General features: G+C 49.8%; 1 protein-coding gene, 1 non-coding gene and 1 pseudogene across 2 annotated transcripts; 1 reads left to right on the top strand and 2 right to left on the bottom strand.

The window, feature by feature from the left end:
* Positions 1 to 16145: 16145 nt before the first annotated feature.
* On the bottom strand, positions 16146 to 16252 carry LOC148592524 (U6 spliceosomal RNA). Its single transcript, XR_015913923.1, has one exon. It is a non-coding gene; the product is annotated as a U6 spliceosomal RNA (small nuclear RNA).
* Positions 16253 to 30152: 13900 nt separating this feature from the next.
* On the top strand, positions 30153 to 40395 carry LOC148592523 (transmembrane protein 203-like; annotated as a pseudogene).
* Positions 40396 to 49687: 9292 nt separating this feature from the next.
* Positions 49688 to 67410, bottom strand: LOC148592522 (structure-specific endonuclease subunit SLX4-like). Its single transcript, XM_088534574.1, has 14 exons — positions 67020 to 67410; positions 65986 to 66243; positions 64982 to 65156; positions 64147 to 64356; positions 63070 to 63284; positions 61647 to 61960; positions 60506 to 60785; positions 59471 to 59559; positions 57300 to 57446; positions 56344 to 56519; positions 53054 to 55488; positions 51574 to 51694; positions 50577 to 51089; positions 49688 to 50003 (listed from the first exon to the last, which is right to left on the bottom strand). Exons 1-14 carry the CDS (start codon positions 67408 to 67410, stop codon positions 49688 to 49690), a joined length of 5640 nt encoding a protein of 1879 aa, XP_088390700.1.
* Positions 67411 to 70402: the final 2992 nt, after the last annotated feature.

The raw sequence follows: 70402 nt of genomic DNA, 5'->3' as shown, positions 1-70402 counted from the left end.
GGTGGCCACCAACAGAACTAGAGGTAATGGCCACAAACTGAAGCACCAAAAGTTCCACAGGAACTTAAGGAAAAATTTCTTAACAGTAAGGTGACAGAGCACTGGAACAGGCTGCCCAGAGAGGTTGTGGAGTCTCCTTCCCTGGAGATCTTCAAAACCCGCTTGGACCCATTCCTGTGCCACGTGCTTTAGGTGACCCTGCGTGTGCAGGGGGGTTGGACTAGATGATCTCTAGAGGTCCCTTCCAACCCTATGCATTCTATGATTCTATGATTCCATGGGCCAGCCCCAGCCCCAGCTCCAGCCCCAGCCAGGATGGGCACGAGGTGCCGGGGGCTGCGGCCCAGAGCGGAGCCACTGCGGAACAGCCACGTCAGGACGGGGCAGCGCTGAGCCCCGAGCAGCAGGCGCGGGGCCCGGGGGCCTGCGCTGCCCTCAGCGCCAGGCTTCACTCCAGCCACGGCGATTCTGACATCTCCGCAAAGACCCCGTTTGTGCCGCGTCGCCAACGTCGGCCTGGCTCGGCTCTTGTGTGAATGTGTCCTGATGTGCAGGCCCTGTTGGACGGGCCAGTGAATGTAAAGCAAAACTGTACAGATGGGGGAATTATACACATACAGCTCCTTGTTTCTTGTTGTTGTTTTTTTTACCCCCGGAAAGTTTCTGTACTGAAACCTGCCGCCTGGAGTAAGAATTCTTTGGGGGTTGTTTATGTGCTGTCGGCACCTGTGTAAACCTCAAGCTGCTGCCAGCCTGAAACAGAGAAGCTGCTGCTTGTCCTGAGCAGTCCGAGGCCATGATCTTAACACCGATTTCTGCAGTTCTACTCCAATGTGTTCCCGTTTCTCCTGTCCCCTCCCCGAGTGGCACTTCCTGCCCTCAGGGTGCCAGCAAGGTTATCTCACGGATTGTGCTGGGAGGCAGAGGGAGCTGGTGCATGGTGTTGAACAGAAATGCAGTTTTTAGTGTTGGAGGCCTATTCCCCAAGGTAGTGCTAAGGGTGTTGGGAGGGCCAAGAGAAGGGGCAGAGTAGGAGCAGCTGCTGCTGCTCCTGGAGACAGTTTCTCTGGGTCACAGCTTTGGTGGGAAACACTCCTCGACCGTCTAGTAAAGATGCTTCAGTGTCATTTAGCTGCAGCTGTGAGGCTGTTCCGGACTATGGATCCCTCACCTACCTGTGAGACAACGAACGTTACTCTGGTGCACAGAGGCAACTTTGTGCTGGATTTGGGGACAATGATGGTTGCAAGAAACCTCCTGCAGTCGTGGGCTTCCCCGCTGAGCTCCGCAGCGCTCGGTGACCCTTTGCTACCTGTGCTGGCTCTGCCCCTTCACAAAGTTACTCTGTGTCTCTGCTGGGACGTGTCCTCTCTGGAACGTGTGGACAGACGTGGTGCCGGGTAGAGCTGCCTGGCCAGGCAGAGCAGGGTGAATGTGACCCTAGGAGGACGGGCTTGGAAGCCACAGGGAGCCGCTGCAGCCAGAGCAGTGACCCCATAGAACAGACCCTGCGGAGTGCCACCGAGTTCAGCTGGGGCTACGCAGCACATACAGCGCTCCAGCCGAGCAGCAGTGGATGGGTGGAGAAGCCACCCTGGTGGCTTAGAGCTTGTGTCCTCCAGAAATGGGCCGACCCGAGAGGTTCTAGGCAGGGGGATGGTGTCTGAGGGCACAGGCAGAGACAGCAGCAGTGAAGCTGTGAACACGACCATGTGCGAGTCCCTTGGCAGCACTCTGGGGCAGGGCAAGACCATGTCCATGGGGCTGATGGCCCCAGCGTTGTAGGATCCTCTGATGATCATGAAATAAGTGATTGGCTTCCTTTTCTTGACAGCCCTCGGGCATGAGGCGGACATTTTCCCTATGTGATGGGGATTGTCCCTTCACAGGGAATCTGCTACAGCCAGGTTGTGACAGAAAGGGGTCTGATCCAGGAGGAGGCCAGGGCTGACAGCGAGGGACTTAGTCCCCGGTGTGTGGTGTGACCTGGCTCCCCACCGGCCTCTGCTCAGCTCAACTGTGGCTGCAGCCCTGGCCCGGGGACACTCAATGGTCTGTCCTGGCCTCAGGGTGTGGAGCTGAAAAGGGCCAGGAGCAGCTCAGAGACAGCTCTGGCTGCTGCCAGGAGATGGAGGCAGTGGGGGCTGCCTCTGCTCAGGGCCCCGGCCCCCTCCTTGCACGGCCATCCTTCCTTTTCCAACCGCATCCTGCTTCTGGTTGGAATCAAACCTGCTCTCAAAACCCCGGCTGCTCTGCGGGCAATTCCAGGGCAGGGGATATGACCAAGGTTGCTCTTTAAGAGGTGACAGATTCGTAAGGGCAATGTGAAAAGTGGCACGTGTGGTGTCATCATGACAACGTGCAACTGCTCAATGCCCACGTGAGGTAACCTAGAGAAGCTCAAAATTCCAGAACTCTGCCTGAGTTCTGTTGACAGGTATCTACGAGCGACTGACAGGACGAAGAGGACAAGTAAGTTGGTTTTCCCCATCTTCACTGTTGCCTGTGAGCAATCCTGGCTCCATCCCTGGCTGCCCGTGTGTGCGTGCTGGGCAGTGCGCAGGCGTGACAGTGCAGGCAGGTAAGAGGAGCCCACTGACCTCGAGATACCCACAGCTTCCTTGAGGAGAGGGCCAACGTGGAGGCCGCTTTCGGGAACGGCCTTGCAGCTTTAACTCATCAACGCTCTTCCCAGTGCGTCACATCAAAGCAATTTCTCTCTTTCTGTGTTGACCTTTGCAGGGTCCTTTGCCAGGATGGCCATTAAAAAGAGCCGTCTGATCTCTGTTGTTCTGGCGTTACTGCTCCTGGAGTCATTCATTGCCCGTCAGCTGGTCTTGTTCAAGGTCAGCTTGTCACCCGAGGCCAAGGTGAGCAGCACTGCAGAGCAGACATTTGGCACAGATGCTCCATGAGACAAGAGCTCATATTAGGGCTTTGGAGTGTGTGGGGCTCGCTAGGATGAGTCTTGCAGGTGTGAGTCTTCTCCAGCCATGCCAAAATGCAGGCAGAAGAGAGAAGGCAGGGGCCCTGAAAGAGCCTTGCTGGAGCTGGGGCCAGCATGGGCCAGGCTGATCGAGCCCTCTGGCTGACTCTGAGCCCTTCACCTCAGACTCAAGACCAGACTTTGAAGGGCCCTGTCCTGTCACTGCTCTGCTCGGCCATGCTTGAGACTGCCATAGCTTTGGGAGGGTCTCCGCTTTAAGAGCAATAAGAGCTGCTCTTTGGGACACCCTCTTGGGGACATCTTAGCTTTGACAAAGTGACCAGTCTCCTGGCAGGGCTGGGCTCCAGCCCCACCATCCCTGCTGCTCTTCCAGCCAGCCACGAGTTCTTCATTTGTGCTTCCAGGTGGACCAAGAGATGGACGCCGGCTCGTCCCACGCCACTCTGTTCATCATCAAAAGGGAGACAGGTGATGAGAACAACATGGCTGAGATCAGGCAGAGCTTTTTCTGTAATGTGCAGGGTCAGTATCCCCTCTGCGGTGGCCTTGATGCTGCCCTGGGTTTGTGTGTGTGTCTGTATGGCAGCTGGGGTGGCCTCGTTTCCCTTTCCTTAGTGTGCCAAAGCGGGGCGTTCCTCATCCGAGTGAGCTGACTCTCTTCCAGGGCCAGGCATATCAAGCTATGCCAACGATACTGCGAAAGCTCTGGAGTCCCTAAGAGAGTGGCTGGACAGAGCTCTGAAGGCCATTGCCACTGAGAAAGGGAGAGAGGTAGCAGCTTTTCTTGGAACACCAGCAGGCAGCAGACTCCTGAGGTACTTGTGCACGTCCTGAGGAGAAGGGGAGGTGGCCAAGCTGCAGGCAGCTGCCAGCAGCCTGGCTAATGCGGCATCCTGCACAGGGCCGGCTGCGCCGAGCTCCCCAGCTGCCCTGAGCAAGGGAGCCCTGGCAGGAAGGCAGCACAGTGGGGAGCCATGGCAGGACCTGAGCTGTACTGGCCCCTGTGCTGGGCCCTGGGGGCCCAGAGACAGACGCTGGCCTTTTTGGGAGCCCACGAGCGCCAAGGATGCTGCTCTGCTTCTTGCCAAGCGGGAAATGCTCCGTGCTCTTGCTTTGCTCTTCCTTCTTCCTGCAACATAAGGCAGTGGTTCCCACCAGGGCACGCACTTTCTGCAGACGTGGTTGGGTGCTGGTAGGGGAGTGTGTTCAAGGTAGAATGCCAAAGGGCTGTTCTGCCACCTCATCTTGCTTTTCCCTAGGAAAAGCAAGGAGCACCTTGTACAAGCTAGAGAGCAGCAAACATCATTTCACAGCAACTGCTCAGGACCAAACGCTGCAATCTGTGAAAGTAGGAGGAAGCCAACTGCTTCCTTGGGTTCTCTGCATTGGGATTATTTCACTGCATTTGTTTCTTGAATTTTGGATGCTTCTTAGGCAAAAGAACAACTCATCAGCAGATGAAAGCATGGAGGGAATTGCTAAGAGCATGAAGGATTTTGCCATGGATTTCCACGGGGTTGGAATCATCACACGGCAAGAGGAAAGAGCTTATGGCTGGATCAGCGTCACCTACCTAATCTATTCCTTCCCTGAGGTGAGAGAAGGCTGAAACAGCCACCCCTTCTTTGCACTGGGTGCTTGTTGGTTTGTGTGGTTGTTCCTTTCTTTCTTTTGGATCTTTCTTACCTTTTTAAACTCACTTAGCACAGAAGGAAAAGTCTGGGTCTTTGCACCTCAGGAATGATGTAGGAGAACGAATTCTTTTATTAGGCTAAAGTGCAAGGGGAGGAAGAGAGCAGGGATGAGGGTTTTGCAGCTAAAAGATCAGGGCACATCCCCATGCCGTGTGGACACAGGGAAGAAAACCCCATGCTAACTAACACCAAGCACATCTGGAAAAGCCAAGGCCAGCCCGTGCCCTCAAGGACATCCCTTCTGCTTTATTCTGTTTGGCTCTGATCCAATCCAGTTGTGCTCTGGGAACCAGCTCACACATTTCCCCCTCCCTGCCCGCCAATGGCCACATCCCCCCCCCCAAAAAAAAAAAAAAAAAAAAAAGAACCACAGCTGCCTTAAATGGGAGGAGAATGTGACTTGCACCCAGGACATAGGGCTGTCTTGGGATCCTCTTTCTGTCCTGTCTCGTCCTGGCAGAACTCCTGCTAACACGCAGATGTGCAGCTCAGCCCCGTGGCCAAGGCTCGTGGAGACCTCCTGCCTGGGGACACGCGCTGTGCCTGTGGCGGGCCTGGCACGCAGGGCCCCAGTGCTGCTAGGGGCATCTCTGTGCTAGAGCTGTCCTCACGATGCCCCTCTCTCCTTTGGCAGCCCGGGAGCACGGACGTCGGCTGGAGCCTGGGCTACGCAATGGAGCTCGTCGGCACCATCCCATGGGAGGTGCTGCACGTGGTGTGGAAAAAACCCTCTGTGCGCGCTGCAGCCGTGGCCTTCGTGGGTCTCATTGTCGTGCACATGCAATGGCCATGTAGGAGCTGGGCTGCATCTCTAAGAGAGTAGGAGGGCATCGAGGCTGGACGGCTGACGTGGGCAGGGTGACTTATAAATATATAAATTAACTTATAAAACTTATAAATATATAAATTCATAAATATATAAATTATATTATAATAAATAGATAAATATTATAGAAATTATATTATAATAAATAAATAAATACATAATATAGAAATAAATGGCATTCTAAAGAATGCCTCCCAGAATGCATTAAAGAAATTCTCGTTCTTTTGCTCTTGAATCAAAAGGATTTTAATGTTGTTCATCCCAGGTAAGGGGGGCTGCCGATGGTGGGAGCTGAGGCGAGGTGCCAGAACAAGGGCCTTGGCCATGGGGAGGTGCTCTGCAAAATGCAGCTCAGTCCCCGGTGCGTGGTGTGACCTGGCTCCGCACCGGCCTCTGCTCAGGTCGCCTGTGGCTGCAGCCCTGGCCCGGGGACGCTCAATGGCCTGTCCTGGCCTCCGAGTGTGGAGCTGAAAACCCAGCCTGGGAGCACCCCATTTCCCGGTCCTTGTGCACCCTCAGCTGTGACTGGGACCCCTGCACAGGCCACTGGGATTTCATTCCTCCTGTGGGTGCCACTGTCTACTGAAGGGCACAGAGCAGCAGAGCAGTGGAGGAGGGAGGACAGGAGATGAGAAGGCTGAGCCGAACAGCAGGGAGCAGGAGGCAGCAAAGCCTCTGACTCAGGAGGGGACACAAACGCAGGGACAGCAACTCACATTCCAGCCCCTTTTCCCGGCCCCGCCGCGCTCCCAGCCTTTCCACGGCCACGCTCCCGCCGGCGGCCGCCGCTCCGGGCACTGTCCCCTTGCCCGGGACGGCAGAGCTGCTGCAGCCCCAGGGCCCGGCACACGGCCGCACTCGCAGCTATGGCCGCCCCCGGCGCAGAGCCCCCGGGCGCTGCCCCCGCCGCCCGCACCCGCTGCCCGCAGGGGAAGGGGCTTCGCGCTGCCAGGGACGCGCTCCAGGCGCCTGCGGAACCGGGAACCGGGGAAGCGGGAACCACTGCGGGAAGGGGGAGCTGGGGATCGCGGTCCCGGCCATGCGGGAACCAGAGCTCGGGGGCACCACGGACAGGGGCTCACGGGGACTGGGGGGAAGCGGGGACGGAGGCACCGCAGGAAGCAGGAAGAGAGTGACGGGAGCAGCGCGACTGGGGAAAGAGAGAAAGAGACTGGGGAAAGAGAGTGACGGGAGCAGCGGGACTGGGGAAAGGGGGAATCGGGGACGCGGGGACCGGGCAATCGCAGTCCCAGCGACACCGGCGCTGGAACCGGGAGTGAGGAGAGCGCCCCGCGTCGGGAGCCACCGAGCTGCCGCTGACGTCATCACCCGGCGCCGAGCGCCGTCCCCGCCACAGTGAGGCGCTCAGCAGCCCCCGCCGACGGCCTCAGCACCTACTTCAGCACCATCGTGTCTGTGCGGCTCTGCTGGGATGGCGAGAACCACAGAATCAGAGAATGCTGAAGGTTGGAAGGGACCTCTGGAGGTCATCTAGTCCAACCCCCTTGCACACGCAGGGTTGCCTAGAGCACGTGGCACAGGACTGCATCCAAGCGGGTTTTGAAGATCTCCAGAGAAGGAGACTCCACAACCTCTCTGGGCAGCCTGTTCCAGCGCTCTGTCACCTTCACTGTTAAGAAATTTTTCCTTAAGTTCATGTGCAACTTATGGTGCTTCAGTTTGTGGCCATTACCTCTAGTTCTGTCGGTGGCCACCAGGGAAAAGAGGCCAGCACCATCCTCCTCACTGCCTCCCTTGAGGTACTTATAGACACTGCTCCGGTCCCCTCTCAGCCTTCTCTTCTCCAGGCTGAACAGGCCCAGCTCCCTCAGCGTCTCCACATGGGGCAGATGTTCCAGGCCCCTGATCATCCTTGTGGCCCTGTGCTGGACTCTCTCCAGCAGCTCCACATCCCTCTTGTACTGTGGAGCCCAGAACTGGACACAATACTCCAGATGCGGCCTCACCAGGGCTCAGTAGAGGGGCAGGATCACCGCCCTCGACCTGCTGGAGATGCTCTTCTTAATGCACCCTAGGATCCCATTGGCCTTCTTGGCCACAAGGGCACACTGCTGCCTCATGGTCAACTTATCCTCCACCATGACGCCCAGGTCCTTCTCTGCAGAGCTGCTCTCCACAAGGTCGGTCCCCAGCCTGTCCTGGTGTCTGGGGTTTTTCCTCCCCAGCTGCAGAACCTTGCACTTGGCCTTGTTGAATTGCATGAGGTTTTTCACCGCCCAGTTGTCCAGTCTGTCCAGGTCCCTCTGGATGGCAGCACAGCCCTCTGGGGTATTGGCTACTCCTCCCAGTTTGTAATCATCAGCAAACTTGCTGAGGGAGCACTCTGTGCCTTCATCCAGGTCATTGATGAATAAACTGAACAGGACTGGACCAAGGACTGACCCCTGGGGGACCCCGCTAGCTACAGGCCTCCAACCAGACTCGGCACCGCTGATCACCACCCTCTGAGCTCTGCCATCCAGCCAGTTCCTAATCCACCTCACTGTGCACTCATATATCCCACACTTCCAGAGCTTGCCTAGGAGGAGGTTGTGAGGGACGGTGTCAGAAGCCTTGGTGAAGTCGAGAAAGGCAACATCCACCGCTCTCCCCTCATCTATCCAGCTGGTCATTCCATCATAGAAGGCTATCAGATTAGTCAAGCAAGATTTCCCCTTGGTGAATCCATGCTGACTACTCCTGAGCACCTTCTTGTCCTCCACGTGCCCGGAGACAACAGCCAGTATGAGCCGTTCCATCACTTTTCCGGGGACAGAGGTGAGGCTCACTGGCCTGGAGTTGCCTGGATCCTCCTTCTTGCCTTTTTTGAAGACTGGCGTGACATTGGCCTTCTTCCAGTCTTCTGGCACCTCCCCCGTTCTCCAGCATCTTTCAAAGATGATGGAGAGTGGCTTAGCTATGACATCTGCCATCTCCCGCAGCACTCTGGGGTGCATCCCATCAGGGCCCATGGATTTGTGGGTATCGAGTTTCCTTAGGTGCTCTCTGACCCAATCTTCCTCTACTCAGGGGGAGTCTTCCTCTCTCCAGGCTTCTTCTCTTGTCCCTAGGGCCTGGGGCTCTAAAGGGCTGCCCTTGGTAAACACCGAAGCAAAGAGGGCATTCAGCAAATCTTCTTTTTCTGTGTTATTTGTAACCAGGGTGCCCATCCCGTTCACCAGCGGACCCACGTTTTCCCTGATCTTCCTTTTGCTGAGAAGCGGCTGGCCGTGCTGCGGCTGCTCTGGGTGCTCACCGTGCTGGGGCTCCAGTTCGTCTTCGAGCTGCTGCTGTGCCAGAAGCTGGCGGAGGGCACGCGCGAGCTCTGGTACGGGCTGGTCATGGCGCCGTCTTCATCCTGCTGCAGCTGCTGCTGCTCCGCGCCTGCCGCGTGAACTGAGGGGGCGACGCGGCTGGGCCGGTCCCGGCGCCTGCTCCACTGCCGGCCAGGACGGGCCCGAGGTGCCGGGCCTGCGGCCCAGAGCGGAGCCGCTGCGGAGCAGCCGCGTCAGGACGGGGCAGCGCTGAGCCCCGAGCAGCAGGCGCGGGGCCCGGGGGCCTGCGCTGCCCTCAGCGCCAGGCTTCACTCCAGCCACAGCGATTCTGACATCTCCGCAAAGGCCCCGTTTGTGCCGCGTCGCCAACGTCGGCCTCGCTCGGCTCTCGTGTGAATGTGTCCTGATGTGCAGGCCCTGTGGGATGGGCCAGTGAATGTAAAGCAAAACTGTACAGATAGGGGAATTATACACATACAGCTCCTTGTTTGTTGTTGTTTTTTTTTTTACCCCTGGAAAGTGGGGGCCTTTGCCACCTCCAAGCCCAGCGCACCAGCAGCATCTTTGCCACCCCTTGATATTTCTGGCACCTTTAACGACACATGCTGGAGGGAAAAGATGTGAGAAAGAAACGCCTCTTCTTTACACGGTGAGACTTGAGTAACCATCCCTCATGGGTGCTTTGACACGGCTTATTCTCCTTGGTGTGAGGTTTCTCTTTCCCTCTTGTGATGTGCGCCACACTCTCCCAAGGCCTTGTAGAGCACAACACCACACTCCTAGAGCAGGGCCCTTTTCCAGGCTTTCTCTCTAGGTGTGGAGGGAAAGCAATCGGCTCATGTTGCAGTACTGGCACCAGGGAAAGAGCCCTTCGGCAGCCCTTCCGAGCAAGACTGTGTGAAGCCCTTGGAAGGCCAAGAAGCTTTTAGGTCATTCTGGGAGCCTCTGCACAAGCTGAGGTGTGTCCGCGAATGAGCAGAAAAGCCTGAGGCTGCTATGCTTTAGCAGTAGGGCCCGTGCATGAGCAGTGCCAGCATGCTCTGACTTGCTCCCTGCTGAAGGCTCTCTCAAGGACAGGGCCGCTCCCTCCTTTTGCCCCCTCAGTGGCAAACTTAGTGCCATCCAATTGACCCACAGTAGAGTCTGCAGCGAACTAGACAAGGAGTTCTGATGCTTGAGCTGCCCGAGGTGCAGAAAGACTTGCTTCTCGCACTCCTGCCTGGTGCCCCATTTGGGCCTTTGCCACCTGCAGGCCCTGCGCACCAGCAGCATCTTTGCCACCCCTTGATATTTCTGGCACCTTTAACAACACGCGCCAGAGGGAAAAGATGTGGGAAAGAAACGCCGCTTCTTTTCATGGTGAGATTTCATACTGTGAAGAGTCCGAAAGATCACACACAACTCAGCAGTTGCTTTCCTGCCTTTATTTCATCCACCTACCCACGGGATGTGCACTACTGAGAGCTCCTTAAGGCCAAGAGGACAGAGAAGAGGAAGAGGCAGAGGAGAAAGAAATACAAAGTGATGAAATGTCCTTTTTCGCTCTTTCTCCGTTTCCTTTGCATTTCGTTCTCAGCTTCCCCTTCTGCATGGGGATGTCTTCTTTTTCTGCTTCTCGGCTCTTGAGTTTTCTGGGAGGAGCCCTCAAGAGCAGAAGGAAGGGGCACGGCTGCAGGTGCTTGTCTTGGAGGAGAGCATTTTCCAGAGGGCTGCTCCAGTCCTGAATAGAGCCAAGAATCTGCTCGGTGGCTGCTGAAGCGATGCCCATGTTGCCCTCTCGACACGGATGGCAGGTGGAGCCAGCTGCTTTTGCAAGAACGCACGTGTGACCTGCCTTGCTCTGTTTGTCCTCTGCTTTGGGATGGGTAGCGAGGACGTTTCCCGGAGCTTCTGTCCTTCTCTGTGTAGTAGTTTCTGTCGCTACGGCAGGATGTGCAGCTGTTCCCATTGCAGTAGTGCTGCTGAGGGCAGTTTTGTTTGCTGCTTTGCAGGTTGTGAGAGCACCTCCTCTCGCGAGAATGAGCACACCGTTCATGGACGCTAACGTTTTTTGGGTCCTCTTGCAGGGCTCTCTTTCTCTTTAAAGGCCTTGAGCTCTGCATTTCGAACGAAGACATTCTAAGATGGCTCTGTGCAAAGACACGGCTTGGAAAAGCCCTACACACAATCCCCCCCGCCTCCAGTACTCAGGAACAAGCCATGATGTTTTTGCAGCCTCAGCAGATGCTACCAAACTAAAAGTAAACCAAGCAAAATTCTGCCTGTTGTTTTTTGCTTTCATGATGTGAGCATGATTAGGCCTCACTTGCAATGCCTCGCGAGGCCTCAGGAAGCTGGGCTGCGAGTGAGTCTAGTCTTAGCCACTGTTTGAGGGATTGTGGCTGCAGCAGGAGGGCTTTCTCTGCACTGTGGCAGGGAAAATGTAATGCGCAAGCTACGCGCCCTGCCCATCCCTCCGCAAAACAAAGAACAACAAAAATAATAATAAGAAGAATAAAAATAAAAAAGGAAGAAATAGGAAAATACCACAATCCATTTTGTGCCTCAGTCCTTCCCTCTCTAACCCCCGCAAATACCTTCATCATGGGAGGTGGGTGCTGTGGTGCCGGAAGTGCAGCCTGCTCCTTCTTAGCCCCCTGCTGAGCAAGGCGCGAAGGGCCATGAGATGGCACGGGTGCATAAGAAGGGCGCTCTCCAGGTGTCTCCTCACAGCACCTTGGGAAACAACGGTCACCTCGCTTGAGACCTGTTCTGTCAGCCTGCTCCTGGGCTGAATCCCATCCTACCATTTTCCAGGAGCAGCTGCCATGGCATACTGAAAACGTAGGCCAGACTGCCAAGTGAAGACTAGATACTGGTCTTCCTCCCACGTCTGTCCCTTTCAGAGCAAGAACTCCTGCTTACACCACCTCTGGCCTGACTTTCTCCTCATTTCAGCGCTCGCCGCTACAGGGAGCGTATACGTGACAAGTGACGCCAGTGCAGCAGGTGACGGCCAAGAAATGAAAGCCAGTACGTGCCTTGGGGAATTGCAGACTGGATAGACTTCAATTCTACCAATAGCCCCTTCCCGTCAGGACAGAGAATAAAACACAGAGTAGGAGGAGGATAAGAAGAGATGTCTTAGTAGCGCCAAAAGCAAATGTACCCTGAAGGCCCTGCAATACACTTGCTCTTACCTGATATAAAAAAGTAAATACGCCTGCTGTGTGAGGACGGTTTTGATGTCACAGGCGACTACCGAGTCGTCGTTCATCTCATACCACCGTCCATTAGCGGCCTGCAAATAAAGGCAGAGATGCCTTTAGAGCAACCGCATGCTTTCTTCAGGAAAACGGCCAGAGAACGCTAGCAGGCAAAGGATGCTCCAAGACTCGTCACCAGGACACCCGTAACAAGTCCTTTCCCCTTTAAAGTGGTGCTTGCCAGCCGCAGGCAGGGGCAAGCTTCTCTTCACCAGCACAGATCTTGCCCTGCCACAAATGAAGCTGATGCTTACCTTGGTGAAGCAGACGTAGTGCCCTGCACGAGCGCTCAGCCCTCTATGCACCAGGACCGCGTACAAGGCGTAGAGGACCCGTTCCCCAGCGGACTGGGACATGTACGGTCGAAGGTCCAAATACTCGGGGTAGTCCACATCCTGAAGGCGGAGCAAGATGATTGAAAACCCCTCTGGGAAGCCTTCATGAAAGAGGCGCAGGAAAACCCTTCTAAGAACATGGGCTGCACATTTTGTGACAGACACGTCCTCTGCTTCCTCTGGGAGTGTTCTTCCCCCAGACTGCATTTTAATCATTTCAGTTGCAGAGAACGGCTCCCTGCAAAATCAGTTCCTTAAGAGCGGAGTGTATGTTTCTCATTGCACGGGAACTTTGCTCTTACTGCAAGAGAGAGCGAGACCTACTAGTCTCGCTGATTTTTCCTAGGCATCCTCCAGGGCTGCAGTTGCAGCTGGCAGACATTAAGAACTTTTGAAGGAGTCTTCTGCCGCGGGAAATCTCCCTGCCCGAGAAGGCATTACAGCCGCACACATACCTTGCTAATCTTTTCGCCAGTGAAATCGCCAAATCTTTTCAAGGCGATGGTCAGGACGCTGGGCGAGTCTTGTATTGTAAGCCTCTTGGTTGCAGCACCCATCTTTTCACACCTGCAGAGCAAGCACAGGCAATTGATTCAACTCACTGAGAGAGCAGCTAGCTGCAGTTTTCACGACTGAGGAACTGCACAAGATGTTGTGCGAGCGAGGCCGCAGAGCTTGTGCCCTTGGATACTCTAGCCCCTTCACTTGGGAACGCTAGCACCTTTCAGAAGCTGTGGTGGCCTCCCACCCCAAATGCTTGTGCTCAGCTCTTTCCTGCTTGAGCTCACTGCTACCCAGAGGAGGTAGCTTTTAACTCCTGCCTGTAGGAGTAGGTTGGTGCACAATTTCCCAGTTAGCAAGGACGAGCGCCCCCAGGAAGACAGCAAGCGGAAGAAAATACTCCCATAGGCCAGCGTGTGCGCTCCTTGGCCAAAATTCATAGAATCATAGAATGCTTAGGGTTGGAAGGGACCTCTAGAGATCATCTAGTCCAACCCCCCTGCATACGCAGGGACACCTAAAGCACGTGGCACAGGACTGCGTCCAAACGGGTTTTGAAGATCTCCAGAGAAGTAGACTCTACAACCTCTCTGGGCAGCCTGTTCCAGTGCTCTGTCACCCTCACTGTTAAGAAATTTTTCCTTAAGTTCCTATGGAATTTTTGATGTTTCAGTATCCGGCCATTTCCTCTAGTCCTATCAGTGGCCACCACTGAAAAGAGACCATGACCGTCCTCTGCACTCCCTCCATTGAGGTATTTATATACACTGATTAGATCCCCTCTCAGCCTTCTCTTCTCCAGGCTGAACAGGCCCAGCTCCCTCAGCCTCTCCTCATAGGGCAGATGTTCCAGGCCCCTGATCATCCTTTTAGCCCTGCGCTGGACTCTCTCCAGCAGCTCCACATCCCTCTTGTACTGTGGAGCCCAGAACTGGACACAATACTCCAGATGCGGCCTCACCAGGGCTCAGTAGAGGGGCAGGATCACCGCCCTCGACCTGCTGGAGATGCTCTTCTTAATTCAGCCCAGGATTCCATTGGCCTTCTTGGCCACGAGGGCACACTGCTGCCTCATGGTCAACTTATCATCCACCATGACACCCAGGTCTTTCTCTGCAGAGCTGCTCTCCACAAGGTCGGTCCCCAGCCTGTCCTGGTGCCTGGGGTTATTCCTCCCCAGGTGCAGGACCTTGCACTTGGCCTTGTTGAATTGCATGAGGTTTTTCACCGCCCAGTTGTCCAGTCTGTCCAGGTCCCTCTGGATGGCAGCACAGCCCTCTGGGGTATCGGCTACTCCTCCCAGTTTGGTATCATCAGCAAACTTGCTGAGGGAGCACTCTGTGCCTTCATCCAGGTCATTGATGAATAAATTGAACAGGACTGGACCAAGGACTGACCCCTGGGGGACCCCACTAGCCACAGGCCTCCAACTAGACTCTGCACCGCTGATCACCACTCTCTGGGCCCTGCCATCCAGCCAGTTCCTAATCCATCTCACTGTCCACTCATCTATCCCACACTTCTGGAGCTTGCCTAGGAGGAGGATGTTGTGAGGGACGGTGTCAAAAGCCTTGGTGAAGTCGAGATAGACGACATCCACCACTCTCCCCTTGTCTATCCAGCCGGTCGTTTCATCATAGAAGGCTATCAGGTTAGTCAGGCAAGATTTCCCCTTGGTGAATCCATGCTGACTACTCTTGAGCACCTTCTTGTCCTCCATGTGCCTGGAGACAACAGCCAGTATGAGCCGTTCCATCACTTTTCCGGGGACGGAGGTGAGGCTGACTGGCCTGTAGTTGCCTGGGTCCTCCTTCTTGCCTTTTTTGAAGACTGGCGTGACATTGGCCTTCTTCCAGTCTTCCAGCACCTCCCCCGTTCTCCAGGATCTTTCAAAGATGATGGAGAGCGGCTTAGCTATGGCATCTGCCAGCTCCCGCAGCACTCTGGGGTGCATCCCATCAGGGCCCATGGATTTGTGGGTATCGAGGTTCCTTAGGTGCTCTCTGACCCAATCTTCCTCTACCCAGGGCAAGTCTTCCTCTCCACCAGCTTCTTCTCTTGTCTCTAGGGCCTGGGGCTCTAAAGGGCTGCCCTTGGTAAACACCGAAGCAAAGAAGGCATTGAGCAACTCTGCTTTTTCTGTGTTATTTGTAACCAAGGTGCCCATCCCGTCCTCCAGCGGACCTACGTTTTCCCTGATCTTCCTTTTGCTGTTAATGTATTTGAAGAATTTTTTTTTGTTATTTTTAACGTCCCTTGCCAGCTTGCCTTCCAGACGTGCCTTAGCTTTCCTTGTCGCATCTCTGCACTCCCTGACTACATTCCTGTATTTCTCCCAGGGGGCCTGTCCTTTTTTCCACATTCTGTATACCGCTGCCTTCTGCTTGAGCATTGCCACAAGCTCCCGGCTCATCCACGCAGGTCGCCTGCCCCCTCTGCCTCCCTTCCTACACACAGGGATGCACTGTTGCTGGACGTGGAGGAAGTGCCGCTTGAAAACTAACCAGCTCTCTTGGGCCCCCCTTCCTTCTAGAGCACTAGCCCATGGGATTCTACCGAGGAGGTCTCTGAAGAGGCTAAAGTTGGCCCTCCTGAAGTCCATCGTCGCAAGGCTACTTACAGCCCTGCTTCCTCCTCGTTGAATCCTGAACTCCACCAACTCATGGTCACTGCAGCCGAGGGTACCCCCCACCTTAACATCTCCTACTAGGCCCTTCCTATTTGATAGCACGAGGTCCAGTAGCCCACCTCTCCTCGTCGGCTCCTCCACAACCTGCGTCAAAAAGTTATCGTCGACGCTCTGCAGGAACCTCCAGGACTGCTTATGCCTGGCTGTGTTGTCCTCCCAGTTGATGTCGGGGTAGTTGAAGTCCCCCATGAGAACCAGGGCCTGTGACTGTGAGGCAACATCCAGCTGCCTATAGAAGGCCTCATCAACCTCCTTGTCTTGGTCAGGTGGCCTGTAGCAGACACCCACCACAGTGTCTCCCACATTAGCCTGCCCTCTAATCCTTACCCACAAGCTCTCAACTCGCTCATCCTCGACTCCCAGATTGAGCTCCATGCATTCCAGTTGCTCTCTCACATAAAGAGCAACTCCACCACCTCGCCTTCCCAGCCTGTCCTTCCTAAAGAGCACATAGCCTTCCATGGCAGCGCTCCAGTCGTGCGAGCTATCCCACCACGTCTCTGTGATTCCGATGAGATCATGACGCTGGGACCGCACACAGATCTCCAGTTCATCCTGCTTATTCCCCATGCTTCGCGCATTGGTATACAGGCATTTCAGGGAAGCAACAGAGGCCACAGGTTTCCCAGGAAAAAAAATATGGAACGCTTCACGAATTTGCGTGTCATCCTTGCGCAGGGGCCATGCTAATCTTCTCTGTATCGTTCCAATTTTAGTATATGTGCTGCCGAAGCGAGCACAAAGATTGCCAGCTAGTTGCAGAGATTGCAAGCGAGCACAAAGATTGCCAGCTAGTTGCAGAGAATGGGAAAGGTTCCGCTTCGAGAAGCAAGCGGACGCTTTGCAAGCTTCGGGTGAGTTCAGGCTGTGAGCTGCACAACCAAAGGCTGCCTCTCATGCCCTTCTTTGTGCATTAAGTCAAAGGAGAACTTGTGCTTTGAGACAGGCCACAGGTTCGGCCAGGATGAAGCTCCGATTTGGATGGCATTAGGCAGAATCTTACTTGCTGCACTGGTAGCAATTTTCACCTTCCAGCAGCTCCGCTCTCACAAACTCTTTGAGAGCGCTGGGGACAGAGGAGGCTGCCTGCATGAGGAAGAAAGTAGGGCACTGAGATCCCAGAATCTGGATCCCAACCTGTGACTCCCCTCTTGCTACGGGGCCTCCCTCGTTAACACCTGGGAATCCTCCTGTGAAGCAGCGCACACTAGGGAGAGGGGAGCTGAAGGAGAGTGTGCTGAACACTGACTGTGCTTGAGCATCTTGAAAAGCCTTATCAGGCTAGAAAGCCTTGTTGGAAAGGTTGTCTCTAAGTACTGGGCTACCAAGAGCTACCTGTCTGTGGTGGTGCACAATGAAGTTAGCTTTGTAGGAGTAAGAAAGGACAAAAAGGAAAGGAAAGGAAAGGAAAGGAAAGGAAAGGAAAGGAAAGGAAAGGAAAGGAAAGGAAAGGAAAGGAAAGGAAAGGAAAGGAAAGGAAAGGAAAGGAAAGGAAAGGAAAGGAAAGGAAAGGAAAGGAAAGGAAAGGAAAGGAAAGGAAAGGAAAGGAAAGGAAAGGAAAGGAAAGGAAAGGAAAGGAAAGGAAAGGAAAGGAGAAGAGAAGAGAAGAGAAGAGAAGAGAAGAGAAGAGAAGAGAAGAGAAGAGAAAAGAAAAGAAAAGAAAATAAAAGAAAAGAAAAGAAAAGAAAAGAAAAGAAAAGAAAAGAAAAGAAAAGAAAAGAAAAGAAAAGAAAAGAAAAGAAAAGAAAAGAAAAGAAAAAAACCAAACCCAAACCAAAACCATAGCAAACTACTAGTAAAGCCATCGTATAGCAACTGGCAGTGTACAGAGGCAGTACTGAGGAAGCCTGGCAGGATGAGCATGTGTGCAGAGCCCCCAGCCATCCATCACCCCACGATTTTGCTGTGACCAGTGAGGTCTTCCTAAGGGAAGTCTGACGAGGTGGGAAAGTCACAAAAGGGGAGAGCCAAGCTCAAAATCTCAGCACCTTCAAAGACATCGTCGGCCAGAATTCCACAACCTCTTACCTTTATCTCCAAAGCGATGTCGAGGAACGCCTCAGAGGACTCTGAAACGGCTTGGCAGCTCAGACACGTTACTGCAATGCAAACAGAAACATTTCACAAAACACGAAGGACACTCACTTGCTCCATCTTCATTACCAAGAGCCAGTACTTGAGGGAAGCTCTTTGCAACAAACAGGCACAAAGGCACACTTCTGAGGGCACTAAGAGTCGTAAAAAGTACCTGTGGATGTTAGGAATCCTCCAAATATTTCACGGATGACCGTGGTGCCTTGCAACAAGGTGTCCAAGCTGGAAACAAAATGTTATCATCGTCACTCCCAAGAGCCCAAGCAGAGAGTTTGCTCTATGGTCAAAGAGCTTTTCTTTTCTGTGAAAACCCTGGGCAAAGGCTGTCACGTAGGGTAGCAAATGAAGGGTCCTAAAGTTCTAGAGAACACTTAAAGGATAAGTTGGTTCTGCTTACTCAGTGCATCCGTTCAAATTATCAACGTGCATAGCAGCCAGGGTGTAACGTAGGAATTCGTGATCATCTTCCTGTCTGCCGAAGCAGAAACGCTCACCTCTTCCTAGTGAATAAAAGCGTTATACAAGGCTTATCTCATAGAAAGGGGTAAAAGAAGACATATAGAAGTTTGCTAAAAATTCCCTTTCCTCACAGAAAAAACAAACAAACAAACAAACAAACAAAAGCTCTCCAAACCCATTGCACCCATGAAATAGGCCTCTCAACATGTGGGCCTTTCTACAGAGAAGGCCCAGTGAAAGGACTTACGCCGAAGGTCATTGAGGACAGCCAGAGGCTCGATGGCTTCAATGCCTCGCAAGGCCTCGGGAAGCTGGGCTGCGAGTGAGGAAGCAGCAGGGCTGCACTCAGTCTAGTCTTAGCCACTGCTTGAGGGATTGTGGCTGCAGCAGGAGGGCTTTCTCTGCACTGTGGCAGGAAAAACGTAATGCGCAAGCTATGCGCCCTGCCCATCCCTCCACAAAACAAAGAACAACAAAAAAAAAAAAAAAAAAGGAAGAAAACGGAAAATGCCTTCATCCTGCTTTCTCTTTAGAAACTTTAAGTACACCCTCTGCCCTGCGTTCCATGCTCTTCTGTTAATGAAGTCAACAGAATCTTCTGGGATGAAGTATTCAGCCATTCCTATTTACTCGGGAGATGGAGTAATATAGCCTGCATGTGTGCAGTGGTTGCTCTGCTGTCCATGTATTGGTTTTGTAATGTCAGTGGGCATGAATGCACTGTGATCTTTTTCATGCTTGTTCCTGCATTTTCCCATGTCTTCTTCTTGCTGCTGGTGTATTTGTAGAAGCCCTTCCTGTTTTCCCCTACGGTTCTTGCTAAGTTTAATTCCAAACAAGCCTTGTCCTTCCTTGATGCATCCCTGCATTCTCTGACAGTGTGCCTTTATTCCTCTCAAATGGTCTTACTCTTCTTCCACATGATGTTTTCTTTCTTTTTCTGCTTAAATTTTACCACGAGCTCCTTCCAATCCACAGGTCTCCTGCCTGCCTCGCATCACTTCTTTCTTGTAGGAATGCACCAATCCTGAGCTTGGACAAAGTAGTACGTGAATATTAGCCAACTATCCTGGACTCCCTTTCCTTCTAGGGCCCTGGAGGTAGGTCCCTGAAGAGGTTAAAGTTATTTCTCTTGAAATCCAGGGTTGCAATCCTACTTTTTGCCTAGTTTCCTCCTCGCAGTATATCGAATTCCAACATCTTGAGATGGCTGGAAGGAAGATGGGAGCAGCTCAGCAGTGGATGCCACAAGCCACAGTGAACAAAGGGGTCAGAGTGGTGGATGATTGGTTGTCCCTCTTCTTTTGCCCCAGTGCGCTGTGGGCCAGATCCACCACCAGCACAAAATGGCCACAAGATGCCCCAAGATGTGCAACGTGCTGGGTTCCTCTAAAATGGTGCACTTTGGGAGATGCAAGGCATTGAGGTGAGTGTGCATGGAAGGGCTGCTCTGGCCCTGCTGGCTCTCCCACCAATCGCCTACTGGACAATTCACACAGGAGCATCCCTGGCAGATATGTGGAGGAGGAGATGGGGACCAGCCCTTGTCATCAGCTCCTGGGCGCATCCCATCTGCTCAAGGTCCCCCAAATGGGCTGCCCTGCCATGAGGTCCCATCCCTGGGCCTTGCACCTATGCCTGCACAGCCAGGCCATCAGAGTGCCCAACCTTCCCACTAGCCCTACATCATCAAAGAGTGGGCAGAGCTCCCCAGCAAGTTGCAGCCCACAGCAGTATCGCTCTTCCTGTTCAAGAGACTGAGCATGTGGCTGAGGATGGTGAGGGCCTTAGTGCGGAAGTTGCTGTCAGCACCCTGCAGTCTCTGCAGGAGTGTGAGCAGCTGGCCTTGCGGACTTTTGGCCTAGGCAAAACTCAGAAGGCCCCTTTGATGAAGCAAGACATGACTGCACTGGCACAAATGCTCTGTCCATAACACTCTGCAGATACGGGGCAGCAGGGAAGGTGTCTGCAGATCCCTGAGCTCTCAAATCCTGCTACTGCCTTTCCCTCCACTGCCTTACTCTCCACCTCCAAGCCACTACCCAGTTGCCCCCTGTGCACTATTTGCTATCTTTCAGACAGTGATGAGGCCTGTGATCACCATCTTGTGCATCACCAACCTCTAGTTGTGCAGATGCAATTGCAGGAAACCCAGGACATCCTCATCAATCTCCTGCTCAAAGTCCATGCAGTTCAGCAGCTGAAACACACCCAGTTGCAGACTGACTGACTATCAGAGCCAGTTGCAGATTGACTGACTATCAGAGCCAACAGCACTCCCTGAATCCTCTGAACCTCCTGCAGAGTCTCAGTTTGAGACATTTGTGAAACGTTTGAGTGGAGAATGGGCCCAGGGCTGCATGACTTGCAAATGGTTATGAATAGTTGGCCATCAGAAATGACCCTCTGGTGGAAATGAACCCAGGTTTGGGTGACTGAGGGGAATGCAGCTCCTGTGGGACAGGAGCCCAGGCCCACTGAGCTGCAGTCTGCCCCCTGCCCATGGGATAGAGAGCCCAGTGTGTGCAGGCTCTGCCCAGAGACACCGCTTACCACCATGCCCACATTGATGAAGACAGATGGTGGCAATCTCCCAGTGTTTGTCACGGCAGCTGATCACTGTGACTACATGATCAAACATCCGGGAACATTCATCGGCCGCATTCATCCACAGCTCCCTGGCCAGAGAGGGGAGAAGGTCTCGTGGGCACGGAGCTGGACAGGCAAACCTCTTTGTGCTGCCTGTGCTGCCAACTCGAGCCATCCTGCCACAAGTCTGGCCCCGTGAAGCAAGCTTGCATTTCCACTCAGCTTCGGCAGTGGCAGCCATTCCCCACCACACCTTGCCTGGCAGTCCAGCCAGTCAGGCCTGTTTTGGTGAGAGTGGAAAAGTGCCCTTAGTCCACCAAAGCTGTGTCCTTCCAGCTCTCTGTGTTCAGGGCAGAAATGCTGGGCCAGATGAGGAGGAAGGTGGCTCTCACCTAGTCAGCAAAGTGACTCCTGCGTGTTAGGTCTCCAGACTCGTAAGCGTGTCCCAGCCCCCTGCCTCTCCATGGAGTCAGCCAGATGGCCATGCTGACTTCCTGCCCACATGAAACACAGAAGGCCCATTTTGTGAAGCAAGGGGTGATTGCACTGACAAAAGTGTTCTGTCCATAACATTCTGCAGATATGGGGTGGCAGGGGAGATGTCCACAATGCCCTGAGATATCTGTTGCTGCCATTGCCTTTTTTTCTCTACTGCGTAACCCTCCACCTCCAGCCCTAGGCGGGTGGCCTGACTTTGCCTAGGTGTCCCCTGCATTGCCCCCTTGGAGAGATGGGAGGAGAAGGATGGAGATCCTGGTGGGGCTGACCAGAGGATGCTTTTCCTCCTGACCATATATCTGGCTGTAGCCTTGAAGGTCCTGCTGCCACAACATGTGGGCAGTGAGTAGTGAGCTGCTGGGGTGCGGTTGGATGGCTGGGATCAGGGTCATGGTGTGCTGGTCCCATAAAGAGGCAGAGCTTGCAGGTCGCCAGAGGGGCTACAGCTCTGCCGCTGGCACAAAGCTTTTGGCTATCCCAGGTTCAGGGAGAGTGGGATGCACTCGATGCTTGGGAGGCACATCATCTTTGCCAGGGGAGAAGGGGAAAGAGTTCTCTGGGCATGGAGCAGCACCATAGAAGTTGCATGTTTTGACAATACGATGCAGAGAGTGGTGGTTCCTCGCTAGTCTGACTGTATGTTGGAGGTGAGGGAATATAGGCCTGGCAGCTGGGACCTTAATCCCCTGACAGAGACAGTGTTGCAAAAATCAGCATCATTCCTGCTCCCTGAACTGAGGTGGACAACCAGCTTGTCACCAGTCCCCTGTTCCTTTAGGCGATGGTCATCAAGCCAGGGCGCACCTGTCTCGATGTCCTCCTGGGGACAGGCAGGTCAGCAGGAGCAGAAGGAGATGCTCCAACAGCTGTGGGAAGGATGAGCGTGTGTGTCTGCAGGAGGAGCGGGCTGGAGAGTCACTCTCGGATTCCTTGTTTAGGCACCTCAGTGGAATGCATGCGCCCAGGTTGGGGAGCACTTGTGTTCAGTCACAGTATGTTACTCTTCATTGTACATTAGCCCCTTTCAGAAGCCTAATGCCAAATTCTCTTAGTAGTTGGGACCGATGGCACATAGCTCTTCCACACTCTCAAATCTTCCTTACTCTTTCCGGTCTTGTTTGAAGACTCTCTCAAGAGCTCCTCTGTACTGAAATGCTTCTTAATACAGTATCATCGAGATCAGTAAAATGGGCTAAGCTGCTCCCCGTCAAGTTGCCGCCCTCAGTACATTCTCCTATGAATGAATCAAATCCTCAAGGTACCTGGGACAGTCTCATTTTGAGCTTCTTTTCACCCAAAGCTTTAAGAGAGTGGCGCAACCTGGGCAAATGCTGATTCTCTATTAAGCCTTGAAGCAATCTGAGAATTAGCTGAGAAAGTTGTCTAGTTCATGGAATGTTACTCTGACTGTTCTGCATGGAAGTATTAAATGGTGCAAAGAAAGACAGTTTTTGTTCAGTCATATGAGCAGCTAACTACTAAATCTGCTTGGTAATTTGGTCAAAAACAGATGTCCCATTGCAGTGGGAAAGGTTGCCAGGTCCAGATTAACACCATTTTCAAAAAGAATAGCACTGAGGGCACATACACACACGCATCCAAAATCACGCATGTCTTATTATCACAGGTGCTCTGCCCGATGCAGGTACCATAGAAATGTTTCACACTGCATAATTTTGAAGCACTAGGCATGGTAGGGCAGGTCCATCCTTGATTGGATAGCCAGTAGGTGCAGCATTTACTAATTTCGTTAAGTGTCCAGTGCAAGCTGTCTCCTGCAACTATAGATAGCCACCTATTTTCATTCAAGGCTTTAGGAAGGACAAGAGAATGGCATAAAGGTATTATTTGAGTGTCCCTCACCTGTGCAATCCCCACCAACTTTCTTTTGCGTTGTCATTGTAACAAAGGCCTTGCGTAGTTTTAAGCCTTCCTCCTTTGAATTTGTCTTTCACTAGGTCAGAGAGCAATCATTTTAGGGTTAGTGTAACATTATTGCCTGCTGTCAATCCTTGACCTCATGCTCTTACAGATGGTATTCCTCCTCTCCCCATAGCTCTAAAGATGGGTCTTGACTTATTTTTCAAGATCCCAGCTGTTCCACAGACAACATGAGAAGGTAGAACCTGATGCCCACAATGACACGGTGTCCTGCTAGCTTGTTAAGGGAGACAGTAAAATAATCCATAGGGGGTCAACCAATAAACTTTATTCACCAGTGCAAGATCTTTGTGCTAACAACATCCACCATTAAGTGGCACAATTGTTATGGGGCATAAGCTTTGTAATTAGCCTCTTGCAATTAGTGCAACTGACTAAGGTATGCTGCTTGTCCCTGGTAAAATGCTATAGCGTTTCTTCACCATGAGTGTCCAGGAGATGACACCACCTTGCAAAGAGATGACAACTGCTAGCATATTTCTTCTCCCTGAATGTGCAGAGGACTCTCAACTGGCTACCCTGCATGGATAGAGGAGCGTAAGATCCAAACCAGGACAGGATCACAGCTTTACTTTCCCACCATCAAGCCTTCTTCCCTTCCCAGACTGGTCACAGTGCAGCAGCTCCCCTGATGTAAGAGAGCCCCAGGAAGGAAGGAGTGTTCCAAACTTTTCTGCTCCCTTGCAAACCCTGGACTCCATGGGACAATCTGCTACTACAGGTGCTGGCATTGAGCTCTCTCAGCTCTGGCTTCCTGGTGATGCAAAACATCTTGCAGCTCTAGCATTGTCAGAGAGTGGGTCCATCAGCTCAGTGTCTCATGCCCAAGGACTCCTGATGGGACATCTCCTCACAGGAGCAGAAGTGGGGAGCATGCCTTGGGGAGTAGGACCATCTCCCTCGGGGGAGCATGGCCTCCCCAGCATGCTCTCCCATGAGCCAGGGGTCTCCTGGTTGCAGAGGCCCTTCTCCTCTGTCACCCCAACAGCAAAGCCTTCCTCAGTGCCCCATGTGGCTCACACTCGTCTGTCCCCCTGCCCCTGCCAAAACTTTGCCTTGCACCAAAGCAGGGGAGGAGCTTGATCCTCCTTCTCAGGATCCACACAGCTGGCAGTTGACACTGCTGGTCCCCAGCTCCCCCTCACTCACAGAGAGGGATCTGGACGGGCTGGATTGATGGGCTGAAGCCAGCTGTAGGAGATTCAACAAAGCCAAGTACTGGGTCCTGCATTTGGTCACAACAACCCCATGTAACACTACAGGCTTCGGGCAGAGCAGCTGCAGAGCTGCACAGCAGACAAGGATCTGGGAGTGTTGTCTGACGGCTGTTGAACATGAGCCAGCAGTGTGCCCAGGTGGTCAAGAAGACCAACAGTATCCTGGCTAGTGTCAAGAATAATGTAGCCAGCAGGACTAAGGGAGTGATTGTACCTTCTGCTCGGTGCTGGTAAGGCTGTCCTTCAAATACTGTGCTTAATTTTGGGCCTCTCACTACAAGAAAGACATTGATGCACTGGAGTGTGTGCAAAGAAGGGCAACAAAGTTGGAAGGGGCTGGAGCACAAACCTTACGAGGGAACTGGGAGTATTTAGTCTGGAGGAGGTTCAAGGGAGACCTTATTGCGCTCTACAACTACCTGAAAGAAAGTTGTAGTGAGGCAGTGTAAGAGACTGTTTTGAATTGTCTTTTGCCTCGACATTGTTGCCATAACTCCTTGGCCTTGGCTCAGGGAAAACCATGATGTCAGCTCCAGGTGTTTCGTCTCCCCACAATTACCTACTTCTTGACCTTGGCACTCTACCTCTGGGAGGACTGTGAGATTAACACGAGGCCCAAACAATGCCCAGCAGTGTCTATGGAGCAGGGCTGGCACTCATGTTGGGGGAAGAGGAGCACCAGAGCAGGCAGAGAAGGGAGGCGGACTCCGCAAGAACAGGGACATAAGAGCACTGCGTATTCCCTGCCCGGGGGGAGCGTGCAGCAGCTTCTTCCCAGATGTGTGTGGTTTCTTCTGGAGTGCACAGCTTCTTTCCCGGGACATCACCTGCATCGAGGTGTGTGGAACATCACCTGCACCAGGGTGCATGCAGGACATCACCAGCACCGAGGCACCTGTGCCTCCACCAAAGCAGAGCCAACGACACTTAGCTGGACTGGTGGTGGTGGTAACTGTAATCCTGCTACATCTCTCTCTTCCGCTTGCTTGCTTATCCTTCTTTCTTTTTTCCTTCTTCTCTCTGTCCTATTGCGCTTATGAGAATAAAGTTTACAAGGTTGTACGGCATTTGACCTCATTTGTGTCTTAAATCTCACTCTTGGGATCTTATCAAAACCTCCCCCGACACTGGATCGGGACAGGCAGGAGGTCTGTCTCTTCTCCAAAACAACTATCAATAGGAGAAGAGGAATTGGCCTCAAGTTGTGCCAGGACAGGTTCAGGTTAGATATTAGGAAAAAATTCTACACGGAAAGGGTAAAATGTATGTGGACTCAGAGAACAGTGGGAGAGCAAGGAAGGATTTTGCAGGATCCATTGCAGCATGCATGCAACTGCTGTCCCTGGTTGCTTATCGTCTGCATGATTTGATGCAGGTTGGCTGCCAGAGGAGGCACTCACTGCATGTGGGCAAACACGGTCCTTGCCTTGCTCCCCATCAGCTTCTCAGTGTTATTTTCATGGGCAGCATAGATGGGACTGTTCCCCAAGCTTTTTTCCCTCTTCCATCACTCTCACCCCTGGCCACAGCACTTCCTGTAACCTCCCATCCAGGCCCTTTTCCCTGCTGGCACAGGCGGTGGGATATGCTGAGTTGTCACTGCCCATAAATGAGTTTGGGGATGAGGGAATATTTCACACTTCTGGGAAATATTCTTGCTGGGGAAATATTCTTGCTGGGGAAGTTGAGAAAAAACTTTGTTGTATTTTCTTTTACACGTCTTCATGCTGTAGAAATTTCCTCATTGTAGTGACAGGTAAGAGTCTCTTAGTGGCTGTGTTGTGGGGCTACGTGACATTTCTAGATAATTTAAGTTTCATTCAAATGAGCAGACTCCAAAGTAGCTGTATCAAATCCTATCAGAGGATGAAAAGGAGGAAGAGTGAGCCAAATGCGGAGATGAGTGCATAAGTAAGAAGCCTTACCTCTGTCCTCAGACTGGCAGTTATTGGTAGCACTTACAATAACAGCGTTTTTTTATGTGTTTTTAAACCTTTTTTTATAATTTTTTTTCAAATAATATAGCTAAGTGCTGTGGCATGCTCCTGTCATCTAGCATGATAAAAATATTTTTTCTTTATTCTAGAGCTTTCACTTGCATCCTTGTTCAGCCTGAATGCCTTCTTTGAGTTCTGGTTGTATTTCAGATACACGCTGGCATCAACTACCTTGGTCACGACTTGTAAGCAGCAGATCCTTCCAGGGATGCAGGATGCAGGTATGTATCATAAATGCCTGTTTATCTTCTTTCTTTTAAGTTGGTATCTTGATCAAGCGCAATTCTCAACTCCTTTGTCTGAACACATCTGAATTACTGGCAGCATATTAAAATTCAAAACAGGAATGCTAAATTGGTGAGCATTTGAGGGGAGAACTGAAGAGGAAACAAGCCATAAAAAGGAGGAGATAGTGGGCTGCTAAAGAGCAGTCAGACAGGCTCGCCGTGAAGCAGGACAAGGAATTTGTGACCTCTGCATGGAGCTGGGAAGAGGGCTTTTTAGCATTGTTGCATTTTATTCAGAGAAAGCTGCATGTCTGTGTTTTGCTGTGCATTTAGAGGAAGGAGGAGAGTTTGAGGCTGCTGCATGTGCAGTGCTAATTGTGTTTTTCTGCTTCTTGAAGCAGTACAAATAGCTCCAGTGCACAACCTGGCAGGGAAGCAAGTCCCTTCCTCTAGGCCTCCTCCTGTGATCCAGGGTCAAAGCGTGCTGAGTTACAGCCCAAGCTGCCCCCCCGGGCAGTCTCAGCTTTGCCTCGGGTCGTATCCCAGGCCACAGCCTTCAGCTGCAGGCTCTGTGAAGCAGTGACGCTTCTTCCAGCAGGGCTTTAATCTCGCTGAGCAGCAGTTACAGCCAGGTAAGGACTGTGATGGCCGCAAGGGAGCACTCTGGATTGGCTTCTCTTGTCTTCGTCTTTTGCCGTAAGCTAGTGGAGGTGTGTGGTAGGTGTTGGCTGCATTTGCAGATTTCTCTTGTCAGGATTCATCCTTTCTCTAGCGTTAGTGCATTTGTTTTAGAGAAGTTATTTTGTTTCAGACAAAAAGCAAAAATTAGGAATGGAAATGTAAATGCAAAAGAGTAAAAAAAAAAAAAAAAGTCCCCAGAATCAGATGAAGCTTTATAGCAGCAATCTGCAGAGCAATAAATTCATCTGTTGAGTCAATCGATTCCTATAGTTAATGAAATCAAAGTGGAAATCTTATCTTCTTCATATGACACAACTGTTCGCTTTTGTTGCCCCAAGTTTTTCAGCTTCAGCCTTTCCCCTATGGATTGCCCATATCCCACAAGTGTTGGAGCAGTGCAACGCAGGCTAAGGTGCCGCTACTGCTTTTCACCAACTCTGTATAATAGCTGCCTGAGTCAAGATGATGAAATCACAGACCTCAAGTCACTGCAAAAACACCTTGGAAGTGAAGAAGAGAAAGAGTGTAGATGTCAGCTGGGTAAAGAAATCACTTTGCTCGGCCTGAAAAGATGGGCGAGGAGAGGATGTAGGTTTTATTGGAGAGTTGTTTTTATGGGTGAGAATAGTTGGAAAGGATTCCAGCAAAGACAATGAGCTGCCAAAGTGCTAGTAAATAAAAGTAACTCCCAAGTATGGTAAACCCTCCTGAATGTGGTAGAGGTGGCTGCTGACCACTTTAGTCTTCTACCCAGGAAACAGGACAGGAGGCAGAACTTTGTCATTTCTACACATCTCTGTGCCCCAAGAACTTCAGAAAATTCTCCTCCATTGCCATAATTAACGAGCATGTCTCTTCAGTCAAAATTGAATCTGTGGAGCTATTGTCTCCACTGTTGCCTGATTATTGTCCTTGTACTTGTAATAACTGTGCACGAGCAGAATGGCATTTCAGCAAATTCAGTATACAGCAGCTCTCCATCCAGCAGCCCAACGTTTTGCAACCACAGTTGTTTGCTTGTAGAGCAAACGCAGGTGCTGAGAAGTTTCAGTATCAGCTGGCTTGCAGGGCCTAGCCTATGAGGATGAAAGTTATCTGAACTTTCCAGAGGTTGCTGAAAGAAGTAAGTTTAGCACCAAGGGAGCCCTGAAACAAAGGAGCTCCTTCCAAAGGGTTGGCCATGAGGTCCATCAACTGTCTTATAAAGAGGGAGAGAAATCCCTGAACATTTAACCCTCTCCATCTGGCTTGCAAAGACTCTTTGTCACCAGCCTGGAGTTGGAAACTAATTTCTGCCTCAGAGAGCGGGATACATGTATTTAAAGTGGCTCCCGCAAGAATTGTGGGTTTTCTTGCCTTGTGGTCTTTGCAATGAAGTGATGCTCACTGTGTGAGGCACAGTGGGAAGCAGGAAACCCTTCTGTCGTTGTGGCCAACTCCTGAGAAGTGTTTTATCTAAAGTTGTTTAATGTTGCTCTGTAATCTGAGATGAGACAGACACTAGGAGTTAAACTCAAGTTGCAGAGCTTCTTGTCCCCTTTTGTACCATAGGTCAAACAAATTTGTGACCTAAAAGTTGTCTGGAAACTGGCATTTATTTAACACAGTCAACTAGTTGAAGGTATGTAAAACACACTCCTTTACCATTGTGTCTGGACTAAATGTGATTCAAAGGAATAGCATTAAAGTAGCTTTAATTAAATTTGATCCATTTTTCTTGTTGCATCCCTTAACCTAATAAAGCTTCTTCTTCAAGTACCTCTTTAATGTGCCCTACACATTGACCCACTTTTATCCTGATAGCACTGGGAGCTCAAGCCAGTGAATTTGGACTCATGGGTGATGCGGTGTCCTGTGAAGAGAAAGCAGAAGTGCAGTATGCCAAGCTGCTGAGGAAATCACATGATGCAGCCATTAGATGTATGAAGGATGTGGAACACAGGCCCTAAAAGCTCCTGTCGTTTTCTCTCAAGTTGCTGTGGGTGGATAATAATGTTTTTTCTGAAGGTTTGAGCAAGGGTGCTTGTGTCGGCGCCAGCTTGATCACCTGAATGCTGGTTCATAAGTGTAAGATATGTCCCTATAGGCTGCCCATTCTTGTCGTTAGAAGAGGTACAGCAGAATGGAGAAGTGCCTCACCTCTAAGAGAATTGCATCTTTGAGTCTCCTGGGAATGGGGTGGGCTTGGACATGGAGCTTAAAAGAACATACTGGTAAGAGAAAAGGAATAAGACAAATTTTCAACCTAAGCTAATGCCCTGGCTGACATGTTCTTCCTTCTGAAAATACAGTATTCTGAAAACTTTACACTTGCAAACCGGAGCCATCGGGGGAAGCGGAACCGGGATACAGGGGTGTGGTGGGATCAGGGTGACGGGGAAACCAGGGTAAGGGGGTCCTGGCAAGGGGAGCATTGGGACATGAGGGAACTGGGGACATGGAAAACAGCGGAAAGGGACACCGCCGTAAAAGGGAACCAAAGGATCGAAGTCCAAGGGACACGAGAACCGGGAGCCGGGGGCACCATGGACAGGGGACCATGGGGACATGGGGGAACTGGGGACAGAGGCACTGCGGGAAGCGGGAAGAGAGTGATGGGAGCAGCGAGGCAAGGACAGACGGGGGGAAGAGGGAACCGGGGGAAGGTGGAACCGGGGATGCGGAGACGGAGGCAAGGGGGAATCGGGGACGCAGAGACCGGGGGAAGGGGAATCCGGGAACGACGGAACCGGGGGAATGGGGAACCTGGGACGCGGGGACCGGGGAAAGGAGGAATCGGAGGAAGGGGGATCCTGGGGCACCGGGAGCCACCGAGCTGCCGCTGACATCATCACCCGGCGCCAAGCGACGTCCCAGCCGCAGTGAGGCACTCAGCAGGCGCGAAGTCACCCCCAGCGCCGCAGTGACGTCACGGCGCGGCACTGACGTCACGCAGCGATGCTCTTGTCGCTGCGCGAGCTGGGGCAGTGGCTGCGCCTGGCGCCCTGTGAGCTCGGCCTGCAGGGGCTGGCGCTGGTGCTCTGATCCGCGCTGCTGGCGCTCAAGGCGGACGGCGCGGCCGCCGCGCTCTCCAGGCGGGCCGTGCTTGGGCCCTGCTTGGCCGCTGATGGCCTCAGCACCTACTTCAGCACCATCGTGTCCGTGTGGCTCTGCCGGGATGGCGAGAAGCGGCTGGCCGTGCTGCGGCTGCTCTGGGTGCTCACCGTGCTGGGGCTCCAGTTCGTCTTCAAGCTGCTGCTGTGCCAGAAGCTCGTGGAGGGCAGGTGCGAGCTCTGGTACGGGGTGGTCATGGCGCCCGTCTTCATCCTGCTGCAGCTGCTGCTGCTCCGCGCCTGCTGCGTGAACTGAGGGGGCGACGCGGATGGCTGGGGACTGACCTTCTGGAGAGCAGCTCTGCGGAGAAAGACCTGGGTGTCATGGTGGATGACAAGTTGACCATGAGGCAGCAGTGTGCCCTCGTGGCCAAGAAGGCCAATGGGATCCTGGGGTGCATTAAGAGCAGCGTCTCCAGCAGGTCGAGGGAGGTGATCCTGCCCCTCTACTCAACCCTGGTGAGGCCTCATCTGGAGTATTGTGTCCAGTTCTGGGCTCCACAGGACAAGAGGGATGTGGAGCTGCTGGAGAGAGTCCAGCGCAGGGCCACAAGGATGATCAGGGGCCTGGAACATCTGCCCTATGAGGAGAGGCTGAGGGAGCTGGGCCTGTTCAGCCTGGAGAAGAGAAGCCTGAGAGGGGATCTAATCAGTGTATATAAGTACCTCAAGGGAGGGAGTGCAGAGGATGGTGCTTTTCAGTGGTGGCCACCGACAGAACTAGAGGTAATGGCCACAAACTGAAGCACCAAAAGTTCCACAGGAACTTAAGGAAAAATTTCTTAACAGTGAGGGTGACAGAGCACTGGAATAGGCTGCCCAGAGAGGTTGTGGAGTCTCCTTCTCTGGAGAGAGCTCTCCACTTGGACGCATTCCTGTGCCACGTGCTTTAGGTGACCCTGCGTGTGCAGGGGGGTTGGACTAGATGATCTCTAGAGGTCCCTTCCAACCCTATGCATTCTATGATTCTATGGGCCGGCCCCGGCCCCGACTCCAGCCCCAGCCAGGATGAGGACGAGGTGCCGGTGGCTGCGGCCCAGAGCGGAGCCGCTGCGGAGCAGCCGCGTCAGGACGGGGCAGCGCTGAGCCCCGAGCAGCAGGCGCGGGGCCCGGGGGCCTGCGCTGCCCTCAGCGCCAGGCTTCACTCCAGCCACGGCGATTCTGACATCTCCGCAAAGACCCCGTTTGTGCCGCGTCGCCAACGTCGGCCTGGCTCGGCTCTCGTGTGAATGTGTCCTGACGTGCAGGCCCTGTTGGACGGGCCAGTGAATGTAAAGCAAAACTGTACAGATGGGGGAATTATACACATACAGCTCCTTGTTTGTTGTTGTTGTTTATTTTCCCCCTGGAAAGTTTCTGTACTGAAACCTGCCACCTGGAGTAAGAATTCTTTGGGGGTTGTTTATGTGCTGTCAGCACCTGTGTAAACCTCAAGCTGCTGCCAGCCTGAAACAGAGAAGCTGCTGCTTGTCCTGAGCAGTCCGAGGCCATGATCTTAACACCGATTTCTGCAGTTCTACTCCAATGTGTTCCCGTTTCTCCTGTCCCCTCCCCGAGCGGCACTTCCTGCCCTCAGGGTGCCAGCAAGGTTGTCTCACGGATTGTGCTGGGAGGCAGAGGGAGCTGGTGCATGGTGTTGAACAGAAATGCAGTTTTTAGTGTTGGAGGCCTATTCCCCAAGGTAGTGCTAAGGGTGTTGGGAGGGCCAAGCAAAGGGGCAGAGTAGGAGCAGCTGCTGCTGCTCCTGGAGGCAGTTTCTCTGGGTCACAGCTTTGGTGGGAAACACTCCTCGACCGTCTAGAAATGAGCCGGGCTGAATGAGGGGGCTTTAGTCTTTCGAGGGGACTTGGAGATCAGCAAGTTACCGTGAGATTCACAAAGTAAAGACACTTCAGTGTCATTTAGCTGTAGCCGTGAGGCTGTTCAGGACTATGAATTCCTCACCTACCTGTGAGACAACAACGTCCCAGAGGCAACTTTGTGCTGGATTTGGGGACAATGATGGTTGCAAGAAACCTCCCGCAGTCGTGGGCTTCCCCGCTGAGCTCCGCCGCACTCGGTGACCCTTCGCTGCCTGTGCTGGCTCTGCCCCTTCACAAAGTTACTCTGTGCCTCTGCTGGGACGTGTCCTCTCTGGAACGTGTGGACAGACGTGGTGCCGGGTAGAGCTGCCTGGCCAGGCAGAGCAGGGTGAATGTGACCCTAGGAGGACGGGCTTGGAAGCCACAGGGAGCCGCTGCAGCCAGAGCAGTGACCCCATAGAACAGACCCTGCGGAGTGCCACCGAGTTCAGCTGGGGCTACGCAGCACATACAGCGCTCCAGCCGAGCAGCAGTGGATGGGTGGAGAAGCCACCCTGGTGACTTAGAGCTTGTGTCCTCCAGAAATGGGCCGAGCCGAGAGGTTCTAGGCAGGGGGATGGTGTCTGAGGGCACAGGCAGAGACAGCAGCAGTGAAGCTGTGAACACGACCATGTGCGAGTCGCTTGGCAGCACTCTGGGGCAGGGCAGGACCATGTCCATGGGGCTGATGGCACCAGCGCTGTAGGATCCTTTGATGATCATGAAATAAGTGATTGGCTTCCTTTTCTTGACAGCCCTTGGGCATGGGGCGGACATTTTCCCTATGTGATGGGGATTGTCCCTTGACAGGGAATCTGCTACAGCCAGGTTGTGACAGAAAGGGGTCTGATCCAGGAGGAGGCCAGGGCTGACAGTGAGGGACTTAGTCCCCGGTGTGTGGTGTGACCTGGCTCCCCACCGGCCTCTGCTCAGCTCAACTGTGGCTGCAGCCCTGGCCCGGGGACACTCAATGGCCTGTCCTGGCCTCAGGGTGTGGAGCTGAAAAGGGCCAGGAGTAGCTCAGAAACAGCTCTGGCTGCTGCCAGGAGATGGAGGCAGTGGGGGCTGCCTCTGCTCAGCGCCCCGGCCCCCTCCTTGCACGGCCATCTCTCCTTTTCCAACGGCATCCTGCTTCTGGTTGGAATAAAAGCTGCTCTCAAGACCCCGGCTGCTCTGCGGGCAATTTCAGGGCAGGGGATATGACCAAGGTTGCTGTTTAAGAGGTGACAGATTCGTAAGGGCAATGTGAAAAGTGGCACGTGTGGTGTCATCATGACAACGCGCAACTGCTCAATGCCCACGTGAGGTAACCTAGAGAAGCTCAAAATTCCAGAACTCTGCCTGAGTTCTGTTGACAGGTATCTACGAGCGACTGACAGGACGAAGAGGACAAGTAAGTTGGTTTTCCCCATCTTCACTGTTGCCTGTGAGCAATCCTGGCTCCCTCCCTGGCTGTCCGTGTGTGCGTGCTGGGCAGTGCGCAGGCGTGACAGTGCAGGCAGGTGAGAGGAGCCCACTGACCTCGAGATACCCGCAGCTTCCTTGAGGACAGGGCCAACCTGGAGGCCGCTTTGGGGAACGGCCTCCTTGCAGCTTTAACTCATCAACGCTCTTCCCAGCGCGTCACATCCAAGCAATTTCCCTCTTTCTGTGTTGACCTTTGCAGGGTCCTTTGCCAGGATGGCCATTAAAAAGAGCCGTCTGATCTCTGTTGTTCTGGCATTACTGCTCCTGGAGTCATTCATTGCCCGTCAGCTGGTCTTGTTCAAGGTCAGCTTGTCACCCGAGGCCAAGGTGAGCAGCACTGCAGAGCAGACATGTGGCACAGATGCTCCCTGAGACAAGAGCTCATGTTAGGGCTTTGGAGTGTGTGGGACTCGCTGGGATGAGTCTTGCAGGTCATAGGCGTGAGTCTTCTCCAGCCATGCCAAAATGCAGGCAGAAGAGAGAAGGCAGGGGCCCTGAAAGAGCCTTGCTGGAGCTGGGGCCAGCATGGGCCAGGCTGATCGAGCCCTCTGGCTGACTCTGTGCCCTTCATCTCAGACTCAAGACCAGACCTTGAAGGGCCCTGTCCTGTCACTGCTCTGCTCGGTCGTGCTGGAGACTGCCATAGCTTTGGGAGGGTTTCTGCATTAAGAGCAATAAGAGCTGCTCTTTGAGACACCCTCTTGGGGACATCTTAGCTTGAACAAAGTGACCGGTCTCCTGGCAGGGCTGGGCTCCAGCCCCACCATCCCTGCTGCTCTTCCAGCCAGCCACGAGTTCTTCATTTGTGCTTCCAGGTGGACCAAGAGATGGACGCCGGCTCGTCCCACCCCACTCTGTTCATCATCAAAAGGGAGACAGGTGATGAGAACAACATGGCTGAGATCAGGCAGAGCTTTTTCTGTAATGTGCAGGGTCAGTATCCCCTCTGCGGTGGCCTTGATGCTGCCCTGGGTTTGTGTGTGTGTCTGTATGGCAGCTGGGGTGGCCTCGTTTCCCTTTCCTTAGTGTGCCAAAGCGGGGCGTTTCTCATCCGAGTGACCTGACTCTCTTCCAGGGCCAGGCATATCAAGCTGTGCCAACGATACTGCGAAAGCTCTGGAGTCCCTAAGAGAGTGGCTGGACAGAGCTCTGAAGGCCATTCCCACTGAGAAAGGGAGAGAGGAAGCAGCTTTTCTTGGAACACCAGCAGGCAGCAGACTCCTGAGGTACTTGTGCAGGCCCTGAGGAGAAGGGGAGGTGGCCAAGCTGCAGGCAGCCGCCAGCAGCCTGGCTAATGCGGCATCCTGCACGGGGCCGGCTGCGCCGAGCTTCCCAGCTGCCCTGAGCAAGGGAGCCCTGGCAGGAAGGCAGCACAGTGGGGAGCCGTGGCAGGGCCTGAGCTGTACTGGCCCCTGTGCTGGGCCCTGGGGGCCCAGAGACAGACGCTGGCCTTTTTGGGAGCCCACGAGCGCCAAGGATGCTGCTCTGCTTCTTGCCAAGCGGGAAATGCTCCGTGCTCTTGCTTTGCTCTTCCTTCTTCCTGCAACATAAGGCAGTGGTTCCCACCAGGGCACGCACTTTCTGCAGACGTGGTTGGGTGCTGGTAGGGGAGTGTGTTCAAGGTAGAATGCCAAAGGGGTGTTGTGCCACCTCATCTTGCTTTTCCCTAGCTCGCAGGAGCTCTTTTCTGTCTTTTGGTGGTAATTACAAGGTGCTTGGTTCTAGAGCTGTGGTTTAATAGCCATATTCTGTGCCCTGACCATCTGAGCACTTCCCTGGGAAGGGCACTGAACCCCAACGTGGTGCTTACTTGCCTGAGAGAGGGAGCAAACAGAAACCTCCCCCTGCTCACAAGTCGGAGGCTAGGCTCCCATCTTCCTAAAAGAGCCCCGTGCCCTGCCTTGATGGCACAATCAGAGCGGGGAGGTTCAATGGCCTGTGCTATGCAGCCCGTCAGCGGAGCTGCTCAAGAAAGAGTTCCTGTGCTCTGGAGTGTGAGGAACACACGTAGGGAAAGCTGCTCCGGCAAAGCACTATGCAACTCCGATCCAGCTGCCATGCCCAGAGGAGGTGGAGCTTGCTCCTCCAGTGGCATTGCCAACGGCAGGCGGAAGCACAGCTGGCCGGCCTTTACAAAAGCTGCAGAAGCTGCAGGAACACCTTGTACAAGCTAGAGAGCAGCAAACATCATTTCACAGCAACTGCTCAGGACCAAACGCTGCAATCTGTGAAAGTAGGAGGAAGCCAACTGCTTCCTTGGGTTCTCTGCGTTGGGATTATTTCACTGCATTTGTTTCTTGAATTGTGGATGCTTCTTAGGGAAAAGAACAAGTCATCAGCAGATGAAAGCACGGAGGGAATTGCTAAGAGCATGAAGGATTTTGCCATGGATTTCCACGGGGTTCGAATCATCACAGGGCAAGAGGAAAGAGCTTATGGCTGGATCAGCGTCACCTACCTAATCTATTCCTTCCCTGAGGTGAGAGAAGGCTGAAACAGCCACCCCTTCTTTGCACTGGGTGCTTGTTGGTTTGTGTGGTTGTTCCTTTCTTTCTTTTGGATCTTTCTTACCTTTTTAAACTCACTTAGCACAGAAGGAAAGGTCTGGGTCTTTGCACCTCAGGAGTGATGTAGGAGAAGGAATTCTTTTATTAGGCTAAAGTGCAAGGGGAGGGAGAGAGCAGGGATGAGGGTTTTGCAGCTAAAAGATCAGGGCACATCCCCATGCCATGTGGACACAGGGAAGAAAACCCCATGCTAACTAACACCGAGCACATCTGGAAAAGCCAAGGCCAGCCCGTGCCCTCAAGGACATCCCTTCTGCTTTATTCTGTTTGGCTCTGATCCAGTCCAGTTGTGCTCTGGGAACCAGCTCACACATTTCCCCCTCCCTGCCCGCCAACGGCCACACCCCCCCCCCCCAAAAAAAAAAAAAAAAAAAGAGCCACAGCTGCCTTAAATGGGAGGAGAATGTGACTTGCACCCAGGACATAGGGCTGTCTTGGGATCCTCTTTCTGTCCTGTCTCGTCCTGGCAGAACTCCTGCTAACATGCAGCTGTGCAGCTCAGCCCCGTGGCCAAGGCTCGTGGAGACCTCCTGCCTGGGGACATGCGCTGTGCCTGTGGCGGGCCTGGCACGCAGGGCCCCAGTGCTGCTAGGGGCATCTCTGTGCTAGAGCTGCCCTCACGATGCCCCTCTCTCCTTTGGCAGGCCAGGAGCACGGACGTCGGCTGGAGCCTGGGCTACGCGCTGGAGCTCGTCGCCAACACCGTCCCACAGGAGGTGCTGCACTTGGTGTGGAAAAAAACCTCCGTGCGCGCTGCAGCCGTGGCCTTCGTGGGTCTCGTTGTCATCCACATGCAATGGCCATGTAGGAGCTGGGCTGCATCTCTAAGAGAGTAGGAGGGCATCGAGGCTGGACAGCTGACTTGGGCAGGGTGACTTATAAATATATAAATTAACTTATAAAACTTATAAATATATAAATTCATAAATATATAAATTATATTATAATAAATAGATAAATATTATAGAAATTATATTATAATAAATAAATACATAATATAGAAATAAATGGCATTCTAAAGAATGCCTCCCAGAATGCATTAAAGAAATTCTTGTTCTTTTGCTCTTGAATCAAAAGGATTTTAATGTTGTTCGTCCCAGGTAAGGGGGGCTGCCGATGGTGGGAGCTGAGGCGAGGTGCCAGAACAAGGGCCTTGGCCATGGGGAGGTGCTCTGCAAAATGCAGCTCAGTCCCCGGTGTGTGGTGTGACCTGGCTCCGCACCGGCCTCTGCTCAGGTCACCTGTGGCTGCAGCCCTGGCCCGGGGACGCTCAATGGCCTGTCCTGGCCTCAGAGTGTTGAGCTGAAAACCCAGCCTGGGAGCACCCCATTTCCCGGTCCTTGTGCACCCTCAGCTGTGACTGGGACCCCTGCACAGGCCACTGGGATTTCATTCCTGCTGTGGGTGCCACTGTCTGGTGAAGGGCACAGAGCAGCAGAGCGGTGGAGGAGGGAGGACAGGAGATGAGAAGGCTGAGCCGAACAGCAGGGAGCAGGAGGCAGCAAAGCCTCTGACTCAGGAGGGGACACAAACGCAGGGACAGCAACTCACATTCCAGCCCCTTTTCCCGGCCCCGCCGCGCTCCCAGCCTTTCCACGGCCGCGCTCCCGCCGGCGGCCGCCGCTCCGGGCACTGTCCCCTTGCCCGGGACGGCAGAGCTGCTGCAGCCCCAGGGCCCGGCACACGGCCGCACTCGCAGCTATGGCCGCCCCCGGCGCAGAGCCCCCGGGCGCTGCCCCCGCCGCCCGCACCCGCTGCCCGCAGGGGAAGGGGCTTCGCGCTGCCAGGGACGCGCTCCAGGTGCCTGCGGAACCGGGAACGGGGGAAGCGGGAACCACTGCGGGAAGGGGGAGCTGGGGATCGCAGTCCCGGCCATGTGGGAACCAGAGCTCGGGGGCACCACGGACAAGGGTTCACGGGGACTGGGGGGAAGCGGGGACGGAGGCACCGTGGGAAGCAGGAAGAGAGTGACGGGAGCAGCGCGGCAAGGACGGACCGGGGACGGGAGGGACCGGGGGAAGGAGGAATCGGGACCGGGGAAAGGGGGAATCGGGGACGCGGGGACCGGGCAATCGCAGTCCCAGCGACACCGGCGCTGGAACCGGGAGTGAGGAGAGCGCCCCGCGTCGGGAGCCACCGAGCTGCCGCTGACGTCATCACCCGGCGCCGAGCGACGTCCCCGCCACAGTGAGGCGCTCAGCAGCCCCCGCCGACGGCCTCAGCACCTACTTCAGCACCATGGTGTCTGTGCGGCTCTGCTGGGAAGGCGAGAACCACAGAATCACAGAACGCTGAAGGTTGGAAGGGACCTCTGGAGGTCATCTAGTCCAACCCCCTTGCACACGCAGGGTTGCCTAGAGCACGTGGCACAGGACTGCATCCAAGCGGGTTTTGAAGATCTCCAGAGAAGGAGACTCCACAACCTCTCTGGGCAGCCTGTTCCAGCGCTCTGTCACCTTCACTGTTAAGAAATTTTTCCTTAAGTTCATGTGCAACTTATGGTGCTTCAGTTTGTGGCCATTACCTCTAGTTCTGTCGGTGGCCACCAGGGAAAAGAGGCCAGCACCATCCTCCTCACTGCCTCCCTTGAGGTACTTATAGACACTGCTCCGGTCCCCTCTCAGCCTTCTCTTCTCCAGGCTGAACAGACCCAGCTCCCTCAGCCTCTCCTCATGGGGCAGATGTTCCAGGCCCCTGATCATCCTTGTGGCCCTGCGCTGGACTCTCTCCAGCAGCTCCACATCTCTCTTGTACTGTGGAGCCCAGAACTGGACACAATACTCCAGATGCGGCCTCACCAGGGCTCAGTAGAGGGGCAGGATCACCGCCCTCGACCTGCTGGAGATGCTCTTCTTAATGCACCCTAGGATCCCATTGGCCTTCTTGGCCACAAGGGCACACTGCTGCCTCATGGTCAACTTATCCTCCACCATGACGCCCAGGTCCCTCTCTGCAGAGCTGCTCTCCAGAAGGTCGGTCCCCAGCCTGTCCTGGTGTCTGGGGTTTTTCCTCCCCAGCTGCAGAACCTTGCACTTGGCCTTGTTGAATTGCATGAGGTTTTTCACCGCCCAGTTGTCCAGTCTGTCCAGGTCCCTCTGGATGGCAGCACAGCCCTCTGGGGTATCAGCTACTCCTCCCAGTTTGGTATCATCAGCAAACTTGCTGAGGGAGCACTCTGTGCCTTCATCCAGGTCATTGATGAATAAACTGAACAGGACTGGACCAAGGACTGACCCCTGGGGGACCCCGCTAGCTACAGGCCTCCAACCAGACTCAGCACCGCTGATCACCACCCTCTGAGCTCTGCCATCCAGCCAGTTCCTAATCCACCTCACTGTGCACTCATATATCCCACACTTCCAGAGCTTGCCTAGGAGGATGTTGTGAGGGACGGTGTCAGAAGCCTTGGTGAAGTCGAGACAGACGACATCCACCGCTCTCCCCTCACCTATCCAGCTGGTCATTCCATCATAGAAGGCTTTCAGATTAGTCAAGCAAGATTTCCCCTTGGTGAATCCATGCTGACTACTCTTGAGCACCTTCTTGTCCTCCACGTGCCCGGAGACAACAGCCAGTATGAGCCGTTCCATCACTTTTCTGGGGACAGAGGTGAGGCTAACTGGCCTGGAGTTGCCTGGATCCTCCTTCTTGCCTTTTTTGAAGACTGGCGTGAGATTGGCCTTCTTCCAGTCTTCTGGCACCTTTCAAAGGTGCTGGAGAGTGGCTTAGCTATGACATCTGCCAACTCCCGCAGCACTCTGGGGTGCATCCCATCAGGGCCCATGGATTTATGGGTATCGAGTTTCCTTAGGTGCTCTCTGACCCAATCTTCCTCTACTCAGGGGGAGTCTTCCTCTCTCCAGGCTTCTTCTCTTGTCCCTAGGGCCTGGGGCTCTAAAGGGCTGCCCTTGGTAAACACTGAAGCAAAGAGGGCATTCAGCAAATCTTCTTTTTCTGTGTTATTTGTAACCAGGGTGCCCATCCCGTTCGCCAGCGGACCCACGTTTTCCCTGATCTTCCTTTTGCTGAGAAGCGGCTGGCCGTGCTGCGGCTGCTCTGGGTGCTCACCGTGCTGGGGCTCCAGTTCGTCTTCGAGCTGCTGCTGTGCCAGAAGCTGGCGGAGGGCACGCGTGAGCTCTGGTACGGGCTGGTCATGGCGCCCGTCTTCATCCTGCTGCAGCTGCTGCTGCTCCGCGCCTGCCGCGTGAACTGAGGGGGCGACGCGGCTGGGCCGGTCCCGGCGCCTGCTCCACTGCCGGCCAGGACGGGCCCGAGGTGCCGGGGGCTGCGGCCCAGAGCGGAGCCGCTGCGGAGCAGCCGCGTCAGGACGGGGCAGCGCTGAGCCCCGAGCAGCAAGCGCGGGGCCCGGGGGCCTGCGCTGGCCTCAGCGCCAGGCTTCACTCCAGGCACGGCGATTCTGACATCTCCGCAAAGGCCCCGTTTGTGCCGCGTCGCCAACGTCGGCCTCGCTTGGCTCTCGTGTGAATGTGTCCTGATGTGCAGGCCCTGTGGGATGGGCCAGTGAATGTAAAGCAAAACTGTAGAGATAAGGGAATTATACACATACAGCTCCTTGTTTGTTGTTGTTGTTTTTTTTACCCCTGGAAAGTGGGGGCCTTTGCCACCTCCAAGCCCAGCGCACCAGCAGCATCTTTGCCACCCCTTGATATTTCTGGCACCTTTAACGACACACGCTGGAGGGAAAAGATGTGAGAAAGAAATGCCTCTTCTTTACACGGTGAGACTTGAGTCACCATCCCTCATGGGCGCTTTGACCTGGCTTGTTCTCCTTGGTGTGAGGTGTTGTTAGGTCCGGTATCCGAACTGACAGGGAGAGAGACAACCACCATAGATATATTGTCTTTTATTAATAGAAGAAAGATAATAAGTATTACCAGCTACCTGGGGTCCGGGCTTTCCCACGCAGGGGTCACACCACGGACCCCGACCACTTCGAGCGTCCCTCTTTTATACCGTTCTTACCCAAGAGTGTTCCCCCTCCCGTTTTCCAGTTTTGCATTCTTGTTAATGTTATCTATTTTGCTGAATTAAAACATCTGGATAAGCAGCCCCCCTATCATCCTGATTGAGGGCAGGGCACCCTAACCCCGCCACCTATCAAGGGTCCAGACCTTGCCATGAGCAGGGCATCCTGACCCTGCCATCTATCAAGGGTTCTGCCCCTGCCATGAGCAAGACATCCGGACTCTGCCAGTTATCATGGGTCCTTGTGCTCTAAGACTCAGCTTATTCTACATTAGCTATTTAACCCCTACCTTCCCTGCTAATGCACCCTACATTCCCCCCTTTTTCTTTTGCTAATATCAGAGAATCCTTTCTCGATCTTTCTGAGTTTGTCGCATGAACATTATGTGCATAGAATTAACTCGATTTGTAGCTTTTTCCATTACCCCCATTACACATTTCCACATTATACAGATACACAGTAACAGTAATAACAGAATTACAAATACGCGTAATCCTTCTTTTATCAGTCCTGATATCCACCCAGGTAACCCTCCAAACAATGACTCTAGCCATCCGTCCATCAGTCCTTCTTCCCGTGTTATCTTCTGAGTGTGTTCCTTGAGCCAGCGCAATTGTTGTTGAATCGATTGGCTATGGTCCGACAGGTTAAAACAACATAGTCCTTCAAACTCCTCACATCCCTGTCCATGGGCGAGGAGCAAGAAGTCTATAGCCGCTCTGTCCTGTAGTAGTGCGTGTCGCAGGCTGTTCTGATCGAGCAGGAGTTGTTCCAATACCTCGGTTGTCGCATTTGCTTGCTTCTCACTCCAACAGGCTAACTTCGAAAGCTCCCTTAATGCATTTCCTGCTGCAGCTCCTGGCACAAAGATAGCTAAGGCGACCCGCGCGGTTACAGATATTAATTGTACGTTATCATCACATTCCGGTGTTAAACCAAGGGAACGCTTTTGCCTTCTTTGTTCCTGCTTCATAGTTAACAACTTAGCTCTAGACGGGGCTATCATTGCCAGTTGCCCTAAATAACACGGTCCCCCATAGGCATTCTTAGGTATTCCCTGCCATGCTCTATCCCCACAAATTAGAAACACTCCATCTGGCAAGGCCTTAGCGGTATCATTATTCCATAGTAAATCTGTCCTATTATGTACCTGTCCTGATGGATCCCCCCCCATATGCTCCTAAGGGTAATCCCGCACGCAGGGAATCGTTGTTGTAACCCGTCGACTGTCCCATTTATCCCACAGAATGTCCCGTTTGCATATATGGGACCGAAGGTTCCATCTCCTCCTATGGTCTTACGCCAGTCGAATATTGGGTCGGGAGATACATCAGTCCAACCCGAAGCATTCCACCATTGGGGCCTAGGGCCTCCTTTAATTATAATGTTCCATTGTGCCAGGAATCTCACTCCTCCCTTTTCTCCAAAAAACTTGTCCCCAAACATAAAACACGTTTGGGTCCAATTATTGGAACTATTTCCAATTGCTTGTGCCTCCATCAAATTGAGCTCTTGGGGGTCCCAAGGCAATGAGGTATTTAATCCCTTAATTAGCCTTACGGCACATTCCGAGGCACTTACTACCCCTGAACAGTTTCCCGTAGATACCTTTTTAAAACTGTTGTCATCAAATCCCGGCTTCCCAAACAAGCAGGTTCTGAATGGATTACTAGCGGTGGTGAGGGACAGGCAGAATTCCTGATTCCCCGTGTTATTTGCCCAAGTCACCCACATATTACTTCTCTCTTCTATGTTGTATATCCCATTAGAACACCTCAGAATCATAATTAGCAGGACCATAATTACCCAAATTGTGTTACTGTACATTTTTCCTAATTAATTTCAATTTCAGAGGATTGTTACTATTCCTTCGGACCTCCCACTCCTCTGCTTTCTTCCGCTCTTCTTTGTTTAGCTTCCGGACGTGGGAATGGTGAATCCAATGTCCTATTCCATCGACCTTAACGGCAGTGGGTGTTACTAAAATTACTACATAAGGTCCCTTCCATCTGCTTTCTAATGTTTTTGGGTTATGCCTTTTTACCCACACCCAATCTCCAGGTTCGATATCCATTTCTGACCCCTTCTGATTTCTTTTATACCAGTTTTGTAGTAATGGGAATAACTCATCTTGTATTTCTTTTAAGATCTGCATCTCTTTCCTCATTCCTGAGTTTTTAGTTATTCCCTTCCTTATCTCTAACGGATATACTGGGGGTAGGGTCCCAAACATTATTTCAAATGGTGTAAAGTCTAGTACATATGGAGTTATCCGGACCCGGTATAGGGCAAAAGGTAGCATTGTTACCCAGTTCTCTTCAGTCTCTTTTACTAGCTTAGCAAGGGTTTCCTTTAAGGTTCTGTTCATCCTTTCCGCCTGACCCGAACTTTGAGGATTATAGGCACAATGCAATTTCCAGTTGGTTCCCAGTGCTCGGGCTAATTCCTGTGTAACCCTTGCCACAAAAGCTGGTCCATTATCAGACCCGATGCTCACCGGTATCCCATATCTGGGGATTATTTCTTCCAAAAGTTTTTTCGGTACCACCTGGGCTGTTTCTTGCTTAGTGGGAAAGGCCTCCACCCACCCTGAAAAGGTGTCTACTAATACCAACAGATATCTATATCCGTATTTACCTGGTTTTATTTCTGTAAAGTCTACTTCCCAATGCCTTCCAGGCTCACCACCCCTTTCCCTTATACCTTCATGTACCTTCCTGACCCTCAATGGTTTCATTTCCTGACATGCTTGACACCCCTCTATTATCCCTCTTAATATTTTCCTCTGATCTTGGAATCTCAACCCGAACTTTTCTATTAACAGTCCCATTTTTCTTTCCCCCAAGTGTGTGGTACTGTGTAACTGTTGCACCATCTTCTGTCCCAACCGCTTAGGAATTAACATTCTTCCTTCTGTATCGTAATGTCCTTCTCCTGCACTTTGCTTTTCTGCGACCTTTTGAATCCACTCCCTCTCCTCCGGGGTGTATTCATCCTCTCCAATTTCCTCTTCTTCTCTTAAAGTGTTGTGAGTCAGGGCTAGTACCCTTTGTATTTGTCCTTCTAACGCAGCTCGCCGGGCTGCACTATCTGCAGCTGCATTCCCTCTACTTATCGTATCGGTTTTCTTCTGATGTCCTAAGGTATGCACAATTGCCACTGCTTTTGGTTTCTGCAAAGCTGACAGCAAGTGCAAAACCTCTTCTTTGTTTCGGATTTCTTTTCCTGCGGAGGTAAGAAATCCCCTTTCTCTGTATATTGCTCCGTGTATATGCACTGTCCCATATGCGTAGCGACTATCTGTATAAATTGTCACTTGCTCTCCTTCTGCCATTTCTAGTGCCTTAGCCAAGGCTATCAGTTCCGCTCTCTGAGCCGAAGTGCCGTCTGGTAAACGCTGGCTCCAAACTATTTCTCCCTTCTGATTTACCACTGCAGCTCCCGCCCTTCTTTTTCCTTGCTCGACCAAGCTACTTCCATCTGTAAACCACACTTTTCCCCCTTGCAGTGGCTCATCCTTTAAATCTTCCCGCACTGTCGCAGTTTCAGCTAACACCTCCTGACAATTATGCACAGGTGTTTCATATTCTGGGTTAGGTAGGAGGGTGGCTGGATTTAAAGTCGTTGGGGACGTATACATAATTCTTCCTGGGTTTAAAAGCAAGGCTTGATAATGAGTCAGCCTAGCATTTGTTATCCATCTTTCAGGCGGCTGTTTGAGTAATGCCTCTGCGTAACGAGGAGCCGTTACATACAGCTTTTGCCCAAACGTGAGTTTGTCTGCGTCCTTAACCATTAACGCCACGGCTGCAATAATTCTAAGTCATGAGGGCCACCCTGCGGCAACTGGGTCTAATTTCTTTGAGAAGTATGCCACTATCCTTTTCCAAGGTCCTTGCTTCTGCGTTAACACTCCCTTGGCAACTCCCGCATTTTCGCTCACATATCTGGGTCCGGGAGTGCAAGTGCAGGGGCCTCTAGCAGGGCTAATCTCAGTTCCTCAAAAGATTTTCCCATAGCTTCTGTCCACTGCCAGTCCGGTTTCTCTCGACTCGCCTCATACAGAGGTTTCGCTTTTTCTGCAAACCCAGGTATCCACAAACGGCAGTATCCTACTGTCCCCAAGAATTCTCGAACCTCCCTTGGAGATCTGGGCTCCTGAATCCGAAGAACAGTCTCTTTCATGGCATCAGTTAGCCATCTCCTACCATCTCGTATCTTATATCCCAGATATGTTACTTCAGGACTACATAGCTGAGCTTTCTTAGCACTTACTCGGTATCCTAGTTTATTTAATTCTTGCAACAACTTCCTCGTACCTTCCTCGCACTCCTCTTTCGTTCTTGCTGCTAGCAGCAGATCATCCACATACTGAAGCAATTTCACACTAGGATTCTGTCTCCTGAATTCACTCAAATCTTCCTGCAGTATTTCATTAAACAAAGTCGGCGAATTTTTGAACCCTTGTGGTAATCGGATCCAAGTTAACTGACCCTTTTATCCGCTCTCGGGATCTTCCCATTCAAAAGCAAACATTTCCTGGCTCTGTTTTGTCAGGGGGATGGTAAAGAAGGCATCCTTTAAGTCTAAAACTGTATACCATCCCATATCTGGTGGCATCGTACTTAACAGAGTGTATGGATTCGGGACTGTAGGATGCACATCCTCCACTCTTCTCTCAGATCTTGAACTGGCCTGAAATCTCCTCCGGGCTTCTTTACTGGCAGTAGAGGAGTATTCCAAGGAGATTTGCATTTACGCAGAATGCCAGCTTCCAGTAACCTTTTAATGTGCTTCGCTATCCCTTGTCGAGCTTCAGGGGTCATTGGGTACTGTTTAACGCTAATCGGGTGAGCTCCTGGTTTTAATTCCACGACCAGAGGAGTTTTCCCTTTAACCTCTCCTACCCCTGAATTCTCTGCCCATACTTCCGGGAGTTCCCTCATCCATTTTTGAGTTTCTGGTCCAATTTCTTCCTTCCTCTCTTCATACAGTCTATATTCGTCCTCTAATCTAACAGTCAGGACCTGTATCGGTTGTCCTTCCCGGTCATTGATCTTTACCCCATCGTCCTCGAAATATATCCTTACCCCCAATTTAGTTAGGAGATCCCGGCCCATTAAGGGTACCGGACTCTCCGGTATATACAAGAATGAATGCGTGATTTGTCTATTAGCTACATCTACCTTCCTTTCTGATGTCCACCAATATACCTTACTCCCATTTACCCCTCGTACTCGAGCTTTCCTTGTCGATAGTTTCCCCGCTGCTTTATTTATTACTGAGTATTCAGCCCCTGTGTCTACCAGAAATTTTACACATTTCCCTTCCATTTCTAATTCTACCCAAGACTCGGGGAAGGGTTCCGAGTCCCGGCCCCTTCAGTCACTATCTTCTTTTGCCACCAGTACTCTAGGTGGCCTCCTTTCTCCTTTTTCTGGACACTCATTTTTCCAGTGTCCTTTCTTTTTGCAAATTGCACATTGATCCTTTCGCCCACAGCCCGGCGGCGGAGCCACGTGACGGCGGCGGCCAATGGCAGGCGGCGGTCGCGGCCGCGGCCTGCGAGGACGACGTGAAATGGCGGCGGCGGCAGCGCTGCTGCCAGTGCTCGGCGCTGTCCGGGCGCATTACGAGGCGTCGCCGTTCAGGGCCCATTGCTGCCGAGTATGAACGGCGGGCAAGCTCGTTACCTGCAGCACGCGGCTCCCCCGTGGGGGAAGCGCCGCTGTCACGCGGGGGAGCCGCTCCTGAGCCTCGTGCAGGAGCAGGAGGAAGGTTCTTGGCCCTCGAGGTCCCCAGCGAAAGCAGAGGCCTCGTGCAGGAGCAGGAGGAAGGTTCTTGGCCCTCGAGGTCCCCAGCGAAAGCAGAGGGGCAAAGCAGGAGAGCGGAGACCTGCCCTGGGAGGCCGCCAGGAGGGCTGCCGGCACCAGGGCCCAGGCGTCAGGGACACACGTCAGCCACCACTGCGGCTGGGGCGAGATGAAAGGGAAGAGCAACCGCACGCAAGGAGGTCGGAACGCACCGTGAACGCATTATCTGTGTCCCCAGGAACCTCCGTGGGACCTGCGTGGCCAGGCCTCCACCCGTCCTTCGTACGGCCACCATGGAGCTGAAGCGCACAGGTCACTGACCAAAGCCCACGGAATCCACCAGCATGGAGCTACCAAAGGCTCCAGGAGGCCCTTGGATGAGCACAAGGCTGTTCTTGTATTTAGCACTTCGGTACCTAAACTTTAGCACCGTAAACACAATAGTTGGGAGTTATTGGTCAGGTAGAAAGGGAGGGCACAACAGTCATCACCCTACTGATTTTGTAGGTAGGAAATGTGATAATGCACAAAACAACAGGCAGTAGCTGCAACAGTTGCTCTACTAGTATCCATAGGCACTCACACAGATCACTTCGTTGTCACACACATTTGGAAATGTTTTTTTCCAAAGCTCATTTGGAGCTCATCAGGTGTGTCGGGGTAGGCCAAAGGCTTTATGCATTGCCAATAACATATTGGCTACTTTGTAACGTAGGAAACAATTCAAATCTTAGTTGAAAAGGTTTTTTTCTTAGAGAGACAATGGATTTTCCAAGAGAGATATGACCCTGTGTTAGGAACATACGAAAACAGAGAAAAGTATACAGATGAAACTGATTGATAACGTCATCACTGGCAGATGGAAACATCAATATTAGCTGGAAGAGACACCCTTGCGTACAGATTAACGGAGCAGGTGAATGAATAATGGCTTTCTGATAATTTGCAGCATGCAGGCTGCATTGTGACCTATCTGACATGCTGCAAGTCATTTTTCCTCTTTTGGGAGAATTGTTAGAATTAGGAAAACCATTTAATTTTGTCAACTGTAGCCACAAGAATACTGAGACAAGCCTCTGCAAAATGTTATCTCCAACCCGAATGGCACAGTTGTTAAATTTTTGTTTTGTTTCATTAGGCAAAGTGTTCTGTTGAAAGGCTTAAGGATGACAGAAAAGAGGATATAGGCATTTTCAGTAACTGTTCTTTTTAAATTTTTTTTTTCTTAACATGCTACCAAGTTTCTTTTGGTGCAGTCCTATTAGTTGAACGATTGTAATTTATATGCCCAAAGTGTAACACTGTATTTGCTGAAGGTCAAGATATAAGAAAGAATTGATTGCAAAAGTTTTGATGATAAATGTCTTGACTAGGAATACAACAGAGAAGATGGAAAGGGATCTTACTTATTTTCAGATATTAAGACTGACAAGAGAGAAATACGTGATACATTATGGGAAACAGTATTTCCTAGAATGCCACTTAAGGCAAAACTTGGCCTTTTTCTGCAAGAAAGTCGTCCTTTTTCTGCAAGGAAGTCTTCCCCATCTCTCCTTCTGGCTGACCAAAACACCTTCCCCAGCCTTACCTGGAGTCTCTCCTACCTTGGTGCTCTCCATCTCAAACAAACCTGGTGATCTTCCTCTCTCCAGCCACTGCGCAGCAATCCCTTGTTCCAGCCCTCCTTGCTGCTGGGCCCCTGTGCCACGACTCACCTTGTCCTTCCGTCCTCTGCTGAGGACCCTTCCAGCCAGAGCGCTCACTGTGGAGCCACTACTGCTCCCAGCTAGACCCAGGACTGCTGCTTAGGCTGCCCCGGGCCTTCCTAAGGCATTACCTGTTACAGTTTATCATCAAGATCTTATTCTGTTTATTTATATAAATTAAATAAAAAGGCTATAATATATCAAAAATATAAATAATTTCCAGAATACATAAATACGTTACAAAAGTGGCTCCTTTTTTAAAAAAAATAACAATGTGTCCTTTTTGCCAAGACCTTTTCAGATCCAAAGCCCTCAAAACACATCAAAGTCAGAAGAGCTCACAAAATACATATAAAAGATGACCTTTTAGGGTCCAGGAGTTTGTCCAAGAGTTCCAGATGATGTTCACAACTTCTTTTACAATAGGTTTAAGAAGAGACTGTTCAAGGAAGAGATTTAATCACTATAATACCATCTCCTTAAAAAAACAAAAACAAAAAACCCCACCTCTGTCAAGGATGTGCTCTGATCGGACTACAAAGACAAGGTAACACAGCCCTCAGAAAATGGAGCAGATTATATCTTGGAGATCCCAGCACGCCAATACCTGCTACATGCTGGACACACACAGCGGAATGTTGGAATCCAGGCTTTCACACAATTGCTGGTGTTAGAGGACACTGCAAAGCCATGAGAAATAGTTTAGAAGAACAGCTGCACACAGATTGAGGAGTTTTACCAGAGACCACCAAATTAACCAAGGACAGCAAAGGCCTCTTATTTCCACAATGTCCCCTGCGTAGCAATCAGTAGGGCCGCTCAAATACTGAATAAATAACTACTTGGAGAGTCTGAAGATTCAGGAAAAAAGATCTTATTAGGGAACTAAAACTTATTAGGAAAAAATGGAAAGCAAAGATAAAGAGGAGAAGAAGCAGGGGAGTGCACCAACAGGAGGGATCTTTGCAGCTGCCGCTGGAAATGGGAGAGAAGCTCCATTCAGTAGCGTTTCCTCTGTCTTCCGTTCCCCTTGCCTTTGGCTTCCTTCTCCTTCCGCTCTGCAGCCGTGGTGAAGGTGATACAGTAAGCATCTAGAAAATCCATCAGCTTTGCCTTGGAAATCTTCATGCCATTTGCTTTCAGCTCTCGGTGCAGTGCAGCCAGCTCAATTGGCTCGTAAAAGAGGACCTTGTGGTACAGGACTGAATTTGAAATGATGCAGTTTCCCACTGCGTCCAGTGTATCTGCTTCCTGGGCTGCTGTCTGAGAAGCTGGGAGCTCCTCTTCCTCATCTTCGGATATATTGCTACAAGAACTAAAAGTGAGAAAAAGTGCAAAAAACAATCAAGGAAACAACTGGTCATCAAGGGCACACTCAGAGATGCCCAAGTCCCTGGCTGCCAACCCTTGCAATGCCCTGTGTAGGATCTCCGACACCAGCAATTGCCAAAGGGAGGGAGGCAGGACACGCCACGTGTTCTGCAAACCTGCACATCAAGCTGTGCCGGTGCTGCCCGGCATTCCTTGCTCCTGCTGCACTACTGCTGACACACTTGCTCTGTGCAGCACCACACGCAGTGCTCACCGAGCAGCGCTCCCTGCTCCTCTTGCAGGCTCTCACTCAACCCTGCGAGGCTCCTTGCAGTGCCAACTTTGAGCTCTGCCCATGTGCATTTTCACCCGTGAGCATTTCTGTGCTCTCAGAATAGCTCACTAGCAATTAGACTGAAACGTACAACAGAAGAACTTACTTCAAGTGATAAAAGCTCAGGGAAGCTGGCTACAGTACAGATCCCCTGTATTCTGCATTGACACTTATATTTCCCATTTTCCCAGCTCATCTCTGTGCTGCACAGTAGACTCCTTCGTTAGTATTTTGTTCCCCTACCTCTGTATACCAGTAGAGACGTCACTGCCATCCAGCGAGGATGAAGATTCCTGAGAATATGAAGATTCCTGAGATGATGAGAGCATCAGCTCCTCCTTATCAGCTACCAGAGAGCCCCTCTCTGGAGATACAGTTGGTGTGTTCTGCTCCCTGGTTCCTCTGGGCTGATACATCCTTTCATTTCCTTTCTCAGCTGCTGCACAGCCTGTTGCAGGGGGTGTGACCAAACCCTTGCCCCCAGCACCCTGCCCAGCGAGTGCTGAAGAAGCCTTAACAACCTGCTGCTTTTTTCTCACGGTTTCTGAGATTTTGGCACGTTTCCCACCAGCATGCCCGTTAGTCTTCAGCTGCCTACGGCGCTTGGCTGGAGGCCTCTGTGGGGGAAGCTGGGAGGATGGGATATCATCCTCTGTGTCAGTATCCACATCCGTATCCACGTCCTGGTGAGTATACTGGAATATGGCCTTCAACTTTAACACCATCTGGCGTTTTGGGAAAGGACGAACTCCAAATCTGAAAGAGAAAGGTAGGACTTAAGCCTAAGATAATGCTGCGCCTTCCACTGCTATAGCTCAGCAATGTGACCAGGCCAGGAAGCTCAGTGGCCAGCTGGAAGAGCATGATATTGGAAAACCATCAAGTTTTCCCCTTTAGCACAGTAGCTGCCTTTCACACCACCTACCAGCAGGTTTCTCACAGAATCACAGAATGGTTGGGGTTGGAAGGGACCTCTCGAAATCATCTAGTCCAACCCCCCTGCTCCAGCAGGGACACCTAGAACATGTGGCACAGGGTGACATCCAGGCGGGTTTGGAAGATCTCCAGGGGAGGAGACTCCACAACCTCTCTGGGCAGCCCGTTCCAGGGCTGTGACACCCAAACAGTAAAGAAGTTCTTCCTCATATGGAGATGGAACTTCCATGTATTTTTTCTGCTCATAAAGAGATGTACTTGTACTTTTTTTTTTTCTAGATATACTTGTAGAAGCAGTGCTAACCTGCTCAACTCCCTCTTCAGTTCTGGGGTCTTCATAAGGGAGTAAGCTGGCATTGGTGTCATAGGAGTCTCAGGAGACTTGTCCTTCTCAGGAGACTTGTCCTTCTCTTGACAGGCAGGTTCTGCAACAGAATGAAATTGTCATCAGAATTAGTACAGAAGGATATAGGAGGGATGATATCTTCCCCTCCTGGTGGCAGATATTTTAATGTTATCTAGTAACTGTTTAAGAAGAACTACTTGTCTGCAAGCTGCTCTACTAAATACCTTTATACCGAACAGATCAACACTTTCGTCTTCCTTGGGTCTAGGATATTTATTTTTTATTGTCTTTAAATCAGAAAACAAATTGAGCCATATGTTAGGTCTGAATAAAAAAGCCCACTGGAGGCTTTGATAGAACTGCTGCAAGGTAATTAAAAATATATGTTTACTGAATTCTGTGAAGTGGTTCTTTCCCAAGGAAGAAAATTGCATAGGAGACTTGATGCAGAAGAAACCGAACAAGTCAAGGTTCTGGGGGCCTGAATTAGATACTGATTTAGTGATACTGATTTCCTGATACTGTGAAGCACAGTCAGTCTCAGGTCATGTTCTAAATCCTGCTTGTTAAACTAATTACTTACGATAGTATAATTAGTAATATATCTAATAAATATTAAGGGATAAATTACTGTTCTTAGAGCTTAGATGGAAGGAACTGTCCTAGTAAGCAGCTGACCCCAGAAGGGTATGACCCCAGAGGCTAGTGTTCTCTGTGTCATCAGACATTCAAGCAGACAAGGCCCAGCTCCTGACACCACTAAGTGCAATCTGGTGGCAAAGAGCAGCTTGGCCCTTAGTCTTGTGTGCGTCCTGAAACCGCTCACTGTGTCCTCCAGTTGGGACCAGTGCTGGACACACAAAAATCTGTTGGAAGAGCCTACAATCAGCAAACAGAAGGGCAGGGCAAGTCAAAGCAAAGGCAAATCAGAAGAGCTTTGCAGGAAAATATGCAGAGAGCCTACCCGTGGGCAGGAGAGGCACCTACTTCTAGCCAACCTCTATACTCCTACCACTGGAAGCAAAGCTTACCTGATGTCTTCATGTAAATGTTAGCACATACATCAGTGATGAATGCATGAAAAACAAGACCCATTACTGCAAGGAATAATCATTCCCTAGCATGCAAAGTGAAGGCTGTTTGATTTTTTTTTCCCCTCCCAGGTAATGTCTCATCATTTCTACAATGCATACGATCACTGTCAAAGCAGCAGCATGAATGGATCACAAATGGCTACGCTCCAACTATCCCACGTATTTAGTTGCACTCCCCCACATCAGAAGCTGACTGTACCTTCTTGTGCCTGGCCCTGACTGCTTTGGATTAGAAGGCCAAAACACCCTCTCAATATAGCAGGTGAACAACAAACAGGATGATCACCTAAAATGACAACAATTTAACCTACTTCAGTGAACTCTGTACAGATACAAGCTCTCACCGGGAGTCTTTGCAAGGTCTGTCGGACAGGCATCTGCTGAAGCTGACACCTTCTCAGTTAAAAAAAGCATCTGTGGGAATTCCTCCTCTTCACTATCCGAAACTTCCCAGAATCTGGGCTTCAGGAAACTTTGTATACTGCACTCTGATGACCATGCCTCAACAGGACTCTTTTTGAGGTGAAGCGAAGTTGTTGCTCCGTCACTAGGACTGCCCTGAAGAGGGGTACTGCCCTTCATTTCCTGGTCTCGGACCGGGCTCTCCCAGTCGAAAGCCCAAGAGATAGATCTGGGTCTGCTGCCAGGGCTGGCATTTGCCCAGCCAGCCAGGCTGGAGTTCTGGCTGTTTCCTCTTAATGGTGACGGATCCTCAGCGTGCCAGCAGTCATCAACGGGGACTGGGGGCTCATCATGAAGCGAGACACTACTGCTCAAAGAAAGACGACTTGTTTCTTCTTTCCCTTCACTGTCCTTTATCTCAACCACATTGGTATCAGTTTCATCTTCCAGTGCCTGCTCATGACATGGAGACACAGGTTTGGACACTGATGAGCTTTTGGCACATTCCCTTTCCATGCCAGTGTAGCCAAGGGAAAGATCTGAATCCCCTGGAGAAGGTAATGAGGTGTCGGTGGAATATAATTCTGTTGCTCGGCTGCTGGAAGGACTCCTTTCATCAGCTGAGTTCTCCCTAGGCAACTGTTTGTCTGACAGCGATGTTTCAGGAACTTTTATGAGGCTGAGAGCCATTTCATGGTCACTGTTACCTGCCACTAAGCTCTTGGTCTCGAGTTTAGACATCGATTGCTTTATACGGTTTATACTTGTGACACGTGTCTGCGTTGCAAAATCCCTGCTTTTGGTCTGAGGTGGTGTGTCTGGCACTAGCCAGGAGCTGTCCATACCTGAAGACTCCTCGCGACTCTGCCCTTTTTCATGGCTCAGGTTCAGGCTCTGTTTGCTCTCTGTACAGGCACCTACCTGGGTGCTGGGAGGCAACTCTCTGGACATTTTTACATCATTATTTGTAAGTGATGCATCTGTAATGCGACATGAGACCTGGGATGATCTCAGCTGTATCTCAGTGACAGATGATGAGTTAGGTTTAGGTTTGGGGATCTCAGGCCCATGTGCTATGCTAGCACTTTTCAGTTGCTTGGAGATTTCCATTTCCTTCACAGGAGAGCCAGACTCTGGTAACTTCCTCTCTTGTTCTAGCTCCATTTCATCATCAGAAGATAAAACAGTAATATCAGCCTCTTTTCTGTTCTGGACTGCAACATCCGGAGTTTTTATGACAAAACTGAACAAAACTGAAGCATATTTATGCTTGTTGAAACCAGTGCAGGAAAGCTCTTCTGGAGAAATTGTGCTCTCTATGTTCCGATTTCCTGATGTAATGTCCTGCTCATTGGCTTTCTGGAAAGCTATTTTGGGAGACGGGAATGGTTTTTGATTTCTCTCTGGTGTTTTTGCTTCTCTGGGAAATTTCCTATCCGATTCTGAAGACATAAGTGAAGAACCAACAGCAGAATAAAAAGACATATAAGATTTGAGAGGAGGACTGCCACAAAAACCATCCCTGTGTGGAGAGAGGTCTTTTTGTGACTTGGAGTAAGGAAGCAAATCATTAACATCAGCATGTTTTTCGCTAACAGCCTTTCCTGACTCTTTGATAACTTCTTTCATTGGAGAAGGCTCACTGTATTCTATCTGATTTTTGGAAAATAAGCATTTATAATTTTCACGCCTATTAGTATCATTGTGCGGTGAACAGCTGGTGAATTGTTGTTCTTCCAAGCGGTCTCCCTCTCCCATATTATGTGAAGCCTGAGACAACTTGAAATCTTTCCCACTTTCCCATCTCCTAACCCCCTTCTGAGGTTCAAACTGACAAGACTCAAAATTGATGCTTGTGGCATTCCCATTTTTGCATCCACTTGTATTCTGCATTTTCTCTTCTTCAGACAAGTCACATTTGGATGTTTCCACATCATTGTCTTCCCTCAGATGTTTGAAGTCATTGCTTATTAAGGCAGATACGGACCTTTTTGCCTCTTTTTTCTTAGTCTGCTGGTTCGCACCTTGGGCTACCTCAGTATCACTACAGATGTTGTAATCTGTGCCTTCACTCATCTCCAGTTTGTCTTGAACCATTTTTCTTTGAGTTGCAGCAAACTCATATATTTCCTCCGGCTCCTGTTTACCCACCCCGTTGTCGTCTTCCTTCTGGCATGCAGGGTTTAGCACAGCTTCTTCTTCCTCATCTTCACCCACCCATACTGAGTTCAGGAGCTCTTTGAAGTTCTCAGCTCTGTTATCATTATCTTCATCGTCTCTCGCAGAGAGGAGATCATCTTCTGGATCCACTCCAGAAGATGCCTGGCTCTCTTCAGCGCAGTCCTTACACTTGAGCACAAGTTCCCTTAAATCAAACCTGCAAGAATGTAACAGAAATGTTAATCTCCCTCAAAATTCATTCAAAATTCCAAAATGTTATAGTTGACTGATCAATCTAGTGAGTCTTGTAAAGAAAGTTAAATTTAATTTGTGAAACTGTTGTGCCAAATTAGACATGCAGTTTCAACATTAATAAAGTCAATAACAATTTCAGGTTTTCACTCCATGTCACCATAATCTCCTCAGGTTTCACACTTATTTCCCCCATTCCAAACAATGCATCGCTGCCACTACAGAGGATAATCAGTTCTCCTTGATTAGGTATGAGTTTAACTGACTATCAACATAAAAGAGCAGATTTTTTTTCCTGGTCTTTTTCAGAATTACTTTAAAAGGAGGACACCTACATTTCCAGAACTAAGTGATTTTGATCCGATAGAATGTGTTTCATCTGCTGCTGTTTCAAGTTCATTATCTAACACATGTCTAGGATCATGACTGACATAACAAATTAGCATTGCCTGCATCCACATTCTGCAAGTCTCATTCAGATTAAGTGTGTCACTAGGGCAATGCTTTGAGAATTACACTCATCACCATTGCCACCATCAGCTGTCATTAAAGATCATGAGACAAAACTTGGCAAAAGTGTTCTAGTCATAAACCAAAAATAGAAAATCTCAAGCAGATGTAACCTGAAGAAAGATTCATGAAAAAATGAGGATAAGATGCTCGTGTGTTCATATTTCACTTAAGATGGAAGCAGAGGTACTTGCATCTCAAGTGAAATGAGTTTTGTGAAAGCCACTGAAACCACAACAGAAGGTATCAGGTTAAAGTCCATGTGGCTGAAAGCATGAGGTGACCCAAAGCACACTCATATGATACAAACCTGGTAGCCAAAGCCCTCAGCTGGGGCACGATTCTAGCAGGGATGTCAGTATAAGCAGTGTAAAGATATCGCAGGAATGCGAGGACTGCCTCTTTTGTCACATCGCTCAGCAGCACCCGGCGCGTCTGCTCGTCGTCATCGTCCTTCACCTTCACATATATCCCTTCGTCGTAAACCTGTGCAGTAAAAGGAAAGCAAACAAGGTCCACTTCCTCATAAAGGAACAACACCAGCAGTATCTGCTCTCTATCAGGCCACTAATTTTTTTTTTTTTTTTTTTTTTTTTTTTGTGTCAAAGTCTGTTCCTATGGCCAGGATTTGATGCCTCAGAGGGAAGCTAAAATGACCAGAGATACAGAGCTCCCTGGGGAATAGGGAGCTCCATACAGCTGTTAACTTGTACCCTGAAGCTTTCAAGGACCCCTCATAAATGGTCCTAAGCACCTTGAGCTGAAACTGCTGTAATCATGCATGAGGACAAAACGAATTCTACTGATTCCAGAAAGAATGACAAAACTTTGTCAAGAAGTTGGTATGGTCTGGTGGCAGCTCTGTCAGAGGGCAAGTTCCTGTCTTCAGCCCACTGCCTTTCATTGCCTTTGCAGAAAATTGCACAGGAGCAGGCTGGAAACTATATGAACCAAAATGCTTCTGGAAACACAGAAATTACTTCACTGGCCTTGCCAAAGGCACAGGTCAATGCAGCTACCTCCATAGCACCTGTGGGAGTGACAGACCTCTGTCTGGGTTAGTTACAAGCACAGCTTGTAAATACTGTCTACTCCATAATCAGCAGGTCCAGAGTGACTTGCCACTGGATCTCCAAATACTCTGTGCTTACTGTACGGCATCACTAACTCATTTGTTGTGATCAGTCTGGAATAGACGGTCAAACTCCTGTTACTGCAAAGGGGCTTTACTCGAGGGGAAGAGAAAAGTCTAACAGCAGTACTTACCAGCTGAACAGCCCGTGGACAGCGTGCATACAGCACAAACATATGGGCATAAAGGATTTCTCCAGAGTCCACTTGAAACTGGATATCACTCAAGTAGGCGTTGTTAACCATGATATTGTAATCTTCTGCCAGCATCCTGAAAGAGGACTAAAACATAGAAGGGACACAAAGACAGGAGTTGTTACAGCTGTAAGGCATTTTCCTGGCAGATAAGGAGGCAACAGCCCAGTTTGTCAGCACTGCTGTACTCTGGGTCCCAGCGTGGGTATGGCTGCCTTTGCCTTCTCAGGACTAACAGAATCCTTATCAGTGCAAGGTCTTCCATAAGAGACGTAAGCAACCTAGTCCAACACACATCTCTGGCTTTGTTTCCCTCCTTCTCCTCTCTTCAAAGCTTAGCAGCTGTGAAGAGGCAGTCACATGCTGTCTTCCACTCTACTTGTGGAACAGCCTTTTGCATTACAGCACATCATCGTCCTCGGATCTTTACCACATCATTTCCTGATGTGGCAGAGCCACTGCCTGCAGTTGGCCTCTTGCTCTGCTGTCTTCCACCATGTTTTTGAAAGCTGTAATTCCCACCTTGATGGAACTGAACTCAGTTCATAACAATTGCATAGAGCAAGAGGAATGAGGATGACCCAGGGACAAGGTAATGAGCCTTTCTTCTCTTGTTCACTGTTTTGGTCTAGCAATGACACCTGGGAAGAAACCCTCTGCAACAAGGGGGCAACACGGAATAAAAGAAATGCAGGTATCTAGTCCAAAGGAACTTGTGCACTTGTTACTGAAATCTCCTTTGAAAATTCCTTTATTTATTTATTTATTAAGTATTTACTCTTATAATTTTAAACTCCTTTACTGAAAGTTTGGGGAAGGCTGGTTGCCCAAGCTATCTGTGACTAGTTTAATGTCTGGCACTACCCCTACTACAAACCCATACAAAGCAATCTTCTAAAGACTCAGACTCCCTAGGTAGCAGTGTTGCTTCTGGAGGTGGCCAGTGCTTCAGAGAAGCGTGAAATACCTGCAGCCCATGGTTGAGGGAGGCTGCCTGACTGTAAGTAGAAAGCAGCTTTACCTGAGACACTAATTGTTGACCTTGTAATTTCTGACCCTAGCGCAGACTGGAAGAAAGGCAAGTTTTATCCAACTCCATGAGATGTAGTTCCACCAGAAACAGCAGAGCTCTTTATTTTATTAGCAGGTTTCTAGGTTAGTTCAGTGGGAACTCAACCTCTCTACTTGCTTCAGTGTGTTTGCAAGGAGCCAATACCAGTTAGCATGGAAACGGCAGCACACGCTGTACCATTTCTTCCAGGCTTCACAGGTGGGCTAGAGGAGACTCTGCACGTCATGGACTGCTCTCCAAGGGCAAGACAGGAAGCTCAGTCTGGAAACCTGTTAGGTGTTTCTTGCTCTCTTTTTCTTGGCAGGTAGGACACCTGCAAGACGGTACCTCGAGAAGGCAGGCACTGCTTTCCAGGCAGGAAGCCCAGAACAGCCTTCCTGCTGACACTAAAATTATGACTCGAAAATGGGGAAATTAAGTAAGAACAGAAATATTCTGGCTGCACCATTCTCTGTGCAAAAGAAAGACTGGAAAGGAAGATAAGAGGAGAGGCATTTACAAAGTTCTGGTCAGAACCATGCAAAATGGGTGCGTACATGAGCCTGGATGAAACCCCAGACAGTTCTGTCTCTCCTGGTCTCCAGGAAGTGTGGCCTGTGTCATCTAGGCTGGGCATCAAAGCAGAGTACTACCTAAGTGCTGAGCAGATACATCCCTAGTAACTACCCCCAAATACTCTATGCACTACAGCCTCAATATTTAACCTGGTTCTCTTTGTGTAAATTATGCACAAATTTGCTTTATGTTACCTGTTATTTTAAATTAAGTAGGACAAACACTCTGAAACACCCACAAGCCTGCCTGTGGGCATCAATGAAACATCACGTATTTGGACTTCAGCTTTGCCTAGGATGATTCCTGTGAGTGACTGTAATGCTTAAACATCTCTGTTTCTGTGAAAATGAATGGGAAATACTCCATACTTCTGGAAATTAATCAAATAGGAGAGGCTTTTTGTTTTTTTTAAACAAATAAACAATACAAAAATACAGTGCAAATAAACAATACAAAAAAGGGGAAAAATAACATTTGTCCTTACATTTATATCGTTGCTTCTCGGGAATCTCTTCTCTATGGGTAGAGGGGCAAAGCCACTTAGTGAAGAATCACTGGAAGTCAATTCTTTTCCTCAAAGAAGAAAAGGCACATCTCAAGTCATGTACAACCTTCTTGTAAGACAGAACGAAGTGGCAACTCTTAACTGCCATTTCCTCCTTGCCATGACAACTCCCCAAGAGACTCCTGTCCCAGGCTGACATTTCTGAGCTGAATGGTTCAGCCTCCCCCTCTTGGCTTTATCAGATGCATTTGGTTTTCTTGGCATATGACCAGCAGCCATTTGCTGCAGCTTAATAGGAGAACTGAGGGAATTTTACCCAAGTCAAGTACAAAGCAGAGAGACATTAGATTTAGCAACCATAGTCTTCACTGATGAGTGAACAGGAGACCCACAGTGCATATATTATGCTAAATGGTTGGACAATTTTAAGGCTACCATTGGTCTTGGAATGTGCCGTTGTGCAATGCACACCACTGTAACCAGGGAAGTTAGAGCTGCTCTTGAAGGAATTCTAGGTGGTGTACTTTTTTCAGCCTGTACAGATCAACTTCAGGGACTGTGTATCCATGTACCAACACAACATCATCTCTTACGCTCTTCTTTCACCAGGTCTTCTCCTGGTGAAACCTCGTAAGACAGTGCTGTCGGCAAAAGCCACTAGGCAGAAAAGAGCATATATTTTTGGGATATATTTTTGCCTCACTATTGGCCGTGTCTGGGCCCCCGGCTGGCAGAAATGCATCTGACACCTTTAAAGGATTTTTAAAATAAAATTTAGAAGCTGCTGTCTAAGAGGAGCTCTTCTTAAATATTGGGATCTATGAATCATTTCAGAAATGTCAACTTGATTGTACCTAAAGCCTACTACAGAACAATGCCCCCAAATATCACCCCCTGGATCAACAATATCATCTTGCGGCTGCTGCCACTGCTCTCCAAGTTCAGTATGGCTAAACGTGGCTCCTCATAGCTGATGACACCAGAGAGGAGGCTCATGAGGCTGCCAGAACTTACTTGGCTGCTCTACTTCCTGAGCGTCGTTAAGCTCAAGCCTCCACTGAGTTTGTGCTTCCATGGCCAACTCAATCAGTTGCTGCAGAGTCTGAACATGAACCTTCTCGCCCTGAGACGAAATCTGTCCAGCCTGTTCAGAGCCGGAGTCGGCTTCATCAGCAGCTTTTTCTCCAGTCTCTGGAGAAGCAGGATAATGAGGACTGAGATCAGGCTGAAGTTGCTGAGATACTTCTGGTTGATCAGATCCCACTGATGGCAGAGAAGTCTCTGACTTACAAATCTGATCAAAGGAGAGAAAAAAAAAGACATCAAGAAATTAATTTTGTATGTATTTGCAGAGTTCAGAGTACAGTCTCTGAATTGATCTCTAGTTCACACTTTCAAAATATCTTAATAAATATTAATAAAATACTTTGAGCGATCCCCAGATGCATACTTGCTCTCCAAGAAGATAGTGCTATAAGGCGACAGACTAAAAGGTCCTGTCTGTTTCTGTAGGCAGCATTTATAAAACTACAGAAAAACGAGAGGCAAGACATCTGGATAATAACAGAGTGAGACCGCCCGGTTTAAAACTGGATCACAGTCCTGCATGCAGCTTCAGGCAGTGGGATACATGGGGAAAGCCTGAAATGCAAACGCTTCAGTTTACAACCCTAGGAGTGCCCACCCCCTCCTCAGTGTAACACACAAGCATCCATCTTCAGTGTGAACTTTCCACACTGTTCCTTGCTGCCTTGATACAAAACATGAGTAAAGAAAGAGAAAGGCTCTGATTATAATCAGTCAGAGAAAAGTATCAAGAAGGAACACAAGAGTCAGGCTACTGTAAAAATAGCTAAGCTAGTGGCAAAATGAAGAGGCTCAAGCCCTCTCACTCAGTGCTCTGCTCCCATTTCTTTTGTCTTCCAAAAGCCCAAAGAACAGCATGGCAACACAAGCCTCAGCCTCCTGTCCAAAAGGGAGAAGTGAAAGTTCAAGATCACCAAACCTACTTGTGTGAGACCAGGGGACAGTTGTGCAGGAGCAGAGAGCATGCAGAGCATGGGGTGACTCACTTAAATGGCAGAAAAGAGAAGGGCTACAGAGCAAGTAAACTGTGGCACACAAATACCAGAGGAAGGAGAAAAGAGCATCCCACCTGCACAGTTATGCAAGGTACGATTGGAGGGGTCAGTTCAGCAGTGTAGAATGATTCAGGGTCGCAGGGCCCTGTTAGAGCACTGCTGTTCCATAAAGGGCAGTCCTTGTTTCTGGGCGATGGCATGAGCCAGTCTGTTTTCTCAGATCCATCCTCCAAAATCCTACTGGTGGGAAGCCGAGGAGTGGGAGGGAATTCCATCTCTTGTGTAAGCACCATGGCGGCTCGCTCTTCAGTCCTTTTGCGGGCTGTCTCTGGATCCCGCAGCAGTAACGGTGGAGGAGTAGTTGGGCCTCTTTTACGTGTTCTTTTCTCTTTAAAAAGAAAAGCAAAAGAAACCCAAATAAATGAACAGCTGAACACATAAGCAGAGGAACTGAACCTGCCAGCTTTTTCAAGTGTTGCAGTTGGCAATGATCAAAATGCAACTACAGCAGAACACAAGATTTCTGCAATAAGTCCCAAGTCTCCCGTTACTTCTGCCAGAGAAACAAACCTTCAGGGAAGACTTATTCGTGCACACATGGTCCTGCTGGGCTGAGCTGTCAAATCAGATCACTATGAAAGCAACTGATACCTATGTGCAGGCTACCTTCCAGACCCTTTGAACAGTGACCGTACAGTGCTTTTGGCTAGTTACCAGCGCTTCACTCAAAAAAGAGAGAGAGAGAGAGAAGAAAAAAGACTCCAAAGCCATGAAGGACTGCTTTTGGTGCATCTTGATCACTGGTGATGGTCACTCATGTCAAACCACAGCACATATGAATCCTGCACAGCTATCATTTGTCAGGTCTGTTTCTCAGGTCTGTTTCTTTACTGCCTTTGACTTACTAATTCCCAATATAATTGGCAGTGGTTATCAGCAGGAAGAGATTGAGGAGAGCCACGAAGAGCAAAGTGTCTCCTATGTGCAGAACTCAACCTTCCCCCAGGGCAACTGGCTTCTTTTCTGACCATTTTTGTGCATTTAAATAGCAAACCTCAGGTTCAACGTGTGTAGTTGTATGCACATATACTTCAGAAAGAAAGCAGAGCAAGGAGAGAAGGATGAAAAAGTTGCATAATCAAGGGTATGGGACAGTGAATAAGAAAAATGCACTGCAAAAAAAATAACAATGGTCTTTTCATGTTTTCCCTTTGGGATTTATTAAAAAAACAACTCATCTTAAAAACATTCTATAGTTTTGAAACAATCAACCAGTGAAATAAATATAAGACTCAGAATGGATTTCAGTGAAACATCCTGCAGCCTCCCTTGGCTATCTGTATGTGGATACTTTGCATTACTCCATCTCGGACAACTTAAATGAAACAGAAGTGTGCTTGTCATCCCCTATGCCCAACAGAAAAGTTGGTAGTGAAGAGCAGGCTGTTACATCACTCCTCCAATAGTATAGCCTGAGACACTCACGGTGACACATACCTGATCCAGGCTTCCATTTGATTGGCAAGGCAGCCACGGGTTTCATATTTGCAGCTACTGCTGCTTGTTCACGTTTTTCTTGCTCCAAGAGAGAGCGTGACATTGCCATAGCAACCTGCAGATCTTCATCCTGAGGTTCCATTTTGATCCTCTTTTTCATTTCCTTTGAGTCATCTCCGGAGAACTCTTTGCGCTTTGATATGTTTGGTTGATTGCTGAAATGTAAGAATGCAGCAGAAAGCCCAAGTTAACCTAACATAACTGGATCAGAGACAAGAAACCCTGAGCACTTCAGACCAGCTGCCCCACTTCCTCAGAGAGATTCCCATATCCAGAATAATAAGAAAGCATCAACAGTACTTTTTTCTGTGGAGGAAAGAAAAGGATTTCTTATCATGCGTGGAATTCACAGCAATTTGGAGAAAATCTTATGTTTACCTTTCCAAAATAAGACTGCAGCACTGACAAACTGCCTTTTTTTTTTTTTTTTTTTTTTTTTTGCAAGGGCAGGAATGGCCTTAACCATCTGCTATCTCAAACCTAAACTTTGTATCAAAGGGCAAAAATCAGGTTGAAGTCAAGAAGACCGTCACCAAAACCGTTCTGCCAATCTTACACTTCCACAGTAAACAAGCAATGGCCTTTGCTCAGCACAATAAGACTTAAAAGTCCTTTGGATACATTTCAGGCAGGCACCACTCGCTATACTCTGAACATGTTGCTCAAATCCCAAAGAGCAGATACATCTCTGCACCCAGCACAATTCAAAACAGCCTGTATGTTTCCTCCTTGACTCTGTGGATAAGGCCCATGTATCCAGGACAGCAACGAGCCGAAAAGCTGAGGCCTTGGAAACACAGATACTCCGAAGAGACTGTATGCTCATATAGCATGTTCTGCTTAATAAGCTCAACCACGCTATTCAGCTTTATTACATAATTACCTCTCAGAGCATAAATATTTCTGACAAATTAGTGTAAGATTATTTACTTCCCATTTTGCTCCTGTCTCCTGACTCATAGTCATCCACCACCTGATCACTTTTGAAGGAAAGCAAGATTTTCACCAAAATCTTACCTGGGATACTTAGGAGAGGCAACTCCAAACTGAGACACCTGCAGTGCCTGAAGCAGCATTTTAGGAGGAACATCCATCTTCACAGCACAGCGTTTCAAGTGAGTAGTTTGGCTCTCGGAAGTTTGGAAATGTTTGCCACAGCTGAGACAATCAGGGATTGCTGGTTTGCTGGAGGAGGAGATCTCTGCTGCCTCCATCTCATCCAGACACCTGGAGGATGATGGACATGACATGACATGACATGACATGCTCTTTTTGAACCTTGCCTCCTGAAATGCTGTAATTGAGCAACTCCAACTACTTAAGCAAGCTGTTTACAATACTTTCTTTACAGAGAAGCACAGACTTTTCATTTATAAAGAGCTAGCTGTATGTAATGTTTTAACAGTATTTGATATTTACCACTAAGGAAACTGTTATAGAGTGCTGGCATCAATTTAAGCCCACACCATTCTGACAAAAGAAAACACAAGGATCCTTCCCTTAGCCTTCCACTCTCATTACCTGTGGAAAGCAAAGGTCTATAGTGCATATATATAGTATTTACAAAGGTATATAGTGCATAGTTTTACAAAAGTATATAGTGCATAGTCTATGTATTTATTCATCTTGCAAAACAGTATCACATCTTTCCTTCAGCGAATAGCTCAGATTTGCAAACAGCTGACATACCAAATGTTCTTAGGAAATCATTATTTAATTGAATAAATGGTGTTGAAATGGGCTGATTTTGAAATGGACACTAATGGGTAGCTTTGCTACCTAGTCTGCAATTACATCTTCTCTAAGGCACTGCTGCTGAAAGCCACACTGGCCTTTCATGCTAGTGCTTCACCTATTAACGTGCTGCCCCCGTCGTGTTATGTTCATGGCTGAAAGATCCTTCTGGCAGATCTGACAAAAAAACAAGCCCTTCTCCTCTAGGCTTTCCGGGACTTCCTCCTTGATCTTCTGCTGAAGGGCAAAAGCCAAAGCACCATCGTCCTTTGTGGATGGAAGATCGTGGGTAACTGGCACAGAAGGGAGAGATGATAGAGTTAAACATCTTGTAGTGAAAGGCATGAAACTGTTACATTTGTCATGATTATTTTATTAACTTAAAAAACCCCTGCAATCTTCCTGTTGCATCTTCACATCTCATTTCTCACAAGGGAATGCACAAACAGTACAGGAGAGCACTACCCCAGGAGTGGAAGGTGGCAATTGGTTCATCGCACATTATGTATCAGAACCAAAAGGAGAGTTATGTTTTAGATGAAGTTTCTGGGAGAACATGGGGTCTTAAACATTACATATTAAACACAGGAAATTCTCATGTCCATAGAGAACCAGCAGGGCCTTGACTTTTAAAGGGGCCTTGACTTTTAAAGCACCAAAACACCAAAAAAGTGCTATGAATTCAAATTGCTACGGATTCAATTCATCTGCATAGAACATCCTATTTTGTAAGTGCTCAGAGATTTACAGAAGACACGGAGTAACTAAGGTCATATTTATATGAGCTACACAATATTGCCCCTGAGAAGAACGACTGGATTTACTGATGCTCTTAGAATCTCAACCTGTTTCCAGAAAGTAAATTCTCTCTCCAGAATTTAACATAAAATCAAATTTCAGCCTCACAAAAGATCTAGGAGAAAAGTATAGAGATCAATACACATTTATCAATAGAGAAAGCAAGTTCTCAGACATGTGGAGCGATTTATTCAGCATCACACAAGCCACCTGTCCAGCTGTGAACAAAGCCCAGGAATCCAGACTGCTGCTCATGCAATCACCCTAAGCAGCCCTCAGCACTCTCCATGCACACACAGGAGCTAAATAACAGCAGAAACGTACCTTTTTCCGGGTTCTCTTCCTCGCTTTCATCAGAGGAATTCCTGCTAGCTGCAGCCTTTGGCAAGCTATCGCCCAGGCTATGTTTTAGCTGCTCAGGTGCCACTCTCTTGAACTGCTGCATTCCCTCCACCGCCAGCTTTGCTGCCCGCACCTTCGACCCAGGCAGCAGTGGTGTCTTCAAGGTGTCTGAAGAGCAGGTCTCTGGTTGTGAAGGACGGAAGGATAGTGTAGTCTGGGAACAGTCACTCGGAGCATTCACTGAAGGGGACAAAGCACAGTTTCCCAGTCAGAATTAAACAGGTAACTGAGCTGCCCAGGGAGCTCTTGGGAAGCTTCCCAAAACAGCAACCTGAGATAGTCAAAAAAAATGAACATGTTTCTACTCTGATCTTCAAGCCCTATCCATGCTTCGGACTTTCAGGCTCAGAACCAAGCAACAGGTGTTCCTAAGGAGGGGTGGTAACGAGCAGCAGGCTAACAGCTCAGTGTATCTCCTCTCTGCTTTGAGGCAACCTGTGAGATCAGACCAAAGATCTCACCAGCCCAGTTTCTGAGTGCAGTCAGTAGTAGATAATTACGAAAGGGTATCAGGCAGAACAAGTACAAAATAATCCTTCTCCTGGTTGACCTTAGCTGTCAGTTTAAGGATTTCATGCACTGGTGACTGCCTTCTGGTCATCATATTTAGTCATCACTGAAAGACCAATCCTTCATGAATTAACCCAGAACCTTTCTTAATTTATTTTTTTGGCCTTGGTGACAGTCAATGGCAACATAATTCAACATTCAATACAATAACACACTGTGAAAAAACACTTTGATATAATCTAAACTTGCTTCTTGATGATTTGAGGGATGATTTACATTCTGAAGTCGCAAAAAAAAAGGTAATGACTCCCTCATATATCACTCAGCACTTAGGTTTCACCTTACTGAAGAACTGCATACCTCCTCCAGACTTCTAAAGAGCTCTACTGAACTGAGTCTTTTCAGTACTAGCCTATTTTCTGTCTGAAAGATTTCAGTGCACGCACCTGTCAGATTCCTCTTGGTAGAGTAACTGGTCACTGTGCGCAGCTGGCTGTCAGGGAAAGCGCTTCTCCTGTCTTCTTGTGACGTCCCACCACTACTGCAGGGCACAGCATCATCGTCTTCTTCACGCATCCCTGTCAGCACCTTAGAACCCAAATTTTGTGGCAAATCTTTCCCCTTCACTACTGGAAAGCACTGATCGATTTGGCTCCCAGGAACAGATCTGCCTGTTGTAGTGGTCTTTATCCATTTCTGAACCTTCTTTGTTGCCTCAGTATCCTCAGCTTTCTCCTCAGTATCCTCAGCTTTCTCCTCAGTATCCTCAGTTTTCTTCTTTGCCCTACCGACAATTTTTGCCCACACTACTTTAAATTCATTGTCCTCTTCATCCATGGTGCTGCAGGCTGCAGTAATGCTGCCTAGCAGCGCTACAGGGAAAGATCTCAGGAACAGTCAGGGCTGCGTCTTCTCTGGCTCGCCGCCTTCATTCTTCAGACGCCAGCACTTCTCCACTGTTCCAACGGTGGACTTTCCTCTGTGATTAATTCATCTGCACAGAATATATTATAGCATTTAGTGCAGCACATTCTCCAAGGACCCTGCTTATTTTCACTCAGCACAGTGATGACTTTCTTGTTCAGAGGATTTTGGAATGGAAGTGAAGCATTTCAATCTGCCCAAAGCATGTGTAGGATCTTCATGGTACGCTAGAGGGCTTCAGAAAGATTTACTGAAGCCCTTTAATGGAAAAACCTCTAAAAGGTGGATATGTAAGATGGTATACGCAGATGCAGTGTGAAACAGGCCTCTGGTACCAATTTGAAAGAGGACATTCTTTGAAGACTCTTCTTTGAAGGAGAAGAGATTCTCATATAAAATATTGCAGCACATAAGTATAATAGCACATATTGACCCAAAACACTAATACTGTACTTTCCGCACAGACAGACACAGGCCACATTCAAAAGCATGCTGACTTCTCCTTTGAGGTCAGAATCCTGCCTGGAGCTCAGAATTTGAGATGTCCCACTTGTATATGCATCCATATCTACATTTATATAACACAGCAAAAGTGAATGTATTCACTCCCATAAGGTGGGGAGGAAAGACTGTCACTCGGAGTGCAAAATTTCATTTTGTGACACAGCATATTTAAAGAAGAGAGCCTGTCCCCATGCTAAAAAGCAGCTAGCAGAGTAAGGCTTAGCAGTGCTTGGCCTTGCAGAAGAGTTTCTCGGACAGATGAGAGAGCACATCTAACAAATGTGCCCACCCTTCTTTCACCTCTGAGTTCTTACCTCCTCCTTTGGCTACTCAGTAGACACTGACCATGTTTCATAAACTGTTGTCAAATACACCAGATAAAAGTATTGTCTCTTTCTTAGCTGGTTTAAATTAGCTTCTTAAACTAACTTAAAAAAACTGATTTAACTAAGTTTCTTAAACTTTCTCTACAGTAAGAATAACAGTGCTAGCTAGTGATTTCTTGGAACAGCAATAGGTACAACAACATCCATATGGAAATGCCATCAATCCCTGAGCAACACTAGAACTAGATTTCTATTCTTAGACATTTTGATTGTCCTCTTCTTCCTAGCCATATGTTCACTACGGTTCTGGCTATTTTAATGGAGCTTTTATATTGACTCCCAAATCCATTTCTTTCAAAACTTAAACAGAGTGTTTCATTTGGAATGGCAGCAGCTGTGGTTCAGTTTCTCCAATAAAGCTCTGGGCACCAAAAGACTCAAAATGCAGGAAGAACACAAGCAGGATTGTTTTCTCAAATGGCTTGGCTGCAGCCATGCAAGGCTAAGGAATGCTGGTTACACATTTTCACAGGTCAGCCTTTCCTATAAGCAATTACAGATGTTAATGGATTTATCTATTTTAAATTCCACCTCCCAAACCTGCAGAGGACTTTGCTGTGAGTCTTAGATCATTTCCTGAGAGAGAAATTGACATTTTCTGTAACTAGTCCATAAATTTATTTTTTTCAGACAGAATCTTGGAGTAGTTATCACTACAAATTGACCTTTTTTTTTTTTTTTTTCCTAAGTAGGAGGAGGCACACAGAGAATCTCACATCCTCCATGGCTTTAAGTAACTCTCACAGACATATGCGTACACATGTCATATTATTTACGGTGACTTCCTGATGTTAAACTTTTGTTTGCAATTAATACTGAATGCCCCAGGCAGATCACGTGAGATGCATAAGCAATGCAAACCTAAGGATTAATCTATCTTACTCCTCCATCTACAGACGTATAGTGAGGCGTAGGCACAGACCAGGATCCTCTAAATACATCTGATCATGCTGTTATTGATGTACCTTAAAGCCCCTTTGGCACCATCTTGTAGAGCTTGTCAAGTAATGGTTTTGCAAAATTATTTATTTCAATATAGAATTCGATTAATTTTGTAAGATTTTAGGACTCTACAAATCACACAAGCTGGTCAAATAAAATAAACAGCAGCACTTACCTATCCACTTAGATGTTCAGTCTATAGCCCAACTGAACCTTTTGATGTATATAATCAAAATAGCACTGAGCAGCAAGAACCTAGATGGTTCTTGAAGATGGAACCTAGAAATTGGGAGGAAAGGGTTAGATTTTAGTGTATTTTTACTAATTCCTCTTTTTGCTCAAGTTCCAAGCTTCAGAGGGTGGGAGAAGGTGACAGCAGATGCTCTAATGGTGCTAAGTTTAGCCACTTCCACAAGTACCTGTGTACTTAAATATGTGTGTGAATTCAAATATTACTCAGGATCTGCTCAGCCCAGCACTGCTCCCAGCAGTGAACAGCACTGCTCGTGCAGAAAACAAACAAACAAACAAACAACAAACCCCCCCAACGCAGCTCTTTGGAGGTCAGAATAGATCAGGCTAGATAAAGTGCTGAATAACACAACGCAATTCTAGAGCTGACCCTATTTTGAGCAGAAAGTTGGGACTCATGATACCATGAATAGTCTGCCCTTTCTTTTTCCATCTTGTTTCCTAATAACTTTCTTGAACCCAGAACCACAACTCTATGGCACACTCTCTCCTACTGAGACATAATGCAAGAGCTGCACAGTGCAGGTTCTCTGGCTTTGTGGAAGTGCCAATATAATATATAATACTGAGGAGAGAGAACAGGAGTTACTCAGTGAGCAGAGCACAAATATAAGTGTAGAAGACAAATTCCAAATCAGGTACTAACCTTTCTGCTCTAGTCTCTGTCAGTCTTCCTATGCCAGACAAGGGTAACTGAAACAGATAGGGAAATACAAGCAATGACAAATTAACAAGCAAAAAATAACGGCTAAAAAAAAAAAAAAAAAAAACAGATTTTAAGAAGCAACCTTAGCAATGACCAGCATCATTGTCTACCAGAC

The sequence above is a fragment of the Tinamus guttatus genome, unplaced genomic scaffold (assembly GCF_059628265.1).
Source record: "Tinamus guttatus ecotype Peru unplaced genomic scaffold, ASM5962826v1 Tinamus_guttatus_pri_ptg000571l, whole genome shotgun sequence".
In the NCBI taxonomy this organism is placed as follows: Eukaryota; Metazoa; Chordata; class Aves; order Tinamiformes; family Tinamidae; genus Tinamus; species Tinamus guttatus.
This window is presented reverse-complemented; position numbering and strand designations above follow the sequence as displayed.

What these genes read in the sequence shown, in the direction of transcription:
- LOC148592522 (XM_088534574.1), bottom strand. Translation starts at nt 67,410, where the DNA reads ATGGATGAAGAGGACAATGAATTTAAAGTAGTGTGGGCAAAAATTGTC. An exon ending in GCCTCTCCTAAGTATCCCAG is followed by an intron (nt 63,285 to 64,146) that starts GTAAGATTTTGG and finishes CTTACATTTCAG; the next exon opens with CAATCAACCAAACATATCAA. An exon ending in TACCTTGCATAACTGTGCAG is followed by an intron (nt 60,786 to 61,646) that starts GTGGGATGCTCT and finishes TCCTTTGATCAG; the next exon opens with ATTTGTAAGTCAGAGACTTC.